Raw genomic sequence first — 72,089 nt, forward strand, 5'->3', positions numbered from 1 at the left:
ATAAAGGCAAGGAAAATGCAGCTCACCTTTAGTGTCTTTTCATCTCTTTTAAGCAACTGCATTTTTGTGCAAATATGTGTTTTGGTCAACACTACCAAGTATTTGGTGGTTCCTGGATGAGCGTATTCTATTTTCAAACAGTAACTTGCCCCTCAGGAATATTTTATTTAGCAAGACAGGACTTAAAGTGAAAGGGTAACCATTTCTGATCGTAACCTTGGCTTTGTGCTTCTAGTAATTATCCTTTAATTGCATTACTCTATTTGAAATAGCGTTGTAATTGGAAAAAAAAAACAATTTGACATTCCCTGATGCTTACTCTGACATGCACTATTTGCTTTTTATTCAAATGTAAATTTTCTCCATAATACTATCAAAGAAAGAAAAAAAAATTAAGCAAAATTGAAATGTCAGTAGCAATTTCTGACATGCAGGCCGTGCCATTCACTCGTGCTGTCTGGAAGGCAAGACTTGCAGTTTAGATGGGGGAAAAAATCAAACTGTGAAATTAGCATGCTCTGAGGAGAGGAAGAGATGGATGGCAGAATTACAGATCTATCCCTTTGGGATATGTGTCCACTTCGCACAATGGCTTCAAAATATCAAACAAGCTGCCAGCTATAATTTTTGAATGAATAATCCCTCCCGCTTACAATAAAAAATGTTTTTCTTTTTAAAACTGAAGGGTAAGAAGCTTAACTCTAAACTTATTTCACCTTAGGCGTCTTGAATGTGTAATTTTCATTTGGGGCATGTGATAGACAGCCTCTAAAATGGCTCCAATGATTTCAGTCTCCTGATTATCACATGTAATCCCTTCCCTCTGAGTGTGGCCTGGACCTAGCGAGTTGTTTCTAAGGAATAGAACATGGCAAAAGTAAGGGGATGTCAACTCCAAGATTAGGTTACACAAAATACTATGCTTCTGTCTTGGGCTTCCCTGTCTTGTTCTCTCATGTGCTCACTTTGAGGGAAGCCACAGCCATGTTGTGAGCTTCCCTGTGGAGAGAATGTGTGGAAACTGAGGGAGGTCTCTGGCCTACAGCTAACAAGGAACTAAGGCATTCTGCCCAACAGCCCATGAGGAACTGAATCCTGCCAACAATCATATGAGTGAGCTTGGAAGCAGATTGTCCCTCAGCTGAACCTTCGGATGAGACCACAGCCCCAGCTGGCACCTTGACTGCAACCTCATAAGAGACCTTAAGTTATAGTGGCACCTGGCTAAGTGGCACCAGATTCCTGATCCAAAGAAGCTACAAGGTAATAAATGTTTGTTCTAAATTGCTAAATTTTGGGATAATTTGTTATGAGGCAATAGATAACTAATACAAGCTAGGAAAGGGTAGTTATTAAACAAATAGTAATAGTAGATATGCTTAGCTATCCTTAGATAAGTCATATAACCTTTCTGTGACTCAATTTTGTATATTTATTATAGGTTCCATGTACTCACAAAAGTTTCCTGAATTGTAAATGAAATAGTGGATTCAAAAGCCCTTAGAAAAGTACAAAGTACTGTACATATATGAGACGATTAGTATTAAAAATTTCTCATGGGTTAGACAACAACTCTCTCGGCCCCATGCCCAATGTAGGACTCAACGGTGCAGTGAAATGCACATTGGTCCACATATCCATAGACCTGGAATCTAATCCAGGCGTTTTCACTAACTAGCTGTATGACCTTGAGAAAGCCACTCAAGCTCTACCAGTTTCAATTTCATGATCTGATAAACCTTTGGGATGCTGAAAGGAAGGGAAACAAGACAAGTAATTTTTGATTGATGAGAGCAGCCTAGGAGCATAAAATATATAAAAGTAATTGGGACCCTTTGGTCAAAAGTGACAGAAATCCAGCTTGAAATAGATTATCTCCAAGCTCTACTCTAGATTTAAAAACAAACATTGATTTTAAGTATTTGTTTACCTTCTATTAAGTTTCCAGCAGAATGTGACTGTAATTTTCCTTCACCGAAGAGCCTACTTTTAAAGACTTTTGCATGTCAGGTTGAGCAAGAAAATATGTTCCTTGAGAGCATGGTTAGTCAAGTGAATTAGTTATGCACGCAGGCACTGAGCACAGGTGCTAGGGGAATGACGTCTAGAAGCTAGACGTGATAGAGTCGACCACCAGGGCCTATTTCTGGTCGCCTGATTCCTCTATGCACCTCTCAACACTTACTTAGCCTAGAAGAGACACCTTTATTTCAGAAGGAATCTCACATACTACTGGTGTCTGAATTTTGTAGCAATGACCTTGATGTTATAGGGGCAGTGCAGGCACTTACATGACCCTGAGAGTAAATGCCCCCCTTAATTTGTTTTTTGTTTTGTTGCCATTTTAACCATTTTTAAGTGCATAATTCAATGGCATTAATTACATGCACAATGTGGAATCATGACCACTATCAATTTCCTAGAAAAACTCTGTATCCATTAAGCAGTAACTCCCCATTCCACCTTCCCAAATCCCTGGTAACCTCTACTGTACTTTCTGTCTCTATGAATTTGCCTGTTCTAAGATGCTTCAATAAAGTGGCATCATATATTTGTCCTTTTGTGTCTGGCTTATTTCACTTAATGTAATGTTTCCAAGGTTCATCCATGTTGTAGAATGTATCAGAACTCCATTCCTTTTTATGGCTGAATAATGTTTCATTGGATGGATATGCCACATTTTGCTTATCTCTTCACCTGTTGATGGAAACTTGGGTTGTTTCCACCTTTTGGCTATTGTGAATAATGTTGCTATGAACATTCCCATACCATATTTGTTTGAGCCTCTGTTTGCAGTTTTTCACTATAGGCAGCTCACTTGCTTTACCCTCTCCTGGCCCTGTGTTGTTTCCCCTGGCCCCAACAAACATAAACAATAGGACTATCCCCTTCCTCGTAGGCAGAGTAAACAGCTGCCTATGCAGAGACTTCTGAGGACTCTACGAAGATTCCCTTGACTGAAACTATCTTCCTTATTGGTCTTCATTAATATCTAAAAGTCTAAGCATTAAGTTACTTCTTAAGGCAAGAAGGTGTTGGGAAAAGTACTTCAGATTTGGAATCAAAAGATATAGGTTAAATTCAAGCTCTGACAGGAAATAACTGCAGGAACCTGGATAAGTCAATTAATTTACCTGGGACTAACTTTTCTATCCCTGGGTGGTGCCAAAGGTTAACCAATTTGGCTGCTAACCAAATGGTTGGAGATTTGAGTCCACTCAGGGGCACCTTGGAAGAAAGGCCTGGCAATCTACTTCCAAAAAATTAGCACAGTTCTACTTGGACACATGTGGGGTTACCCTGTGTTGGAATCAACTTGAGGGCAACTGGTAACTGGTACCTTTTCTATTCTGTAAAATGAAGAAGATAATATCTGCTTGGTCTTTTTGTGTTTTTATGTGAATCAACTGGAATATTGATTGGAAAATTTTGAAATTTGAAAAGCAGTATGTAAATGCTTGCTGTGTTTCTTAAGGTTAAAGCATTGTTCTTTTGGAAGGGTATAAACTATATATTAGTAGTGATGAGGTTATCTGATCAACTCCTAGGACACTGAAAGGAAAGAAACAGGCTGATAAGTTTTGATTGATGAGCACAGGCTGTGAACATAGGTGTATTAATCAGGACTCTGAAATTCCAACTTGAAATAGTTTAAGGGAAAGAAGAGGGAGTTGCTAAAAAGGCATCACCCTTAACCTAGAGAACAACAAGGGTTGAGCTGGTCCTTAGGGAAAATTGGAAAAGCCTTTCAAACTCTACCAGGACTTCTATTTCTCTTGTGGGTCAGCTTCCTTTTCTCTGATGCAGACTGTCTGCTTTTACGTGCTGTTGGAGCTCCCAGTCTTCAAATCCTGTTGCGTCTATCACCCAAGGGAGGCAGGTTCTCTCCCGAGTTTCAGTTTTAAACATTCCAGGGAAGGATGCTGACTGGCTTGGCTGGGGTCAAATGCCCACTTATGGACCAAATGAGACCAGGGAGGCAGGATCCCCTCAACAGAGGCCTTTCTGGAGAACTGGAAATGTCTGGGAGAAGCCCCCTAAATGTTATATTCTGCAATAGTCTATAGCCAGGTGGCTGGGCCTCCAAATACAATTGTTTAGGTTGTACGGTGTGCTGTACACAGCAGCCCCACTAGGCTGGGGAGGAACAAAAAAAGCCACAGAGGCTGCATGAAAGCACTTCATTCCTCAAGAGGACATATACCACAAAAGGTAACAGCAAAAGAAGCTTTGCAAAATGTTAGTCCTAAAGAGAGAGGTTGGAAAAAGGGTTCACTGGGGGAAAGAATATGCCTATGCCAGAGTACCCCGTCTCAACCCTTTGGCTTACAGCCAATGAATGTAAGGCACTGGACTGGTGTGGCTGATAATTCCATTTGTTCACAGGCATAAACCTCTCTACCTTTTGCATTGGTGGAATGGAATGGAAAACTCAATTCCACCACAAATAGGAATGGAAAAAATGAGAAAAATACAAACTGACAGTTCTCTTTGGACTTCAAATAAATGATTGTTCTTCCCAATGTTTTTGGTGGCATATGTGAAATTGTCTGGGTCATTAATGTAGAAGGGACTCTAGTCATCTGCACTACTCCTTCCAGGATAATTAGATGGCACTAACCCCCTCCAACCTCCCCTCCAACCTTCTTGCTTAATGCTGCTGGGTTAGTCATCCTTAAGCCCATACGTTTTAATTTTGACTCTGCCCTGTTCAAAAGCCATCCATGCCCTCTCCCTACTGCTTATAAATCAGAGCTTTGAACTAGTTCTTCTCGGTTCAGTCATGGCCAAGGAGGCAACACTGGAAGAGACCTAAATTTAAAAAATTTGGGTGACCCAGAACCATAACCAGAACGGGAAAAATTATGGGTTGAAGCCTTGCTAGAAATTTAACCTCCCTCTTAGAAAACAAGGGCAGCATACACGTTGCATAGCAACCAAATCTCTTGCCTGGAAGATTTTACCTGGAGTCAGAAATAGCAGCAGCTGGCTCAAAGATGGTGGCCCACCACTCCGCTTTGAATGTGTTGCTCTACTTAGTCCTGGAGATAATCCATTCTCGAGCATCAGTCTCCTGAAAGGGCTTACTATGTCTCTTCTGAGTCTCTCATTCTAGGGCTTCGACCCATGATTTTTCCCATTCCAGTTTTGGTCCTGTGTTATCCAAATTTTAAAAGTCTGGGTTTCTTCGGTTTTGTTTTGTCAGCCATGCCTGAAACAATTCAGACCGGAAGCCCTATTACAGACTCTTCTTCTGAGCACCCAAGTCCCCTAACACTATGGCCTTAATCTGTCTTTCCAGATTCATCTCCCACTCCCTCTGTTGGCCCCAAATATGCTCAGCTGAGTCTCATTGCCAAGGACTGTTTCCTCTTCCTGGGATGCTCTGCCTTTTCAAAACTTCCTTGTTCTTCTTTTATGAAACCTTTCTTGATTCCCCCAAGTAGATATGATTTCTCTTTCCTATCCCCAGACTCATTGTTTGAACTCTCTTACAGCACTCACCATATTCTGTCTTAAATAATATTTGCACTTGTTATAGCCCCTTCTTCCAGGTGTAAAGATCCTTGAAAGGAGGTAAAAAGATGGTACTGGTAAACATACATTTCTTAACTATATGCTTGTACTATTTGATATTTTAAGTCACTTAATCTTCATGCGAACATTTTTTATAGAGGAAAAAGCAAGACACAGTGAGGTTTAGTAACTTGCCCAAAGGTCACATGGCTAAGCGAGATTCAAACCCAGGCAACTGCTTCCCCTGAGTCCATGATCCTGAACACAATATTACTCCACTTCTCATGGATGCGAGACACATTTATTATGAAGCCAACAAAGTCCCTTTCAAGGCAATAGATTCAATTTCGTATTTATAATTTTAAGTTCTTTTCCTTAAAGAGGTCCTCAAAATTGTATTCATTTCAGGCCCTATAATACTGGGATGGAAATAGAATGTCTTGCTTATATTTGAATCCTCTTAAACCTTCTTTAATAATGATCAATATAATGATGATAGTCTTTCCAACGTTTGTACACAGCATTTGCAAGGCACTCTCTGATATCTCAGATGCATATCCTTACAACAACCTGGAAGTTAGGCCTGGTTGTTGCCACTTTGACAAATGATGAAACTGACCTCAAAAAGACCAAGTGATTTTGCCTAAGGTCACCCAGCTAGTAAGCGATGGAGTGGAGTTAAAACTCAAAGCTTCTGTTCCCATATGTCATGCTTCCTCACTCGGATATTTGCTGCCTGTGTGTTCTAAGAGCCTTTGCAGAGCTTAGAAGATGGTGCTCCTCCCCGCTCCCACCCCATACAGACCCATTTGAAGAGCACTCCATCACATCCAACAATTATCTAAATTGAAGTTGCCCATCCTGCCTTTTAAGTTCTTCTCCAGCTAATGAGCCTTTTCAACCAACACAGCGTGCTTGATGTTAATCATACAGAGAAATGCAAGCTAAATCTGTTCACCTTTGAAAAGATAGAGCCTAAAATGCATAGAGGAGGAGCCCTGATGGTGCAGTGGTTAAAGCCCTTGGCTGCTAACTGAAGGGTCAGCACTTTGAATTCACAGCCACTCCAAGGGAAAAAGATATGGCAGTCTGCTTCTGTAAAAATTTACAACCTTAGAAACCCTACGGGGCAGTTCTACTCTGTCCTACAGGGTCACTATGAGTTGAAATCAGCTCATGGCAGTGGGTGTGGTTTTTTGGCAAAAAGTATAGAAATTACATTTAACTTCTCAAGGCCTAATCTTGATAATTTTTTGGTGGAAACTTCCTCGACCACCTGTCTTCAAGAGACTTTCAAAGCTCTCAAGCAATTGTTAAGAGATACTAGAAATACATTTGCCTGTATCTTGAGATTTTTGGTAAGTAGCCTACAATTTATTATTCTACATTAAAGAAAGCCTGGAGAATTACGTTACAAAGAAGCATTCAGCTTTCACAGCTGATATGTAAACATAGTCCCAAACCAGAAAATCCCTGGATGATTAGACCCAAAAAACCAAACCCATTGCTGTTGAATCTATTCTGACTCTTAGTGACCCTACAGGACAGATTAGAACTGCCCCATAGGATTTCCAGTGCGGTAAGCTTTACGGGAGCACACTGCCACATCTTTTTCCTGCTGGATGGTTAGAGTGATGTCTAAACACTGACCTAGGGGAAATCACTCTATGTCCACAGTTATTTGCAAGGAAATATGCCATTTCCAACTGTCGTGCAGGAAAGTGCCTCCGCTAGGGGGGACTTGTCTCCCCTCCCAGATTTTAGTGTTCCTTAGTAAAGAGGCGATCTGAGGAAGCTGTTGAGACCTCAGGCTTTGGAGGTAGGCCTGCCTGGCTGGATGTGACCCACAATTCCTGCCCTTACCAGCTGTGTGGTTAATGCTTGCTACTTAACCTCGTTCATTGACTCAACACATATTTACTGAAACAAACAAACAAACCCACTGCCGTCAAGTTGATTCCAACTCATAGCAACCCTATAGGACAGATAAGAACTGCCCCGCAGGGTTTCCAAGGAGTGCCTGGTGGATTCGAACCACTGACCTTCTGGCTAGCAGCTGTAGCTCTTAACCACTATGCCACCAGGGTTTCCCATATTTACGGAGCACCTACTAAATGCCAGCCAGTTTTTAGGTACTGAGGATAAAATAGGGAACCAAAAAAAAAAAAAAACCTACTCCATGGAACTTCCATTGGTCTGCAAAATGGAAATAATCATAGTTCCTAATTCATAGGGTTGTTTAAGGATTAAAACGCTGCATGGTACCTGGCACATGTCCATTACTATAACAAATAGTTAAACAATTTTTACCTCAATTCTAGATTAAAAAAAAACAGAAACAAAAGCTCAGGTTTGTTCATTTGTTTATATTTTGTCTCCTCAAGTCCTGCTTCTCAGAAAATTCTAGAGGGGCTTCCTTTGATAACCAAAACACTAAACCATTTGCTGTTGAGTCGATATTCTCTGGATCTAAAATCAAACTCATCACTATCAAGTCAATTTCAACTCATAACAATCCTACAGGGCAGAGCAGAACTGACCCACAGGTTTTCCTAGTCTGTAAATCTTTACGGAAGCAGACTGCCACACCTTTCTTCCACATTCCCTTTATAGAGCCCAGGTAATCCAATAAATAATACCTGGTTCTTCAGGCATCGTGGATGGGAACCATGGCATTAGGCAAGGCAGCAGGAGGGACAAGTATATTCGGTAAACCTAGTCATGGTCCGAATTTGCTTGGCCTTCCTCAAGTACCCTTTAGCTACAAACTTTATAGCAGCAGAGATATTCGTGGAAGCCCTTTGTTTCTAGTTTTATTCTGAAGGGATTCTGCTATTACTTTACTGCTGGAGTGTCTGTCTGTCAAGAACACTATTAAGGAGTTTCAAATGAAGCATTTAACCTAAATTCCTGATGTATACAAATATGTCCCAAATGTTGCATAACACATACTTCTACTAAAAAATTATCTATCTGAAATTCAAATTTAACTGGTTGTCCTGTATTTTATCTGGCAGCTCCTTTTTCTATTGAATAAGTAATTGCCATTTAGTGGGTGCCTGTAATAAGTTCTTCACCTGGTGCATTTAATCCTCACAATATCATTGTTATCTGTGTTTTTATACACAAGGCAGTTGTGCCTGCAGAAACCAAGTAAATAACTTGTCTGAAGTCACAGAGCTGAGAAGTGATGGAGACAGGGTATAAACTCAGGTTTGTCTGACTTGAAAGACTATGTTTTTCCCTCTAATTAAAAATACTTATAATTGTAGTATGGACCGGATCTACAATAGTTCACTACAATCTATTCCGATAGAATAATTGATTTCCAGTTGAAAGAACAACATATATAAAAGTGAGGTGAGTGAGAAAGAGGACATGATGTTCTTCTCCACTGAATATTTAGAAGAAACTTTTTCCCCTTAAAGAATTTAAGCAAATAGCACTCTACCTTATGAAACTCATATGCTAAATCTACACCTTCCCCCAAACGGGTTGACCATTTCACTGGACGTTCGTAGTAAAATATCGCCCTCTTCTGGACAAATGAGCTTCGTACTATGGAAATGGAAACAAAGGACTTCTAAAGTTTGCACAAAAGTAAAATTTCAACTGTGTGTCCAATTAGACAATGAAAAACCATTGTTACTACTCATGAGGTGTACACATTATTATATATTACTCCTCAGAACGGAAGCAGAAAGAAGTTTTAGAGCTGACTGAGCAATAATTTTCCATCCATTTTTATGGAGGTGTCTGAGCGGTGGAAACTCTGGTGACGTAGTGGTTAAGTGCTACGGCTGCTAACCAAAGGGTCGTCAGTTCAAATCCGCCAGGGGCTCATTGGAAACTCAATGGGGCAGTTCTACTCTGTCCTAAGGGGTAGCTATGAGTTGGAATCGACTGGACGGCACTGGGTTTGGTTTTTGGTTTTGGCCTGAGTGGTAGGGATGGAAGCAGGTATAAAATTTAACTTTAGGGCACAGTTAAGTAATCGAACTGTAATAATACCCAAACCATCAGAATAAAAAATTTCCAACGAATCCTGAATAGGCAGGATTTCACATGTGTAAGACGAATGGAGAAAGAATAGAGTGTAATGGTCAGCATTTGTATTTGCTTCTCTCCGCATCGGTAAAAGGAGAATTATAAAAGTAGTAGCTTCATAGGACAGGTGGAGCAATAAATAATATCTACCAAACATAGTGTATTCCTAAGAGTTAGGATACATGTGTACTGGCATTTTTTTTTTAATAATTTTTATTGAGCTTTAAGTGAACGTTTACAAATCAAGTCAGTCTGTCACGTATAAGCTTATATACACCTTACTCCATACTCCCACTTACTCTCCCTCTAATGAGTCAGTCCTTCCAGTCTCTCCTTTCGTGACAATTTTGCCAGTTTCTAACCCTCTCTACTCTCCCATCTCCCCTCCAGACAGGAGATGCCAACACAGTCTCAAGTGTCCGTCTGATACAAGTAGCTCACTCTTCATCAGCATCTCTCTCCTACCCATTGTTGTACTGGCATTTTTGTTATTAGGCCTGTCAGAATTATTTATTAACTGTATAGAATCAATTATTTTAAGTCCTGGAGCACAAAAGTCAACAAGGAGGAAGTAAAAAAAAGTATAAAGCCAGTTTTTTTCTGAGGTGTCCCACTTTATTTTTACTGAAGTTTTTGCTAACAGCAAAGATTTCTCAAATCAAGTATTTCTCCAAAATTTGTCCAAACTTTAAAGAGTTGTATTTTTTAAAAGGAAACCAATGATATCCCCACAAGGAAGTTTTGGGACAGAAACCTCAGAAATATATGAACCTATGAAATTCACACCAAAGATAATCTGTACTTCGTTTTATCTAATTTCAAAACTTGAAAAAGTTTTAAAAACACATCAATATACTAGAATATCAAAAAATATTAAAGTATATCAGTGTCTATTATAAATGATTAACAATATCAAGCTTTCTAAAATATTATCAAATATCAAAAAATCATTATGCATTTGACTTTTGGGGCACATTACAACTGGAACTGATATTTAGGAAATGTCGATCTGTACAAGTTCCCTTTTCTCTGGTGAGAATTACTGCCTCATGTTCCCTCTCAAAGACACAGACTTGAGTGTCCTGTAAAGGCAGGAGGGGAGAATAGGAGCTGTTGATGCTTAAATCTACCTTTGCTAGCAATGGAGCCCTGGTGGTGCACGAGTTAAGAGCTCAGCTGCTAAATAAAAGGTCCTATAGGGTTTTTTTTTATAGGGTTGCTATGAGTTTGGTGTACTTTTTTTTTTTTTTCCCTAGCATTGTATTACAAATCACCAAATTTGAAGCAATGAAAAACCACTAAGTGCCTGACAAGTTAATTTATTCAGACTCAGGTATTAGAATTTTCTGATCATTTGACCTAGGACTGAGTTCTAGCTATGAAACATTGGGTTATAGAGAAAATGCTTCAATTTTTAAACATTAAATGATTTAAAAGCCAATGACACCAATCAAAATACCAAAACCCAACATCTTAATCACAAGTCTCTTATTTTTATCTTAGAATTTCAAATTCTCACAGCGACCTACTGCAGGCTATGCTACATTTGTCTTTTAAAGGAGATTGAGGTAAGGTCCATGAGGATTATGTAGTGAGAAGATTCTGCAAGGATTTGAAGGAAGAAGGAAGAGAAGACTGTGTAAGTCAGAGCTGCTTTCTCTCTTTTCTTAAAAATAGAAAATTTCCCAAGGCCATGAGTCTTAAATAGGCCACTGTACCCTTGTGCTCTGACAGTTTTTACCATCAGGTGAGTAGAGCTAACTATCCATCTGGTTGTTGTTGTGTACCATCGAGCCGATTCCAACTCAGAGCTACCCTATAGGATAAGGCAGAACTGCCACAAAGGGTTTCCTAGGCTGTAGTATTTATGGGAGTAGATTGCCAGGTCTGTACTACCTTGTATTCAAACATTTAAGGGCTAATCAAGCAGAAAAATGACTTGATTGGCTCACTTAACTGAAAAGTTCGTGGTTGATTTCAGACACAAATGGACCCAGGTACTTAAATCCTATCCTCAGTAATTTGGCTCTCTTGGTCTTTGGGTTCTGCTTTCATCTATGTTGTTTTCATTCTACAGCAACTCTCCTTAAGTGGTGATAAGATTAACCACCAGCAGGTTTAGTCTTAAATCTACAAAGCTTAGGGACCTCATTGAAAAAGAGCATCTCTGCTTTAGTCCCATCAAGGCTGATGCTCGTTGGCTTTGAATGGCCTGGCTAGTCATGTGTCTACCCTTAAACCATTCTCTGAGGCTAGGGGGACCCTGTGCTCTGAAAAGGTCAGGCTTCTGTGCTGCACTCACCCCTGGAGCCCAAAGTGAGATCAGCCTCAGCTGCATGGGTTGGGAGTGCAATTAGCAAATTGTGGTGCTAATACTGTGTTGTTGTTAGATGCCGATGAATCAGTTCCATCTTGGGTGACCCCATATGTTCATAGCAGAACTGCTCCAGGGGAGTTTCAAAGTTATGACTTCTCAGAAGCAGATTGCCTGTTCTGTCTTCTGAGGGACCTCTTGGTAGGCTCAAACCCCCAATCCTTTTGACTAGTAGTTGAGCACTTAACCTATTGCAGCAGCACCCAGGGACTCCAGGCCAATGCCAGAGGGGAAATGATACTAGGCATACAAAGCACAATTGAGCTTTAACTGGGGTAGTGGGGGGAGGGGAACCCCTGAAGAATTTTTCCAAGGAAGAATCAAATGGATTTGATAATATGAGCAAGAGAAAGGAGTAAAAAAGACTGAGTTCACTGGCTCACCTGAGGCCAAATACAGCCAAAAATCTAGCAAAGGGTTTATACTTTCTGGAATCCAATTAGGAATAAAGACTAATTACATTACCCTCTTGACTTGAACTCTGAGGGATCCCCATGCTGGGTCAGAATGGAGTTTGGCCTTCCAGGGCTCAGGCCAAACCCCAGACCAATTAAATCAAATATCTGGGAGTGAGGCCTAAAGAAAAGTACATAGATTTTGATGTTTCACAGGTGACTCCAGTGGACATCGGAGAGTGAAAACTACTGGTGGAGGGCAGGAGGCCTGGTGGTGCAGTGGTTAACAGCTTTGCTGCTAACCAAGAGGTTGGCAGTTTGAATCCACCAGCCACTCCTTGGAAACCCTATGGGGTAGTTCTGCTGTGTCCCGTACAGTCCCTATGAGTCAGAATCAATTTAACAGCAATGGGTTTGGTTTGGTTGGTGGAGAGCAGTAGTTGTCAAAGTGTGGTTTCCAGACCAGCAAATCCATCTCACCTGGCAACTTGTTTAGCAATACAAATTCTCCATTTGTATTAGAGTTTTAGAGTTATCCATTGTTTTAGAGTTATCCAAGGACACAGTACTAACAGATGAAGGAACATAACTTTATACCTTCAGTCTCTTTTAACTAGAAGAGCGGTTGTAAGGCTCTTTCGATGAAAGAACAAACTCCTTATTAGGGTTTCTTCAAGTAATGGGGTGTTTGTTGCAAGCATACCTGCAAAAATAAGGGGAGTATTGACTGTGTGGCTAGGCTTCGTTGAGACTGGATTACTTTCAAGATACTACAGATCTGACAGCAGCTCTGATGATGCAGTGACAACAGGCGCAGTTGTTGACTCTCAAGTGTTTAGGTATAGAACCTTAGTGTTCCATTATAGTGCCTTGGCTCTTCTGTTTTTCCATCTTTCCTTACACAAACTTGCTGAATTCCTTCTCCTTTATCTCATTTAAATTCCTGAGAGAATCTGATTGGCTCAGTACATCATCACTGTCATTGTTTGGGCAGTGCTTCCTTCACACTTAGCCAACCCATAAGCTTCTGGCCAAGATAAAGACTAGTTTTCCTTGGGACAGGTCTTCAGACAAGCCCAATCAGTTGGGACCAGGGGAAAACAAAATGCAGAACATAGCCATGCAGTTTAAGAGTCTCCTAGGGCCATGTCCCCCAAAAGGTTTGAGGAGCCTTCTAATACGGGGTGAGGGCATGTCAAATAGTGTGAGGCTTGGTCTGTCAGTGATGTTGTTTGATGATTTTTAAACCTATGTGCAGTTGTTTGACCCAACAGGGCATCAAGGAGAAAATAAGCATTTGCTTATCTACACCTTTTGAGGCGGAGTTAGAAACTTTCTAACAGAACACTGAAGAATGAAATTGTTTCCCTTTCAAACATTTTCTGTAGAAAAGTCTATGTTGATAGACCAATTTAGGAATGCCACGAGCCAAATTATTTTGGAAAAGAAAGATTAATCTTTTTATGTGTATGCACTAAATTCTAAGTTCTCTATTTTATGCAGAAATTCTCTTTGCATTGTCACATTCAGTAAGCCATAAACGGCCAGAAGCTTGTTGGCAATTTTTTAAACTTCACGTACTAAAAAACAAACATAACAAAAACCAAAATCCTCAAGTGATAGTTTTCTCCAGATCACTTCAAATTGGTACTCTAAACTCTCTTTTAATAAATGATTGCCCTCACTCGATTAAGATGAATTGAAAAATAGAAAAAGTCTAAGTCAAAAGACTCTGGGGAAGACATGAGATTATTATTTTAAAAACCTTAATGATGCCACAACTCACTGGAGATTCCTAGGTCATTTTACCTCTCCTAATGCTAAAAAAAAAAAAGGTATTTTACCCAGAACCTGTAGAGCCCACTTAAGTGGTACCACTATTGCCATTACTGCTTACTTTATCTTACAGCATCAAATAACTGACTTAATTTTTGAAATAACTGTAAGTAAATACTACCTTGAAGCCCAAGTAACAGTAAATTTGGGTTAACAGAAGATAATAAAAATCAAAATTTAATTTAGATTTATCATTTTGTTCAATATAGCTAATGCTATTGATAACAAAAGGGATACTTAGAACTAGTATTTGTATTTTGAATAGTTTCAGGCCTCCTTTGTAAGTTTGTACTTTTTTCCAATCTCGGTTTTAGATAAGGTCTCTCTTGCTAAGACAAAGATTCTGCAACCTTGAGTAAATATCTGATTTTTATTTTACTTTTTTATTCATCAAAGTAAAATATGCCCTCACCTCAAAATGTGTATCTGAAAAGATCTTAAAAAAAAAGCTATCATCCAGCAATCCAAGTATACAATGATCACATACTCACACTTCTTTTATCTTTCTCAGTTATTAGCTATTTAAGTTGTGAGGTTTGGAAAGCTTTGGTCATTTTAACAAATGTTTGCAGACATTTTAGTGTTAATAAATCCATTTATATAGAAACCATAATCTAGGGAGATTATGACAACAAAATGTATTTGCTTTCGTGCAGTAACATGAAATAAGAAAAATAAAGTTTGTAATAATTGTTTCACAAATTATCAGTTATGGTTTCAAGAAAAAAACTGGTCACAATACATTTTAGTTATGTCACTTCATAGGGATATAATTACCTTCAAACTGCATTTAAAGATATAGTATTACTAACCCAACTGAGCTAATAATTTGCTTTATCTGGTAAATTTCCTTTACTTTTTAGAAAAAGGTTAATTACCTTGATAAAACGAATCAACCCTCACAACTAGGCCATTACAAATAATTTAAAAGTTGGGGGCACATACTATAGTACAGAAATCTATTATACCTTTCAAACTAAGTGTTCAGTGAAGTGTTTGAAGATTCTTTTAAGAAAGACATAAAAGCATTACTTCCCCAAGTTCTTCCGTTCATAAAAATAAATGAAGAGAAATCCAGAAGTGCCCATGTACGTTTCTGTATCCACACCATATTCTTAAAAAAAAAAAAAAAAAAAACCTAACACAGTTGGCAGCTGCTGGGCAAGACCTAAGAATGCTAAAGGGAAAAGCCATTCTACTTGGAGGATTTTTAAAAATACCCCACCTCAGCAGGCTATTATGTAGACACTAGTGTGAATAGTTGGGAAGTGAAGAGATTTAATGGAAGCAGCAGCAGTGGAGAGTTTATTTTCATGAAAATACCAGTAGATGTCAGCAAAAACTAAGGCAGCGACGCGAATTTTGCACAAGGATGTTAAGCTATTTGTAGCAGGGTTACCATAATGTAAGTAATAATCTCTACTTACCAAAACTCAGCCTAGACAAGACATCTCAGTTTTATACATCACGACTCAACTTGTAATTACCTTTCTGGTGATGGGAGGGTTGGGAGAGGGCACAGTGGGATCTCATCTTTCAGGGTAGCAACAGCTCTTTCAAAGGACTAAACCATTCTGACAGTTGTGTTCACACAAGCTGTCTTGGTATAACAAACAAAACTAAATAAATTTTAGTCATCCATCTTCACGTTAAAAAAATCAAATGGTTTACAGAATACTTCATATTCCCCGGACACTCTAATGTTCTGGGGTTCTGAACGTGGAATGTTTGAGTACGTAAATACGTGTATTTTTCTGGGGAGACAGTTCATAGCTTTATTCAGCTTCTCACACGGGTGCCTGATCTCCTACAAGTTGAGAACCATGCTGTAACTTAGTAAAATTGTATTTATTAATAAGTAATTGTTTATATATATATATATATATATACACTTCAAAATTCATCTGTAAAAACTACTTGATTGAATCCATGCCAGGAAAGCAGTTTTAGAATAGACTGTTAGGTTGTGGAACAGCTTGTTATACAGAATGAGACATTAAGATATTTTAAAAATAGAAGAATCCTATGTACGATATTCCAAAGGTATTTTCTTACATTTGTAGAAAGCAAATAGGAAAATGATCATATGGAATGCCATTTTTAACCCAAATATAGACACACATTTCTAAAGTCAGTGTTTGTGGTTAAATGAAAAATTTCTTTTAGAAGGATCAGCACAAAGCTGGCTCCTATGAGGTGGAGGTTAAATATGTCCCAAATGTCCAACTTTTTCAAACTGCTGTACCACTCCATCATCTCTAATGTTAAATAGTTCTCTTCCCCTCACTACCCTCCCATCTTTGGGCTCAGTAATTTGCTGCAACGTCTCACAGAACTCACGAACTGTACTTACTGTTCAGTGTTTTATTTGGGAAGTAGCAGTGTACAACTCGTGATCGGGATCAACTTGGAAGTAACAGGAAAAACAACTCAGGACATAGTTCCTGGATCAGGACAGGTTCTTTTCACCCTCTGCTGCTAGGCCCTGCTGGGGACCTTTTTGGGCAAGTGTTAACCTCTTAGCTCCATGGGTCGGCAAGCCCCACAGCAGCCATCGCATGCCAGTCTCCTGATACCTACCGTCTACCACTACCATCTCTCGCTGTCTTCCACGTTACAGCTCCTCTGTCTCCCTTTAAGCCTAGTGAGATGGCAAAACTGACCAATCCCCTCGTTAAGAGTTCCATACACCTTATTTACATGCTATCTCCACAAGGGGGCCATGTACCTTATTTACATTATTAGCAAGCTATCCAATCCCCTTTGGTTGGCTACAAGCACCTCATTTGCACAGTCCCACCAGTCACTTGGTTGGAGTTACAAAACCATGGAGATCCATCACAATGCAGTGGTCTGATACTAACCTCACTCCAAAAACCAAAATCAAACCCGTTGCTGTCAAGTTGATTCTGACTCAGTGACCCCACAGAGCACAGTAGAACTGCCCCAAGGGTTTCCAAGGCTATAAATATTTACAGACTAAATCTTTAAAGATTGCCACATCTTTCTCCCACAGAATGGCTGGTGGGTTCAAATCGAAGACCTTTCAATTAGCAGCCGAGCGCTTTAACCACTGTGCCCCCAGGGCTCCTTTATCTTCTCCAGTAAGGCCTGCAATTTTAGATTAATAGCATTCTAAAATAATTTAGCTACCTTGCATCATATTCATGTAAAATAAAAAAGGTCTAGATTTCATTATATTCTATATGTCAATAATATTAAAAAATAGTAAGTGAACTTGTGATGTAATTTTCTCAAAGACGCTACATTTATTACAGCCATGCTTTAAAGGAGATATACCGTTCTCTGTAAGCACTGTGCATGCTCATTAAAAGTTTGATTTGTTGAATGGACATGATGAAGTCACTGACAAAATCATTCAAGAAATTTTACCGTGAGGATGTAATTATTACTCATTTTTGAAATACAGAAATGTCTATTTAGGAATCCTGAAATATAGTAGTTTGAATTCTGAAGCCATTTATTCCATCAAAAAGATATTTGCTTTAAATAAAAAATTAGTTTTAAATTTGTCCTCAAGAGCTGAAGCAGTGTACTAACTCGTACTTAAAAGCAACAAAAATGATGTTGCTCGTAATGCAATTAAGGTCTAATAACCCTAGAGAAGCCTTGGTGGCAGTGGTTAAGCAATCAGATGCTAACCAAAAGGTCAGTGGTTCAAACCCACCAGCCACTCTATAGGAGAAAGATGTAGCAGTCTGCTCCCGAAAGATCACAGCCTTGGAAACCCTACAGGGCAGTTCTGCTCTGTCCTATACAGTCACTATGAGTTGGAATTGATTCCATGGCAATGCGTATGAGTATGGGTAATGATCCTGGAGTCCTTGGGTGGTGCAGTTAAATGCTTAGCTACTAACCAAAAGGTGAGTGATTTGAATCCACTCAGAGGCACCTTGTAAGAAAGGCCTATCTACTTCAGAAAGATCACAGCCATAAGAAAACCCTACGGAGTGCATTTCTACTCTGAAACACATGAGGTTGCGATGAATCGGAACTGACTCCATGGCTACTGGTTTGGTTTTTTGGTGGGGAATGATTGTGGAAATTCAAATGAAATTGGACTCTGTTTGCATTTTCTAGAATAAAGTATTTAATTCAGAAAAAACAAAACAAGTAGTTAAGTAAATAAAATTATTCTTTTGCCAGTGCTTAGCTGAAATATATGGACTAAGGAATTGATAACCTAATTGTACTTCTGATAACCAGATCAGTGAACAATTACAGCTTAAAAACGACATTTAATTCCATGGTTTAAAATGGCATTTCATCAAAGTAAAACCAGTCATTTTAAAGAGACAGCATAAGTACAGGAATAAAAATAAATCTCTAACGGTCAATTCAACTGGCTGTTTAAGTTCAAATTGCTAAAAACTCATTTGGTTAAATTGAAATACTTTATTTAGGGAAAGAAAAACTAAACAAAAACCTAATTTAGGGGCAATGCCCAAGGTGACAGAAGTTTTTAGACAGAATGACAGGTAGCCATCTTAGCAAAAGGGCAGAGGGAAGATACCAGCTCCAACCCCATCCTTAAAACAACACACTCTGAAATAGCAATCCATTTCCAAAATATTTATTTATACCTTATGTCTTAAGCAGTGTTTCTCCACCTTTTTTTCATTATCACTTCCTTAAGGAGTGTTTTTAGGCCATTTTATCCTAATTGGCACCTCCTCCCATTAAATTCTAATACCACAGATATGTCTATCTGCTTATGTACTGTATATTTTCTGAGATTTAAACATTAAAAAAAAGATTTTTTTGTCCCCTCCAAGAACAAATTTCACCAAGAATACATGCTTAAACAATGAAAGGTTTATAATATTAACACATTTACTTGAAAAGCAGGGAGAATAAAAAGAAATTATATGTACTAACACTTAAATACGTAGACTATTTCCAAAATAGTTTAACACTCAACTACTCAATTGTATCAACATCACTTTTTCCTGAAGTCAGGCACTGTTGTCAGCTACAGTCAGTCCTAATTTTGCACAGTAGTGTGGAACCACAAAATGGCCATGTAAAGCTATCTCAATAATCAATATGGTAAATTATGATTGTTCCATGACCTTTATACATTTTTGTCAAAATATTAAAAATTCTTACTGTTGGTCATAAACATATAACAAAATGAGAAAAAAAAACCAGGAAAATAAATGCTTTTTCAGTACACTATAATTTCTAACGTTAGAAACACTGAGAATCAAGGTATATTTCACTGTAAAAAACTAATCAAGAGTACTATAAACATGCTTGTCTTCTTTTTGTCAAATAATTTATGATATTAAATGAGTATCTTTTGTACACTGTGGAAAATTTTTCATACTCCCTTTAACTTAGACCAACTGCGACATTTTATTCTTTGCGCTTTCAATGTGAAATATTTCCAACAGTTCCTTTAACGTGAAGTTTTCTGGCATCACTTCCTCTGGTGCAGAGTCATCCTTTTCATCGTAACTACTTCCCTAATTTATGTTGATAAATGTGTCTTCACTGAGTTCCTCTGGCTGCATATCTGGAGTCTGGCTCTGGATGTTCTAGAGTCTTTAGAATAGCAGCAGGGTCAACATTCCCAAGATCAGTTATTTCTTCTAGAGCTCTATTCATGTTTGATTCCTATTTCCCTTTCAGTGTTACCACTTTTCATTTCTTTGCTGCACCATATTTGTTGGCCAATTTTCTCTTCTGATGATCCATTTTTGTAAACTGTCACTCTCACAGAGTAACAGATGTGCAGTGACCAATCATCGATAGATTTTAGAAGTGATGTGGTCACTGCTCATGATCTGCATCTGTTATTTACACAATGAATTGAGGACTGAAGAGCAGGGAAGTTTGCACTTTATGCAAATTACTCACAGTTAATATATTGTGGTAACTGAAATTTCAACACTGTTGTCAGAGAGACTGGTATTATTTAACTAAAGTGTGATAACTGAAATTTGTGCATACTGGAACTGTGCAAATCGAGGACCACCTATACCCTACACTCTACTTGTTTACAGCGACCCAGACAGTTGAGCTTAAAGCTGACTGCCCATCTAAATTTAAGTCAAATAACGTACCTGAAAGTAACCCAAAAGCAACAATTGTGCACTCTGAGATGCTTTTCAAATCTGTTATTGGCAATCAAGTTTAAAATGTTAGTATAATTTCAGAATTACAGTTTTACAATAAATAAAGGACCTTCAAAGGACCTCATAGCTTGATACCACAAATTACCCTGCATGCTTATTATGAATTATTTCTCCTCCTTCTATTTCAATTTGCTCATATAGCCACTTGCGGTCACAGCGGCATTCAGCTCCACATTTGGTAGAACCACAGGCAGGACAAGCATAGAAACATCCTAAGCAATCTTCATCAAGGCAGTCGCAGAGGTCCATCCCACTGAAAATCAGGAGACCCTGGCTATCATAGACCTTACTTTTTGCCGGTATCACCTGCCTGTAAAATAAAACACAATGAATGACATTGCACATATATATACATGTATTTTAATATTTAACTGGAAATATGCTAATAAAAATTTTTAAGGAGATAAAATATTTCAAATTAGAGGTGAGGACCTGCAGGGGCGATCCATAACTGACCAAGCTCAAGGCTAAAAAAAACGACACAAAAATCAGTGTGTGAGAAGATGAGGCATAACTCTAAAAAGCATTAAGACAAATCCAAAAAGCTTTGAAGTCCATTTAAAAGTCACCTTATCAAAGGAATGGAAAAGAACTTTGTCCAAAACCAAGTATAGTTCATAGTAGTACATTTTATTGGCTACCAACCTCTTTAGTGCTTTGTGAACATAGTTTTGTTTGTATTACATTATGCTGCAGGGTTGGTTTTTATACTGCAATTAATGTTTTTTGTTCTTTAATGGACGCTACTAAATCTATATCTAAAAATATTTAAATGACTCAGTGGAAAACCTTAACAGATGGAATTAATGACGTATGTAGAGATGCTGATTGCATTTAAAAATAATTCTGAATGACTATATTAACATTTGTCAATCTATATTTTAGAAATGCTCGAGTCATGTATTATAAAATTTTAGTTCTCTCATTCATTCTATTGACTGTACCATAGTACATTTCTACTTCAGACATTAAAAAATAAAAAGGAACCTTTCATTCTCATAAAACTTACTTTGTAGCTATCACTCAGAGATATACTAATTATATAATACATCATAACACTTTTCCAAAAAGAAACTTATTTTAATTCTAAGAAGTATGTTTTAATTTTCATGCCAAAGGCATTATTTTGTTCACTTCATTCCTACCTTCTTAGAGCTGAAAAGGATGTCTTAATTTTAAATGAATAAAAATCAAGGCTCCCAGAGGTTCTTAGTAATATCACACCATCCAATTTAAAATATTTACCCCCAAAATTCAATACGTAAGAGAAAAAAGGGGGAACAATAAAGTTGTGAAGCAGCAAGCTAACATATATCTTAAGTAACGCATAGCCTACCTGTCTGAACCAGCGGGTGTATTTTTTGTAAACCTTCTTTTTTCTCTTTTACCGCTTTCTGGAGCAAATTCCGTTTGCTTTCCTGGGTTTGTAAATTGTAACGACCTCAAAGCTTTAGCAGTTTTTCCCTGAATAAAGGTAAAAAAATTAAAAACTCAAAACGTTGATTTAAAAAAAAAAAAAAAAACCCAAACCCACCGCCGTTGAGGTGATTCCGACTCGGTAGGCTATACATAGATTAATATTTCGCTCGTTATTCATCCAGATCAATTCTTAACCTGGAATCTTAACTTGAAAGAAGGACAAGAAGTTTTAGAACCCAAGTGCAACAAAATTGAAAAGGTCTGTGGACCGCATCCCCCCACCTGTCTATCAGTTTGTCCTACTGTATAGGCTGTTTTCAATCGGGCAATCATATAGTCTAATATGCTAGGAATAACAACTTGAAGAGGAATGGTGTTGCATTCATCGTCAAAAAGAACATTTCAAGATCTATCCTGCAGTACAACACTGTCAGTGATAGGATAATATCCATACGCCTACAAGGAGGACCCGTTAATATGACTACTATTCAAATTTATGCACCAACCACTAGGGCCAAAGATGAAGAAATAGAAGATTTTTTATCAGCTGCAGCAGTCTGAAATTGATTGAACAAGCAATCAAGATGCACTGGTAATTACGGGTGTTTGGAATGTGAACGTTGTAAGCAAAGGAGAATCAGTAGTTGGAAAATATGACCTTGGTGATAGGAACAACGCCGGAGATCGAATGATAGATTTCTGCAAGACCAATGACTTCTTCATTGCAAATACCTTCTTTCATCAACATAAATGGCAACTATACACATGGACCGCGCCAGATGGAACACACAGAAATCAAATTGACTACATCTGTGGAAAGAGACAATGGAAAAGCTCAATATCATCAAGTCAGAACATGGCCAGAGGCCAGCTGTGGAACAAACCATTAATTACTCATATGCAAGTTCAAGCTGAAACTGAAGAAAATCAGAGCAAGTCCATGAGAACCAAAATATGACCTTGAGTATATCCCACCTGAATTTAGAGACCTTCTGAAAAACAGATTTGATGCACTGACCACTAGTGACCAAAGACCAGACAAGTTGTGGAATGACATTAAGGACATCATCCATGAAGAAAGCAAGAGGTCACTGAAAAGAGAGGAAAGAAAGAAAAGACCAAGATGGATGTCAGAGGAGACTCTGAAACTTGGTCTTGAACATCGGGCAGCTAAAGCAAGAGGAAGAAATGATGAAGTAAAAGAATTGAACAGAAGATTTCAAAGGGTGGCTTGAGAAGACAAAGTATAGTATTATAATGACATGTGCAAAGAGCTGGAGATGGAAAACCAAAAAGGAAGAACATGCTCGGCATTTCTCAAGCTGAAAGAACTGAAGAAAAAATTCAAGCCTCAAGTTCCAACAGTGAAGGATTCCATGGGGAAAATACTAAATGATGCAGGAAACATCAAAAGAAGATGGAAAGAATACACAGAGTCATTGTACCAAAAAGAATTAGTTGATGTTCAACCATTTCAAGAGGTAGCGTATGATCAGGAACCGATGGTATTGAAAGTTGTCGTCCAAGTTGCTCTGAAGGCATTGGCAAAAAACAAGGCTCCAGGGATTGATGGAATATCGATTGAGATGTTTCAACAAACAGATGCAGCGCTGGAAGTGCTCAATCGTCTATGCCAAGAAATACGGAAGGCAGCTTCCTGGCCAACTGACTGCGAAGAGATCCATATTTATGCCTATTCCCAAGAAAGGCGATCCAACCAAATGTGGAAATTATAGAACAGTATCATTAATCGCACACGCAAGCAAAATTTTTGCTGAAGGTCATTCAAAAATGGCTGCAGCAGTATATCAATAGGGAACTGCCAGAAATTCAGGCTGGTTTCAGAAGAGGACGTGGAACCAGGAATATCATGGTTGATGTCAGATGGATCCTGGCTGAAAGCAGAGAACACCAGAAGGATGTTTACCTGTGTTTTATTGACTATGCAAATGCATTCCACTGTGTGGATCATAACAAATTATGGCTAACATTGTGAAGAATGGGAATTCCAGAACACTTAATTGTGCTCGTAAGGAACCTCTACATAGATCAAGAGGCAGTTGTTCGGACAGAACAAGGGAATACTGACTGGTTTAAAGTCAGGAAAGGTCTGCATCAGGGTTGTAATCTTTCAGCATACCTACTCAATCTGTATGCTGAGCAAATAATACGAAAAGCTGGACTGTATGAAGAACAGGGCATCAGGATTGGAGGAAGACTCATTAACAACCTGTGTTACGCAGATGACACAACCTTGCTTGCTGAAAGTGAAAAGGACTTGCAGCACTTACTAATGAAGATCAAAGACCACAGCCTTCAGTATGGATTGCACCTCAACAAAGAGAAAACAAAAATCCTCACAACTGGGCCAATGAACAACATCATGATAAACAGAGAAAAGATTTAAGTTGTCAAGGATTTCATTGTACTTGGATCCACAATCAACAGCCATGAAAGCAGCAGTCAAGAGATCAAAAGACGCATTGCACTGGGTAAATCTGCTGCAAAGGACCTCTTTAAAGTGTTGAAGAGCAAAGCGTCACCTTGAAGACTAAGGTGCGCCTGACCCAAGCCATGGTATCTTCAATCCAGTCATAAGCATGTGAGAGCTGGACAATGAATAAGAAAGACTGAAGAACTACTGATGCCTTTGAATTGTGGTATTGGCGAAGAATATCAAATATACCATGGACTGCCAAAAGAACAAACAAATCTGTCTTAGAAGTACGACGAGAATGCTCCTTAGAACGAAGGATGGCGAGACTGTGCTTTGCACACTTTGGACATGTTGTCAGGAGGGATCAGTCCCCGGAGAAGGATGTTATGCTTGGCAAACTACAGGGTCAGCAGAAAAGAGGAAGACCCTCAATGAGGTGGATTGACACAGTGGCTGTAACAATGAGCTCAAGCATAACAGCGATCGTGGGAATGGCACAGGACTGGGCAGTGTTTCGTTCTGTTGTGCACAGGGTCGCTATGAGTCGGAACAGACCTGATGGCACCTAACAACAACAATGGACCGCATCAAAGTTTATGAGTTAATTTATGAATAACATTTTCATTTTCTGATTTTAGCCTTGGGCATATTAAAGCAGAGGACGGGCATGGTGACCACTGCAATGGCTGCTGCGAACATGGGAGCGAAGGCAGAAAACTGCTATATAACCCAATGGCACATGACTGAGGTTCCGAGTAATGATCCTGAGTCCTTAACATAAAGTTCTATTCCTATATATTTATGCATTTGCAAGAGCAGAGAAATAATTTGGTTTCTAGTTCTGAAGCAGAAATATAAACTTTTAAAAACGCTCTAGTAAAACAAAATTTTCATGCTTAAGGGGTTAAATTTGTTATTAGTGGGGAAAAAGGTTTATGTGATAGACATTCTACAAAAGCCATGGACAGGTAAGGTGCAGAAGGCATTTAAAGCGACAGTAACAGCAAGTACCCAGTGTAAATTGCACATAACATTGGATCCTAGAGATGTGCCTCTGAATGGATGAAAAAAAGTAAAATACTACATTTTATTTAAAAATTTAATTAGGTTTATATTTATTAATTAAAAAGAGAAAGTTAAAAATATTTCAAAGCAAGAATTATAAAATGATTATTTTTAAGTAGACATTTTTAGAAGTGCTCATTTGACATACTTGTCCTCATTGTATATACCAAAGATAGCTTTATGAAATCTTAAATTGTTTGATACTGTTAAATCTGCATTGTTGTTGTTGTTATGTTCCCTTGAGCCAATTCTAATTCATAGCAACCCCACAGGACAGAGTAGAACTGCCCTACTGGATTTCCTAGGCTGTAATCCGGGTCTGGGTAATCTTCATGGAAGCATATCACCAGGTCTTTTCTCCCTTGGAGTGGCTGGTGGGTTCGAACCATTGACCCTTCGGTTAGTAGTTGAGCACTTAACGACCACTGTGCACCAGGGCTCTTTGTAAGCAAGTAAATGATAAGCTTTTCGGTGGAAGATTAAACAATTTCCATGGAAGACAAAAAGAAAAAAAAACCTGTTGCTGTCAAGTCGATTCTGATTCGTAGTGACCCTATAGGACAGAGCAGAGCTGCCCCATGGGGTTTCCAAGGAGCGGCTGGTGGATTCAAACTGCTGACCTTGTGGTTAAGAGCCGAGTTCTTAACCACGGTACCACCAGGGCTCCTTCCATGGAAGACAGCTATAAAATATTTATATTTTACAATGTAAAAATGTACCATATTTTTGACCACACACACACACGAAAGGCCTAAAATTAGCCTTGACCATACCAAATACAAATTCATAAGTAGAAGTGAAGGATTTAAAAAGCATTTAAAAAACCCACTCAAGAATGGGACAGTATGAAAGGATAAAGAAAGGCTGAAACCAGAAACAATTATTGCAAATCATCTCTCCGATGCTCCTTTTTAAAGTAGTAATTTTCAAATCCTTCAAAAAAGGGGGAAACTCATCCTGCTATTATACAGACTCCCACTATATACAATGGCATGTCCCATTGAGTTACTTTGGTATCAGAAAAGAAACTAAGCTAGTTAAGTCCTGGCTTTGCCAGAATGTGCGGAGGTCCCTGGGTGGGGCAAATGGTTCGAGCCTGACTGCGAACCTGAAGGTCGGTGGTTTGAACCCATACAGCCATATCACGGAAGAAAAGCCCTGGCGATCTGCTTCCACTAAGATTACAGCCAAGAAGACCCCGGGGAGCAGTTCTAACCTACAACCCATGGAGCCGCCAGATGTGGGGATCAGTCCTGTGGCAACTAACAACAACCACAATGTTTGTGCACTAGGGGCTGCTTAGGAGTCTCTGGCACATTGTGTTATTCCTTTCCCAAGCCTTCTTTTTTTTAACCACCGAGTACTAACCTTGACTATATGGAAATATTTACAAACACCATTTAAATTACTTTCACCTCCCCAACATTATATTCACTGTATGCTAATAAATATAATAATGTAAATATAATTTCCTTATAGTCAAACAAAATTCTATGTTGCAGAAGCCATCTGGCAGGAAAAAAATGACACGCGTACATACATCTGAATCAGGTTTTCTTTTCTGGCGCTCTTCAGCATCCACATCCACACTTCCATTGATTATCTGCGTACATTTTGGACAAAGCTTCCAACCAGGTACAAGCTGTCTTCCAAATTTTGCACTCAGGAAGGTGGCATCATCTAAGTCAATCACATGCAAATTTTTTTTGGCTAGTTTTTTGTGTATGTTAAATGGGTCACAACAGGACTTCTGCAAATCCTCAAATCTGTCGATGTAAATTTTTGCATGATGGAAACAGATTGTATTGTTCCCAGACAGTGTCATTCCAGTTCTAAGTTGAAGTAAAAGCATATCATTTGATGACAACTCTTGCAAAGTCTTGAAGCCTGTATGACGAGTATAGTATGTTTTATGGCATTCATTTGTAGTACGAAGCTGGACTCCCACTGAACAGGGATCCATCATTCTTGAGTGTAGCAAATTTCCCCTGTTTTTATTTTGCCTTGGGAGTTCTCTCTAGTAGTTCACCCTGGAGAAAATATGAAAGAGAGTCAGATTTGTGCTGCAAAACTCTTACCTGGGAACTGAAAAAGCATTTGATAAAATTCAACACCTATTCAAAAGAGAGAAACTTCTTAGCAAGCAGGGAATAAAAAGGTATTAACCAAAAGCTGACAGTAACATTATATTTAATCATAAAACATTATAAGTATTTCCTGTAAAGTCAGCACTATATAAGAATACCTGCTATCACGGCTTCTATTTAACATTGTATTAGTAGGTATTTTTTTTTTTTTTTAGTAGGTATAGGAGTCCCCGGGTACTGCAAACAGGTAATGCACTTGCATATTAACCAAAACGTTAGAGGTTTGAGCCTGCCCAGAGGCACTTTAGACAAAAGGCCTGGAGATCTACTTCCAAAAAATCAGCCAGTGAAAATCCTATGGTGCACAGTTCTACTCTGATACACATAAGGTCACCATGAGTTGGAATTGACTTTGACGGTAACGGGTTTGTTTGTTTTTGGTTTATACACTGATTCATACTCAGTAGCACATCAGTACCCCTCACGTCAGTAAACTACCATGGTTAAACTATATTCACCTTGTTAAGCGCGTTTTATGCTCAGAGACGTCATACATAGGTTAGTGTCCTAATCTACCCTTAGGCAGTTTGCTTACGCTCTGCCAAAGAAAAGTCAGGCCAGCTCAAGGACAGCAGAATTTCAGGCAGTGGTCTAATTGGTCACTGTCTTCTTTACATTATACCCTCTGGTTGCTCCTCCTGTTATACTCCTCAAAGTCCTCATTTCTAGCTCCTTCTGTCCTCTTCCCCTTGCCTAATATTCTGCAGTAGAGCTCTTTAGATCTGTTTCATAGCAACTTTCTTTTGCTCTTTTTGGTCTGCGTTCTGCCAACGTAGCCAACACTTAATATTTATTTTCTTTTCTGTGACAGTCAAGCAGCTTCATGTTATTCCCTTCACCTGCAGTATGGTGCTATGCTCTTTCATTACCTACCTAGCTCTTTCCTTAATAACAGTCAGAAAAACATTCCTATTTACTGTCCAAGGACCAGCACTGGTATCAGCTGGGGACTTAATAAAAACGTAGAATCTCAAGGCTGGCCCCAGTCAGAATCTACATTTTAACAAGATCCCCAGGTTGACTCATAAGCACATTACAGTTTGAGATGCACTGCTTCAGTCAATTCAATTAAAAGGACATTGATCAAGCATTTACTGTATTCTATAAAGCATTTAAACAAATAAAAAAAAAGGCATAAGAAGCACACACACAGACATGTACCTGCTGTACATGAAATCTGACACTACTGAAGATGATAGGGGAAAAGGCGGTATAAGTCTGATAAAACTAGCATAGAGAAAAGTATCTGGTTCAATGGAAACTGCATTGCTGGGAGCACATCCTTTTGGGTTATCACATTCTGACTATCTGGGGGCTCTATGTCTATGCCTCGATATTCTTCCCCCTTAGCAAGATACACCAGGAGATCCCGGTCTTCAAGTACTTCCAAAACTATACCTGATGAGGTCCGGTCTACAAATAGTAACACTTATTTAATTCCTGGAAGGGTCTCCTAAGGTCTTCCAGTATGGATGCTTGGATGAATTTCACTTATATAGTTATTTTTAATTTCAAATACCAAATAGGCTTTTTAAAAAAAAAAAACAAAAAAACCTGCACTTCAGACTTTCTCCTCTCCTAATCTGAAATGCCAGTACTTTGGTTTCAGTGCCTAAATATAGCAAGCTTTGCGATTCTAAGATTAACATTTAGTATTTGTATATTTGTATCGTACCCAAGAAAGAATAAAATCATTGTCGAATGGATTTATTAGACCCCTTGTTCTGCTACCTTAGGTAGTAAAAACAAGTATCTGCTCCTCATGTAATGTGAACACTACCAGCTCAGAAAATTATTCAACTTCACATTTTTAGTTTCAGATGTGCTTTTAAGCATTACCTTTTGCTAGCCATTACCAACCTATAAGGTAGGTAGGCTACATGGATTGAGGAAGCTAAGAGAACACATACAAGGCAACAATGCTAGCAAATCCTCCTAATGAAATAAAAAAATTTCATCCACTCCTACCTATCACCCAAATTAGTAGCCTCGGTTATGCTATACAACACTCATGCCTTCTGCAATGTTAACTTTTTGTGTGCCTATCTTCAAATACAAACTACCCACACTAAATGTGAATGGCCACTACTGAAGGATTAAAGAGCCAAGGTAACACAGTCTCTATTCTCAAGAAGACCCAAACAAACAAAAAACCCCAAATCCATTGTGGTCAAGTCGATCCTGGCTCATAGCAACGCCACAGGGGAGACTAGAACTGTCCTATAGGGTTTCCAAGGAGTGGCTGGTGGATTCGAACTGCTAACCTTTTAGTTAGCCCCTGAGTTCTTAACCACTGCGCCACCAGGGCTCCCAAGAAGACCCAGGCAGTTAAAAAAGGTAAGGGAATTTAAAACAAAAATACAGTCCATAATTCCATTTACAAGAGTTGGTTAAAGTGCCAGATACAGTACTAAATACACACATCATCTCATAATCATTACAACAACCTTGAGGTAAGTACAATTATCTCCATTTATAGATGAAGAAACTGAAGCTCAGAGTTTCAGTTACTGGGCCTAGCACAATGACATAGAACAGACACTCAGGTATATGCTGAACTGAAAACCAAATCAAACCAAGAAAAAAAAAAACAACATCTAATTTTATTTTATATGCTCAGTCCCAAAATAAGCAAAAAGCACTACTTTCAGGTCATTTTGGGAAAAATGTAGCAAAGTGTCCGGTCTTCCAAACCCCATTTTCAATTTGTCCCTGTTTCTCTGCTCCTTAAAGACCAAATAGAGCAGAAGTGGGATTTCAACAACTCAGAGGTGGTTTTCAGACTAAGAGGAATTAGCATAGCTCCTCCTTCTACCTTACTCTGGATGTGGCCAAAACTGCAAACAATATTCTTAACATGGCTGATGTTTAATAAGTAATTGTTAAACGGAAGTGCAACCAATCTGTTGAAAAACTGTCACCTTTTCCTAGCATGGCATAACTTGTTCCAATCGTCACATACTCCTGGTCAAAGAGTACTAACAAAGTTCTTTTAGACTTTATGCCTTTATATTATCCGTTTGGAAACCCTGGTAACATAGTGGTTAAGTGCTATGGCTGCTAATCAAAGGGTCGGCAGTTCGAACCTGCCAGGCGCCCCTTGGAAACTCTATGGGGCAGTTCTACTCTCCTATAGGGTCGCTATGAGTGGGAATCGACTAGACGGCACTGGGTTTGGTTTGTTTTTTTTTATTATCTGCTTGGAATGTCTTTGTCCCTTTCTGTGACAGGCAATGTCAACTTATCCTTCAAGAATGAACACCAATGTCTTCACCTATCTGGTGAAGTTTTATCCAGATATTTTTGTTATACCTTCTTCTTCCTCTCTGCACGACACTTTCAGTGTTTTGAAACTTCTCTATTACTTCTAGCTGTTGGAAGGAAAGAGTTATACGGTATTATTTTCTGTATCACCCAATGCAAAAGAATATTTCCAGGGCCTTCCCTTTACAGCACCATGAAATTCCTTTTACATAGCACTCACCACATGCTTTTTTGTTATTAGCCTCCTCCAATGTATATTAAGCTCTGTGAGACAGGAATCACCTGTGTTCTGTTCCCAGCTGTAGCTCTCTAGGCAAATACCAGCACTTACTAGACACTTAACACACGTTTTCTGAATACATGTATGTTCAGAAACTGCCAGAATCTCACCCCAAGGAGGCCGAGTCTTCCAAAATCAATGGGACTAGGTCCCCTGGATCCTACATTACTGCCACTACAACCTTTCAGTGGTCGCATGCATAATGCCCCCAGTTCACAGTGTCAATCAAAATGATTCAAACCACCAAGTACGTCCAATGAACACCTACCGTGTTCATGGTACCGGGAAGGGAAAATAAACACTACTCGGCTAGGGCTGAGAGGGTTCTGACTAAAAAAAAAAAAAAAAAAACGAAAACAGGAGAGATACAAGATGCACACGGGGTTCAAGGCCATATTAGCTGTCACCAAGCTGTGCTGAGCTTTAAGGGCTCCGGGCCTCCAGAAGAGAGGGGACAACCCGCAGAGGATCCAGAGGCGGCAGGACCTTGACACGAGGCGCCTTCAACGCACTGTGAGGAGGCTGGGGGTGGGACGCAGCGTGGGGAGTTTACAGGGAGCCCCCGTGATCAGTTAAAACTCTTCCTCCCCCACCACTCCGGGCCTCCTCCCCCACCACTCCTCAGGGTCATCTGTGACACCGCACGGGTTCCCTCCCGACCCAGAGACCCGTCTCCACGCCCGCCCTCCTTCCCCCAACCGTCCCCAGGCCCCTTACACCTCAGCGTAAGCTCTCCGTCGGCCCGGCTCAGGCAGGACCTGCGACCTCATAAACCAGACTTCCGGGCCGGCTTCTCAGGAAATTCCCGCGCTACCACTGAGAGGACGGCGAGGCAAGGCTAGAGAGGCTCAGCACTACCATAAAGAGAGAAGCCGGAGCAGCCTAGAGCGGAACCGCGTCTGGCGGCTCCCAGGGGCGAAAAAGGCAGAGAGGCGTGACCCGGCAAATGATTCAAGGCTAGGCAATAGTTGCTTCAGACGTTGCAGTGTTTTTACTGTATCGTTTCAGAGTTTTGGGATTTTAGGAGGTCCCTAGGGGCCATCTCTTGCAAGATACAGGTCCGGCTAATTTGGATTGTATTTGCAAATCTCTACGGCATCTTCTGCACCCAAATACCCCTAACGCCTGAAGGAGAGTGAATACGTTGAAAATCGTACCTCAAGAAGGGACCCTATGTTCACGGTCTTACGTTGTATTTTATTTCTTTCAGCCAAGGGGGAATATATTCCAAAATGCATCTCTTTTAAACTACAAAGGTAGTTATGTTTATTGCTTCGAATAAAATGCAGGCTCCAGGAAGATGTTTGTACATTATCAGAGGGAAGAAACATTATCTTCTATTCTCCTATTGTCAGCCACAGTGTAAGCACGTATTAATTTTTAAAGTGGATTTTCTTCATTTAGATTCATTGACAGCTGTTGTCTTTGTTAGGTGCCGTGGAGTTGGTTCTGACTAATAGCAACTGTCTGTACAGATGAAAGAAACACTGCCCAGTCCCGCGCCATCCTCACAATCTTTGCTGTGTTTGAGTCCACTGTTGCAGCTACTGTGTCCATCCATCTCTGCAGGGTCGTGCTCTTTTTTGCTGACCTTCTAGTTTAGCAAGCATAATGGTCCCTCTCAATAACATGTCCAAAGTAACTGAGACAAAGTCTCAACATCCTCGCTTCTAAAGAGCGTTCTGGATGTACGTTTTCCAAGGCAAATGTGTTTGTTCTTCTGGCAATCCATGATATATTCAATATTCTTCGCCAACACTACAATTCAAGGACAACAACTCTTCTTTGGTCTTCTTTATTCATTGTCCAGCTTTTGCATGCATATGAGGCAATCGAAAATACAATGGCTTGGGTCAGGCACACCCTAGTCCTCAAGGTGACATCTTTGCTTTTGAATACTTTAAAGAGATTTTTTGCAGTAGAGTTGCCCAATGCAATATTTTGTTTGATTTCTTGACTGCTGCTTCCATGGGTATTGATTGTGAATCCAAGTAAAATGAAATCCTTGACAACTTCAATATTTTCTTCATTTATCATGCCGTTGCTTATTGGTGCAGTTGTGAGGATATTGTTTCGTTTATGTTGATGTGTAATCCATATTGAAGGCGGAATGTAGTCTTTGATCTTTATCAGTAAATGCTTCAAGTCCCCTTCACTTTCAGCAAGCAAGGTTGTGTCATCTGCATAACGCAGGTTGTTAATGAATCTTCCTCCAATCCTGATGCCCGTTCTTTTTCATATAGTCCAGCTTCTCAGATTATTTCCTCACTGTACAGATTGAATAAATATGGTGAAAGGATTCAACCCGGACACACACCTTTTCTGATTTTAAAACACATAGTATCCCCTTGTTCTGTTTGAACAACTGCCTCTTGGTCTATGTAAAACACATAGTATCCCCTCGTTCTGTTTGAACAACTGCCTCTTGGTACCAGCAGATGAAAAATGTGAGATAGGGAAATAAAACAACACCCAAGCTTTCTAGTTGTTACTAGTAGTATCCCTACAGTAAGGTGTTCTCTGGACTGAGCCTACTGTCTTCCATACCACCTCCATGCTACTTCCCAACCACATAGGGTTTTGCTGTTCACTGTGATACACCAGTCTTAGAACTGGGGAATGAGAGAAAGGCAAAAGCGTAATGGATACTCCCTGCAGCTGTGTCTTCAGGAGATTCCATTAAATAGTTCTTGCTTACTCATTTTCTATATTTAAAGCATCCTAGGAATTTTGCATTATCTTGCAGGCTACTAGCCTACTTACTATCTATGGTTAACATTTATGACTTTTGTCCATTCCTAAGGAAACTGCAAGTAATTCATTATGGCTGGAGAGGAGAAGCTGGAAAGGCAAATAAAGGCCAGATAATTCTCTTCTGATGATATATTAAGGGGTCCCTAGATAAAAAAAAAAAAAAAAAAATTATTTATTTATTTTTTTAGATGAGTCGGAGTGGACTTGAAGGCAATGGGGATTTTTTCTTTCTTTTTTTGGTAGGTGGTGCAAAGAAGCCCTAGTGGTGCAGTGGTTAAAACACTGGGCTGCTAATCAAAGGGTCATCAGTTCAAACCCACCAGCCACTCTATGGGAGAAAGATGTAGCAATCTGCTTTTGTAAAGATTTACAGTTTTGGAAACCCTATGGGGCTGTTCTACCTTGTGCTATAGGGTCTCTATGAGTTGGAATAGACTTGATGGCAGGGGGTTTGGATTTTGGGTTTAGGTGGTAAATAGTTAAGCATTCAACTACTAGCTGAAAGGTTTGGTGGTCCACGCCCACTCAGAAGTGCCTTGAAAGATAGGCCTGGTGATCTGCTTCCAAAAGGTCACAGCCTTGAAAACCCTATGGAGCAGTTCTACTTTTCATACACGGAGTCACCATGAGTCAAAATCTACTCAATGACAAGTAGCCATAACAATGCTGTATTAGAGTTATTGGATTTTGTCCTGAAGAAAACTGTAAGGACTGTGGAGAATGAGTGAAAGGTACAGGCCTTGGCAGAAGGGCCAGGTGAGATCTGTTGCCTTAATGTGGGTGTGTAATGAGAGGGTCTCAATCAAATAAGGCAATCAAATAATCCCCTCACCCCAAGCGGACAATGTCTGAAAATGTTTTTGTTTGTCATAACTAGGCACCTAGTGGGTAGAGGACAGGAAAACTACTAAACATCATATTATGAACAGGACAGCCCCCACAACAAACAATTATCTGGTTCAAAATTTCAATAGTGCTGAAATTGAAAAACCCTGAAGAAAATTAAGAAAGCATAGTAGGATAGAAATGAAGCAAATAGAATTAGTTGGATTTTGAAAAAGATTTGATGTAAATGTGAGAAAGAAGAAGAGAATGACTTCCAGGGTTCTGGCTTGGATAATTGGAAGAATAAAAGGAGGAATGTGCTAGGAAGAATAGAAACAAGGAATTAAATGTTAGACATGTGAAGTTTGAGACATTGAAGTGAAGACGCACAGTAGGCAGTTGGAAGGAAAGATCAGGAGGTGAGAAGAATCTAAGCTAGAAAAAAGAACTTTGGGAAATGCTAGTACGTGAGTGATAGTGCTATCCTTTGTGCGAAGATGAGTTACCCAGGGAACATATAGGGTAGAATGGGAGGAGGCCTGAGAATAAATCCAAATTTCTGGGCCCTCATTCCAACTTACTGAATCAGAATCGGTATCAATTAACCAGTTTACCAGACCAGAATCTCTTCATATAAGGTTCAAGAATCTGCATTTTTGGCAAACAACCCAGGTGATTTTGCGGCATACTATGAGAACAATTGATTTACATCTCAGATAGAAAAGAAGTCCTGTGGTTAGTGACTAGAGTATTGGACAGCATAGCTGTAGAAAATGAAGTAAGAAAAGAACTTTTGTTCATTACCCACTGCCATAGGTGGCGTGGCATGAGTGACATGGTGAGGGAAAAGGCAGAATGTACCCAATTAAAAAGTGAGAAGTCAGAGATGACAATAGCTACCATAGAAAAAATTTCTAAGAGGCTTTACCATGTTAAGTATGAAGGGCCTTTTTCGTAAACTGTTGAGCGTGAATTTTAAGATCAGACAACACAATTCAGTTTTTATTGGTTTTAACAATTACATTTGGACTTCAGCTTCTGCAGAATTGCCCTCCTGCTGGGAACAACTAGGAAATTAGGTATAATATATGAAGTTATGATTTTCAGGGATCATAGTCCTGTATTACCTGTTGTCCAATGTCTGAAAACAGTTATTTCATATATTAGACCTAATTTCCTAGTTGTTCCTAGCAGGAGGGCAATTCTACAGAAGCTGAAGTCCAAATGTAATTGTTAAAACCAATAAAAACTGAATTGTGTTGTCTGATCTTAAAATTCATGCCCCAGCTCCCTGCCTGAGCATGTAGCAGAGAAGGGGAACCCAAATAGAGATTTCAATAACTGGAGGACACAGAGATGAGAATTTAGAGGCTAATGGGCAGAATATCAGAGAAGGGAAAGTAGCAGAGGGAATCTTGGAGATCTGTAAAGTCCCTTCTTGTACCTTTGACTGAGTACTGATCTGTGCAGTGGAAGGGTGAAACTCCATGAGGTTGGGAAAAGAACCATCAAAAAGTAGTAGGCTAAACAGTTTCTGGTGCTTACATAAGGCTGGAATAGTTCATGCTCTCAAAGCCAGGGTAGAGAGGCTTTGTAATAAGCAATTATTAGTCTCTACCAATCAACATAAAAACAGCTGGGACATGGCCAGGCATCTCTCTCTTCTTGTTGTCTCAGGCCTTTCTATGTGATCTCTCTGCTTAGGTTAGATTGGTCCTCCTCACAACATGGCAGCCTCAGGGTGGTTGGATTTCTTTACATGATGGCTCAGGGGTCCCAGTGCTTGGGTTCCAGCAATCAAGGTGAAAGGTGCTTTACCTTTTACGACTTAACTGCTAAAGTCATTTAGTGTTACTTCTACTGCATTCTATTGGTTATGAGCAAGTCACTAAGATTGGCCCGGATTCAAGGGGAGAGATCCATTTTTGGACATGTTTAAAAATGCTACAATGCTTAACCACTATGCCACCAAGGCTTCTACATGAAGTTAGAGACTATGAATATGTAGAAACATCAATCTATGATATGTGAAAAATTAAAATTCTCTCCTAGTATTTGGCTGTCTTTGTGTGGAACCAGAGCTCTGGTGGCACAGTGGTTAAGAGCTTGACTGCTAACCAAAAGGTCGGCAGTTTGAATCCACCAGCTGGTACTTGGAAACTCTATGGGACAGTTCTTCTCTGTCCTGTAGGGTTGCTATGAGTTGGAATTGACTCAATGGCAATGGGCTTGGTTTTGGTTTTGTGGGAGGCCAGTGAAAGCAGAAAACTGGATTAATCCAAGGCAGAGGATTTGTTAGTCAGATGCATCAGAAGAACAAGAAAAAGGAGTTCAGATTTTGTCCAGGAGGTCACTGGATGATAAGAATCCCGAGAGGACACCATGTTGGCTTAATTTACTGCAGTATTTCCGGAGCCTAGGACTATTTGTTGAGTGAGTGGATGGTTGAAGTAATAAATTTATGAAAACAACAAACAAGTAAAACAGGAAAACCTGATCGCCAGTGAGAATGCGAGGAGAACTGAGGCTCTCAAAATCAAAAGGAGATGAAGGTAGTGATGGAGTTGGAAGAAAAAGCATTTGTGATCAGAGCATAGAACAGGAGTTTAAGGTAACAGCTGGTGGAGCATTTCACTGTGAAGACAAGGCCCAGCTTCTCATCAAAGACACTTCGTGGTGTGCAAAGGACAGAGAATTAGGAAGAACATGAAACATTAGCAGGCAACAGATCCCAAACTTGGGATGGGATGCATGGCACTCTGAAAGGGCATGTGGGGAAAGAAGGGGATGGATTCTTAGTAAGTTTTTTCTTTTTATAAAATTTCGTATTGAATACTATCATGTTACAGAGAAGTGTACAACTTCAAATTCTATAGCTTAATCAGTTTTTACATTTCTAATATTACGACCCAGATAAAGAAATTACCAAAATCCCGGAAACCTCCTTTATACTCCCTCCTAGTTGTTAGTACCTGTCACCAAGGGTAACTACCATTCTCTTTTCTCTTATTACAGATTAATTTTCCCTGTTTTTGACTTTGAACTTTGGAATTATGTAGTATATATTCTTTTGTGTCTAGCTTCTTGTGCTTAACATTATGTCTGTGAAATCCATCCACGTTGCATGTAGCCACGGTTTTTGTCACTGATGAATTGAATTTTTGTATATGAAGGCAACACGATTTTGTTTATCCACTCCCCTGTTGGTGGACATTGGGTTGATTCCATTGGGGTATTTACAAACAATGCTGCTATGAATATTCTGTCTTTTGGCATGCATACCTTCACACTTTTTTTGGGGGGGTATGTAGCAGCAGAGAGTGAAATTGTTGGATCATAGACTATATATATGTTCAGATTGAGTAGATACTGCCTGAGAGTTTTCCAAAATGGATGCATGAATTTGCACTTTTTGCAGCACCAATTTACGTTATTCAACATGCTCACTAACACTTTTGCTGATTTTCATTTTAGTCTTTCTGGGTGGCTAAATACTTGTTTTCTAAAGCTAAGTTGCTTCAGTGCAACTTGTGGTACAAAACAAAGCAAAACTCTAAGTGGGCTCTGGCATCAGACTGCCTAAGTTCAAATCTAGGCTCTGCCACTTGTTAATGGGATAACTTCTAAAGTCACTTAAATTCTCTAAGCTTCAAATCCTTGACTATAAAATATGGGTAATAGTATCTACCTTACAGGGTCATTGTGGGAAATAAATTTTATACAAACACACACATAGACACACACATAGTGCCTGACACATACAGTAAGCTTTCAATAACTGGTAGCTATGATTATTTTCGGTACTATTTATGAACCACCAATTATGTTTGGAGACATTGGAGTGCCCAACTTACATGTGTTCTCTTATTTACGGTATGCTGTATTTGAATCTTGAGCGATGAATATTAAACTGAGGAGTGTAGCTGATATTTGAACCTGAATCTCTTGCTTTCCCCCTAGCCACTTTATACCCTCCGTCTTCCTTGGAACAATATTTAAGAGTCAAGTCATTTAAAGACATGTGACATAGGGAATCTAACTCATGTCTGGGCAGTCAGACATACTGAAACTGCACTTTTAGTTTCTTCTGTGTTTTCTCATTTGAAGCAAAGATTTCAGATTGTTGTGGGGGTGGCGTGGGAAGGAGATACAGATCTGTCCACAGCTGCTACTCAAAATCCTAGCCATGTAACCAGGAGAGAATTTGGCTCAGTTTAAAATCCCAGGACTCATCATTGCCATCATAATCATTATTGTATCAATTAAGATTCATTTGGATGTCCACAGTGTCTTTGGCACGGCATCAAGGAAGGAAGCCGATGATTACAGGAACGGTTTCAACCATTTTGCTTATGTATGAGATTGACACAAATGGCGTAAAGAAAAAGAAATAAATCATTAAAATTTTGTAATTCAACAGCACTTAGCATTATAAAATATTAGAACTAGAAAAGGAGCCAACAACTCTGTTGCATAGCTTCTTCATTTAGAGCTTGATGAAACTCAGTTTCAGAAAGAGTGATGTTATAAAACCAATATGTGAGCGACAGTTGGTACAGGTTACACAACCAGTGGGTAATCAGGAAAGCCAAAATTCAGACGCAGATCTTCCACCCCAAAATGCAGTATGTCGTATAAATAAAAATCACATTTTAAGAAAATATAGTATTTTTCTTTTGAATGTGCTCTAGGAAAATTAGAAGTCAAGCCATTAGATAGTACTGGTTTTGCCTTTTTAGCCATTATTAGTGGTGGGAAGAAAAGGTGCAGACTGATTTGGTGGAGATGCTGTGGCTTTGGGGACTTATTTAGGTTCACACATCCAAATATTTTTGAGATTCCATGAAAGAAAGAACCCTTCTTTGGGCTTTTGGGCAGACCTTTGAAAAGTGATACTGCCTACAAACCAGCAGAGGGAGAACAGAAACCTGTTTTGCCAATTTCAACCAAGTTTCTTCTCACTCTGTTTTACTTTTAGCTTATCTTTTCCACATATTAGATACATTTCTTGACGGTGGTGGGAAAAATACAATCTTTCCCTGCGGTTTGGGGAGGGCAGAGGATGCTTCTATCACTGAACTGGAGTTTTATGTAATCTATTGGTGGTTTTTTTTTATTGGTCAATAGGCTATCAGATGAGGAGGGGTTGGAAAATTCTTAAGCTGTTTATATGGTGCTCACATGCTTTTCTCCATAATAAAAGGTCAATTGAATGATTTTAAATGTTATATACATCAAGATCAATTATATAGATACTTTTCTCACCTCTAATAATGATTTCTAAGAGAAAGTGGCAATTAATATGGCTCGGAATTATCCTGTTAGTCACCATGACTTTGCTATGTAATAGGATAAGTTTGCTACCTCTAAAGAAAGTTTGAAATAATGAACTTTTATGACTAGAGTTTTAGAAATAAAACTCAAATGTCAGTTAGTTGAAGTCATCACCTACTAATTTTTCCAAAATATCTTCAGTAAATTCACACATTCATTTATTGGTTTGTTTGTGTCTCCAGAGGTTCAGAATCCAAAATCAAATATGATGCACACTTGTCCTCAAAGACTTCACAAGAGACTGGTAGAAAACAGATCACTGAAATTTTAACGTCAACGTTAGACATATGCATGGGGGTGCATAGAAGACAGGCAACTCAAACAGACCAATAATTATGAAGATGGCATGGGACTTGGCAACATTTCCTTCTGTTATACATAAGGTTGCCATGAGTCATAGCCAACTCTACAGGAACTAACAACCATAAAGTGTGCTTCCTAGAGAAGGGTTACCCTGAGCTAAGTCATAAGGGATGTGTAGGAATATACTAGACATATTCCTTAATCTGACAAGTCCTTCTTACTCTGTTTTTCTTGGTGCTGCCCTGCCCCAACCAGAGTTTCATGGTGAGAGCTACCATTCAGTACACTAATACACTACGTCCTTGGGTCAAATGTTTGGTCCATGAGTGAACATCTGACACCTGTTGGCTAATCAGCATGGATTTCTCAACATGGAGCCCGGTGAAGCTTGACAACTGTCAACTGCTTTGTATTCTGCCATTTTGGGAAGGGAAAAAACCAACAACAACAATCTGTAGGAAGAGGGAAGAGTTAACATGAACAGAGCCAGGCAGAGACAAGCTGTGGAGAAAATGTGTCCTCACAGCATTAAGTCTCTGGCTCTATTGTTACCCACATGCAGCCACATCCTTGTTTTTCTGTGATGTTACATTTCAGTATCCTTAAAATAAATCTAACTTTTTTCTCAAGCTAGTTTGAGTTAGCATTCATTTCTTTGCAGCCCTAAGAGTCCCAGCTGGTGTATAGAGTAATCGAGGCAGAGAGAGAGAATGAAGAACATTTCAGCGGCTGCATGAACAAACTCCTAGAGACTTAAAACAGCATGGCATGTGTAGAGAAATATAAATGGTTCAGTTTTGCTGGAACACAACGTGAGAGAGAGAAAAATTCTAAGAGATGATGTAGGAGATATGTCATTTTAAGGAATTGGAACTTTACCCCAAAGTCAATAAGAAGCCTTAGAAAGGGATTACACAGGGAGTGACACAATCGCATGGATGGTTTAGATAAATTATTCTGGTGGAGGTTTCTCCAACAGCTTTCTTTTATCTCTGAGTTTATCAAGTGTTGTTTCCTCTCCCAGGATCTTTGGGATAGGGGGTAAGGCATGAAGAATGTATTCTCATTAACCAGAGCAAACACTAAGGCCATGACTTTGTACTACTTCCATTTTAATTGCTGTTTAACAGTCCATTTTCCCCTACATTCCATAAACACCACTACAGCAGAGGCTATGTCTACTTTGTTCAACACGAAATCCCAGGGCCTAGGGTCCCTATGGAGCCCTGGTGGTGCAGTGGTTAAGAGCTCAGCTGCTAACCAAAAGGTTGGCACTTCAAATCTACCAACTGCTCCTTGGAAACTATGATACAGTTCCACTGTGTCCTATAGGGTAGCTATGAGTCAGGATCAATTGGACGGCAATGGGTTTGGTTTAGTTTAGTTGTTCATGAGTGGGATCAACCTGAGGGCAACTGATTTACTTGTTACCTTAGTACCTGGAAAAAGTGCTTATTCAATTAAAATTTTCTAAGTGAAAGAATGAGTGAAGGGATAAATAGGGATAAGGTGGAGAAGATAAATTCAAGATATATTTTAGAAGTAAATTGTCAGGACTTGATGGATTTGATAAAACTAGCTACTTTACTGAGCATTTATTATGTGTCATTTGGGGGATTGAGTGCTTCGTATACATTATCTTTTTTGGTCTTCACAATAATACTCTATGTATACGTATCATACCTTTTCCCATTTCACAAACGAGGGGAAAAGAAGCTTAAAAGGATTAAGTATTAGGTCAAACCATACAAAATTTCCATTCTAACAACTTTCCCAATATAATGAGTTGAGAGCCGGGACCTGTTCAGTCCTAAACTCTGAATTCTCCTTAGTCACTGTGCTATACTACTGTACATAGGTGTGATGAGTTGGTAAGAAAGAGGACTCAGGGTAATTCCCAGGTTTCTTAGCTAGATGATGGTGTCTCCAACTGAAGTAGAAAATACAGAGTAGGGATAGTTCTAGCAATAAAGGTGATGAATTTGATTTGGGACATAAAGAGAGTAAGGCCTGTGGTATTACCACCAGATAATGTCTGGCAACTTTGCATGGATTTGAAGACAACTTTGCTGAAGATTTGTATATCATTAGTCTTTATGTTGTCAATTAAATAAAGACATTAACTGAGATCTTACAGGGAAAGTGTGTTGCATTAAAAGAACATTGCATTAAAAAGGGCTCAGAAAGGAGGAAAATACCACAGGAAACATCACATAGGAGACACGGAAGAGATAGATTGATACAAAGAGAACCCAGAGAGTACAGTGCCATGAGAGGAAAAAGGAAACTTCAGGAAGGAAGGAGTGATCTACTGTATCAAATGAAACAGAGAACTTCTGTAAAATATATACTGAAAACTGTCCATTGGATTTAACAATTAGGAGTTCATTGGTTTCCTAAGTAAGAACGATGTTAGTAAAGTGGTTGGGCAGAAGCCAGACTACAGGTGATTGAAAAGTGATTGGAAAGTACAGCCAAGAATAATAAATAATACTTTTAAGAAGTTTGAATGAGAAGGATAAGAAAGAGTTCAGGTATTAGGATTCAGGAAGAACAGAAATTAAAAAAAAAAATAGGAAGAGAAAGGCCCTTGAGTGTATTTACTATGTTTACGATTTACCTATGTAGAAACTAGTTGAGAAATTGAAAATACAGGAGTGGGGATCAGAAAAAAGGGCCCAGGAAGGAAGAAGGAAATAAAATTTAGTTCAGAGATGGAGAAGTACACCTTGACAGAAAATAGGGTGGAGTTCCTGAGCTTATGGGAAAGTAGGTGGGAATGTATGCCAACATAGGCAGGAAAGCAGCATTTTGGGGGGGTTATGCCTGATGGGCCTAATTCTCTTGATTTAATAGGAAGCCAGGTTATCTACTTTAAGTAAGACCTTTCTAAGGAAATATAGGATAGGCATTATGAGATATGGGAAAGCAAGCTGACCGAGGATGAGTAAGGAACTGAAATTCTGAAAGAGGGTCCAGCCAAGGTAGGAGATTATACGTGGTAAGGGCAACAATTAGTATGGTTATGAGATTTCCTTTCCAGTGCTTAGCTTTCTAGTTGACTGAGGAGTGACGTCAGATTGTCATATTGATCCAAAGTTTGGATTCTACTGTGTCAACTGCAGTCGAAAGACAGTTGTACAAGGGATGCTAGTGTAGGGTGCTAGTATAGTCCAAATCTCAGAAATATGTAAAGATACAGCTAATAGATACCAAAGTGAGAGTGATGTTGACCATATTCAGCTTCTCAAAATAACTAACCAAAAATTGGTACAATGACTCTTAAAAAAAAAAAAAAGAGAGAGAGAGAAAGCCTTCATTTACAAGGGAGATATTAAAAAAAAAATAAAAATAAGTGGAAATTGGTGAGGATTAGTAAAGATATTTTTTGGGAGAAAGCTACAGCTCTGCTGAAAATCTTTCCCTCTTCACAAGGTAGAAGGGTGGGTGGTACTTTGCTTGGCATCTCAAGTCTAGATGTGGGCTGCTTCCAAAGGAATATTTAGAAAGCTTAATAAAGGAAAGAGGTGATAGTGAACTCATGTTTGACTCTCACCTTGAAAATTTAGAAGGCATGATACAGCTTAGCAAACTACTTTGTTGGCATAGTACTTGCTTCTATTTATCACTGTACTGCAGTTCTAGGCAGTACAATAAAGCAATGGGGGAAAAAAGACATACGAATTGGGAAAGAAGAAATAAAAATGTCTTTATTCACAGTCAGCATCATCATGCATGTAGAAAATCTTAGAGAATCAACAAAATTGCTACTAGAAGTATTGAGTTTAGCTAAACTCAATATAAAAGATCAGTATAAAAAGTTAATTGCATTTCTATAGATTAGTACAGAATAACTGGAAACAGAAATTTTAAAGAACTATTACAATAGTATCAAAAATATGGCATGCTTAGAGACAAACTTAGCAAAACTTATGTATGTTCTCTATGTTGACAAATATAAAACATTGCTGAGATAAAGAAGACAAATAAACAGAGAGAGTTAAGACGTTCATGGATTAAATATCAATGTTAAGGTGTAGGTTCTGTCCAAATGATTGTATATATTTGTGAAACTCATCAAATGTCCATTTAAAAATTGGTGAATTTTACTGCAAGTTACACTTAACAAATAAACAAACTAAATAATATAAAACAAAACAAAACCCAGCAGCTAGCTTGAGGGAGAAAGAAAGAGGAGAGAAAGAGAGTAAAGCTGACTCATCCAACTTTGCAAGAGCAAATGACCTGTTACCATTCTGCAGGGAAAGGAGAGAGAGAACACACTGTACCTTTCAATACAAATTAAAGTGAAGGTTAATATCCTGGACTGTATAGTTTTACTTTCTGAATTGAGAATATGGTTTTAACTTGAAGTGACCATAAGATCATCTATTACCTAAACTGAGAAATAAAGTCATGAGATCTGTAAAGTTTTAGTGGCAGAGAAAGATCTTTCTCTTAATAATTTTAAAGGACCCTTGTTGTTAGGTGGTGTCCAGTTGGTTCCAACTCATAGCAACCCTACGTTCAACAGAATGAAACATTGCCCAGTCCTGTGCCACCCTCATAATCTTTGCTATGTTTGAGCCCATTGTTGCAGCCACTGTGTCAATCCATTTTGTTGAGGGTCTTCTTTTTTGCTGGCCCTCTCACCAAGCATGATGTCCTTCTTCAGGGACTGATCCCTTTTGATAGCAGGTCTGTAGTATGTGAGATGTAGTCTCACCTCCTTGCTTCTAGGGAGCATTCTGGCTGTACTTCTTCCAAGACAGATTTGTTTGTTCTTCTGGCAGTCCACAGTATATTCAAAATTCTTGGCCAAAGCCATAATTCAAAGGCATCAATTCTTCTTTGGTTTTCCTTATTCATTGTCCAGCTTTCACATGCATATGAGGTGATTGAAAATACCCTGGCTTGGGTCAGGCACACCTTAGTCCTTAAAGAAACATCTTTGCTTTTTAACACTTTAAAGAGCCTTTTGCAGCAGTTTGGCCTAATGCAATAAGTCCTTTGATTTCTTGACTGCTGCTTCCATGGATGTCAATTGTGGATCCAAGTAAAATGAAATCCTTGACAACTTCAATCTTTTCTCCATTTATCATGATGTTGCTCATTGGTCCAGTTGTGAGGATTTTTGTTTTCTTTATGTTGAGGTGTAATACCTACTGAACGCTGTAGTCTTTGATCTTCATCAGTAAGTGCTTTAAATCTTCTTTGCTTTCAGCAAGCAAGGTTGTGTCTTCTGCATAATGCAGGTTGTTAATGAGTCTTCCTTCAACCCTGATGGCATATTCTTCTTCATATATTCCAGTTTCTTGGATTATCTGCTCAGCATGCAGATTGAATAAGGATGATGAAATAATACAACCCTGAACACCTCTTTCCTGATTTTAAACCACACAGTATCCCTCCCCTTGTTCTGTTTGAATGCCTTTTGGTCTTTGTACAGGTCCCACATGAGCATGATTAAATGTTCTGGAATTCCCATTCTTTGCAATGTTATCCATAATTTGTTATAATCCAGACAGTCGAATGCCTTTGTGTAGTCAATAAAACACAGGTAAACATCTTTCTGGTTCTCTGCTTTCAGCCAAGATCCATCTGATACCAGCAATGATGTCCCTCATTCTATGCCATCTTCTGAATCTGGCTTGAATTTCTGGCAGTTCCCTGTCAGTGTACTACTGCAACTGTTTTTGAATTATCTTCAGTATAATTTTACTTGGATGTGACATTAATGACATTGTTCAATAATTTCCTCATTCTGTTCTGCCACCTTTCTTTGACAGGGGCATGAATATGGATCTTTTCTAATCATTCGGCCAGGTGGTTGTCTTCCAAATTTCTTGGCATAGAGGAGTGAGCACTTACAGTGTTGCATCTGTTTGTCGAAGCATCTCAATTCTGCTAATGGCTTCAGTGCAGCTTGGACTTCTTTCTTCAACACCATCGGTTCTTGATCATATGCTACCTCCTGAAATGATTGAATATCAACCAATTCTTTTCAGTACAGCGATTACTTCTTTTCAGTACAGTGCCTTCTGCTTCATTCATTTGATTTTTTGCTTCTAGAATCCTTTAACATTGCAACTCAAGGCTTGAATTTTTTCTTCAGTTCTTTCAGCTCGAGAAATGCCAAGCATGTTCTTTCCTTTTGGTTTTCTAACTCCAGGTCTTTGCACATTTCATCATACTACTTTACTAAACCCTCATGGCATAGTGGTTAAGAGCAAGGTTGCTAAGCAAAAGGTTGGCAGTTCAAAGCTACCAAGCGCTCCTTGGAAACTCTATGGGACAGGTCTACTGTCCTGTAGGGTCACTATGAGTTAGAATCGACTTGAGGGCAACAGGTTTGGTTTTTGGTTTGTCTTCTCGAGCCACCCTTTGAAATCTTCTATTCACATCATTTATTTCATTATCTGTTTGCTTTAGCTACTCTATGTTCAAGACCAAGTTTTAGAGTCTCTTCTGACATTTGTTTTCTCTCTCTTTCTTTTTTTTTTCTGCCTTTTTAATGACCTTTTGCTTTCTTCATGTATGATGTCCTTGATGTCATCTCACAACTTATCTGGTCTTAGGTCATTAATATTCAATGCATCAAATCTATTCTTGAGATGGTCTCTAAATTCAGGTGAGATGTGCTCAAGGTCATATTTCAGATTATTAATAGATGTTTGCAGCTGGTTCTCCTCATTATGAGTTGCGCTACATTGGCTAATGAAGGTCCTGAAAGCTTTAACTCCATCCGTGTCACTAAGGTTGACTCTATTTTGAGGAGGCAGGTCTTTCCCAGTCGTATTTTGAGTGCCTTCCAACCTGAGGGGTTCATCTTCTGGCACTGTATCAGGCAGTGTTCCACTGCTATCCATAAGGCTTTTATTGGCCGATTTTTTCAGAATTAGGTCCTTCTTCTCAGTCTGTATTAGTCTGTAGGCTCCACTGAAACCTCTCCACCATGGATGACTCTGCTGGTATTTGAAATAACAGCGGCATAGCTTCCAGCATCACAGCAACATGCAAGCCACTATAGTATGACAATCTAACAAACCAGTGGTGGAAAGGGCCTGTAGGAGGCAAAAATAAAGTTGTGTTTGATCTCATATCATGAATCATGCTTGTCCAATGTACTTATTATGTTGGCAAAAGAGACTTTCAGAAAAGTAGCTATGAGGTTTAGGGTGGGCAGACAAGAAAACAAAGCTAGGAGAGGAAAGAGTGACTGGGAAAAAGAGGAGGAAGCAAATGAATAGAGATCGTTATTTGGGGATGTATGAACAGGAGAAGTTGCCCACACAAGTGAGCTAAAATGATAGGAAGTTGTGCTTTGTTAGTTTTTATAGTTACTGGAATAAAAAATTTTGTACCATTTTCTTTTTAGGTTTTAACCTTTGCAACATAGTTCATTCATGTATTCATATAATCAGTCATTTATTGATTCAATAAATATTAAGTGCCAGCACATTGCTATGGATTGGAATACAGAAGCAGACAAAACACAGATGCTGTCCTCCCAAGATTTATAGTTTAGCATGGAAGGTAGGCAGATAGCTTTGTTTTTAATTATTTCCAGAAGCTAGCACATTGCTTATTAAGTGCATAATAAATTCTTGTTGAATTAATAAAAAACACATTTTATAATGTGTCTGTGTGAAAAAGAATATCAAAATCATCCTTTAAGTTCTCTGTTGTTTATGGGTAACTGCCATTTTCTCAATTAAGAAAAAAAAAACCTCCGGCAGTGTTTGCTTTTGCCTCTCTCCTAAATGCTCGACTGCTGACTGAAAGATAGGAGGTTCAAACCCACCAGTGGCTTCGTAGCAGAGAAGACCTGGCGCCTTGGAAACCCTATGGGGCAGTTCTACTCTGTCATACAGGCATGCTATGAGTTGGAATTAACTCAATGGCTTACAACAACAACACCAAAGATATACAGAAAACCTTATTCACCCAGAATTTCCATGGGCCTAGAAAATCCACTTTTGGGAGGTGAGGGCTGTTTTCAATTAGGAGAATCAGCCTTTCTTTGCATGGTAAGGAAGAAAACATGTAGGGAGCATAGGCTTTTAGAAAAGTCAGCATAAGGGGGTTAGCTGAGAGAAAGAAAAATGAAGGAGCCTGGCGAAAACACTATGTCAGATGGCAAAGTGCACTACAATGAGATTGTCTTACTTATGCGGCTCCACACATCTCTAGAAAATCTATAAAAATAAAGATGTGGCTACCGTGATTCGAAATTGTGTGTATTCTAAAAAGGCTTCTAGGCCTGTAGTGACACAGGAGCAAAAAAAAAAAAAAAAAAAAAACCTGAGCAAATTGAGGAGTGGAGGAAGAAGGAGGAGCAAGCATGGTGTAGAAATGGTGTGGTGGTTCCAGGAGCCTGTGGACTGAGTCAAAACAGAACTACTTGTCCTATCCATATAAATTATGAATTAAAAAAATAAACAAAAATTTATTTACTTTAAGAAAGGAGTGTCACAAGGTATAAGAAAAGGAAGTTAAAACCAGAGCAATGAAGTCACCAGCTGATGCTCCATGGTGGCCTGGGGAAGTCATATCATCTACTGTCCGGGGAATAGCCCCTGGGAACTAGGACAGAGACATAGCTTTGATTTGTACAAGGCAGAAAGTTGGAATTGAGATTATCTGCATAAATCCAGGGCCTTGGAAGTGCTGTCCCTCAGTGAAAGCAGAATTAGAAAAACTTGATTTAAAAATTTAAAAAATACCCTGAGAAATCAAAGCTTCAAGCTGGTCTCATATGCAGATGTGAAGTCTCGGTTGATATTCTTCCCTGGGAGCAGAATATTCAAACCAAATTTTCAGCATGAACACTAATCTTTCATACCAATGAAATCCTAGGGTCTTCAGTGGAAGCAAAATTCTTTGTATACACACTTCCAATAATCCAGAGCCTAAGGGACTCTCAGGAAGAGATTGCGATGAAAATTTATAAAGCATAGAAGAAAATAATTCACAAAGCTGTTGCTGTTAGGTGTTTCTAGGTTGATTTTCGACTCCCAGCAACCCCATGGGACAGAGTAGAACTGCCCCACAAGACTTTCTAGACTTTGCAACGTTATCCGTAATTTCTTATGATACACACAGTTGAATGCCTTTGCGTAGTCAATAAAACACAGGTAAACCTTATTCCGGTATTCTCTGCTTTCAGCCAGGACCCATCTGACATCAGTTATGAAATCTGTGGTTCCATATCCTCTTCTGAATCTGGCTTGAATTTCAGACAGTACCCTGTTGATATAATGCTACAGCCGCTTTTGAATGATCTTCGGTAAAATTTTACTTGCATGTGATATTAATGATATTGTTTGATAATTTCCACATTTGGTCCGATCACCTTTCTTGAGAATAGGCATAAATATGGATGTCTTCCAGTTGGTTGGCCAGGTAGCTGTCTTCCAAATTTCTTGGCATAAATGAGTGAGCACTTCCAGCACTTTATCTGTTTGTTGAAGCATCTTAGGAGGTATTCTGTCCATTCCTGGAGCTTTGTTTTTCGCCAATGCCTTCAGTCAGCTTGGACCTCTTCTTTCGGTACCATCAGTTTCTGATCATATGCTACCTCCTGAAATGACTGAATGTGGACCAATTCTTTTTGGTAAAGTGACCCTCTCTATTCCTTCCATCTTCTTTTGATTCTTACGGTGTCATTTAATATCTTCCCAGTAGAATCCTTCAATATCGCAACACTAGGCTTGAATTTTTTCTTAGTTCTTTCAGCTTGAGAAATGCCAAGCATGTTCTTACCTTTTGGTTTTCTATCTCCAGGTCTTTGCACATGTCATTATAATACTTTCTCGAGCTGCCCTTTGAAATCTTCTGTTCAGCTCTTTTACTTCATCATTTCTTCCTTTTTACAGCCCTCCAGGGATCTCAACTGAGAGCCTGTGGTCTTTATTACCTATTGCCATAGAGTCAATTCCAACTCATAGTGACCTTATAGGACAGAGTAAAACCCACTGCCGTCTAGCAACCATATAGAATAGAGTAGAACTGCCTCGTGTGGTTTCCAAGGAGCACCTGGTGGATCTGAGCTGCTGACCTTTTGGTTAGCAGCTGTAGCTCTTAACCACTATACCATAGGATGGAGTAAAACTGCCCAATGGGGTTTCCAAGGGTGTAAGTCTTTAAGGAAGCAGACTGCCACATCTTTCTCCCATGGAGCGGCTAGTGATTTCAAACCACTAACTTTTAGATTAGCAGCCGAGTGCTTAACCAGTGCGTCATCAGGGCTCCACTATTTTTGCTAGGTCACATTCTCTACCTTTTGTCTCATTGGCACTGTCAGACTATTGAAAACTCTACTCAATTTTTAAGTAGTATTCTACTTAGCATCTTAGCCTCTTGCTCGTGCATTTAAAACATTTGGTGATACGTGAAGCTTGCCTCTCTTGGCTGTCTTGGCAGAAGTGGTCTCCACATTTTGTTTTTTCTGTCCTGTGAGATTACCAGAAAATCTTTCAGCTACTGTGCATTTTCACAACTGTGCTCTTCCCAGGTTCTTAGCCTTTACATAGCACCAAGAACAGAAAATGCTTCAAGCGTATTTGGCTCACCTCTCTCTGCTTTGCCTCATTTTAGGATCTTGACCCTATAAGTCCTGACTGCTTCAGCAGGTCTCCATGCTTTCAAATATACCTTTAAAAAAAATCTTTTTCTTTCTTGTTTTTCTTGATTGGAGCAGTGGTCTGCTACAAGCTATGCTATTATAGCTGGAAATGGAAGGCCTCTCACTTCATTTTCAGTCATGATTAATTCTGATCCATGCTCTACCAACATTGACCGGAGAGTCACTTTATTATCACTATTATTTCTGTATTGTTATATCTGTTTCTACAATTATCAGTATGACTGCTAATGTTCTTAAATCTTTTAGTCCTTAATGAAATATTGGGGAAGCACTGAAAAAACTCAAATGATTTAATGAAAAAAGAAAAAAAACAAAACTTCTGAGAGCTATAAAAAATAAAAATAGGCACCATTTGTCAACTACCAAATGACAAGTGAATTATATGTACACACACATATATATGTACATATATATGTATATATCTATATGTTGCCTCTATTAACCATAATTTATAACATATATATTATTGTTCCAGCTTTACTGATAAGAAAGCCAGAGCTCAAATTGGTTAAATAACTTACCCTTTGAGAATTCAGATCTGACTGACTTTAAAGTTCTCAGAGTTATTTCCCACTTATCCTTGATACTCCACTAAAGCTTAGGAAGACTCTGTTCTTTCCTTTCCCTCACTCTGAGCTGCGGAGTCACTTACTATATCCAATCCAGCCTTTCTAGGTGATATCCTAAAGATACAAAAATAGAAATAGTGAAATTGGGCCATGCTTATTGTACCAAGAGGATCAAAATCATTTTAATGAGTGAAACCTACTAGTATTAATGCTAGTCTAGTGACTACCAGCATGTACTCTGCTTCAGGCAAAGTTTAGCTGGCTGGGGATAGGTGGAAAAATCATAGATGAGGACTCCTTTCATTTAAATAAGTTAGCAACGCCATGACATTCATTATCTATACCAAAAAACCAGACCCACTGCCGTCGAATTGATTCTCACTCATAGCAACACTATAGGACAGAGTAGAACTGCCCCATAGGGTTCCATGGGCGCAGACTATCACATCTCTCTCCAGTGGAGGGGCTGGTGGGTTCCAACTGCAGTTCTTTTGGCTAGCAGGTGAGTGCTTTAACCACTGTACTACCAGGGATCCTTCCTTATCTATAGTCCCAAAAACCCAGTGCTGTCGAGTCGATTCCAACTCATAGCGACCCTGTAGGACAGAGTAGAACTGCCCCATTATCTATAGTAGTTATTTTAATCAGAGAGTACTATGCGGAGCCAACTTGGAAAATGTTGAATAGACCAGGTGGAATTTTTTGTTTTACTTGCTAGCTTAGAAGAAAGTTTCATGACATCAACGCTGAGAAGTAGACAAGGCCTGAAAACTGGTCTTCCCGACCTCTTGTTTCAGTGCAGATTCTAAACCACCCATTGTTTGTGACTTCTTGCTCTCTAGCCTCCTTCTGCAGTGCCCTACATATTTATCCCAGGCCATGTGATATTTTATTCTATTCTAAATGGGAGAATAATGGGAACTCAAGTTATGATTATGAATACTCTACATTTTCCTAAGTCAGATGTGAGCAAAGTGATAGTTGATTATTCTAATTCATTGAGAAACTGAGGGTTTACTTTAGACTGTAACTCTAACAACATTTGGAAATAGTTCAGTACAGATATCACCTATTACAAGAGAAGAATTTCATCTTACTGATAGCTTTTTCAAATATATTCAAAGTTCAGAGGATGATGCAAAGCTTTTCTTTCCTATTGCCATTAGGTTATGTTTCAGTCCAAACAGAGTAACAATTGATGAACACTAACAAATGCCTTCTTTTTTGGTCTCTTGTCCTTTTATTGACTCTGTTCCCTTCCTCTGCCTACGGCCAGCTGGACTCGGGTCCATTTTTTTTGCCCCAAGAATTCCATTCTAGGTTCTATCCTTTAATGGCAAAGACTAACTCTTATTTTCTTAAAATGGAATACCAATAAGACAAATATTTCTTTTGAATCATAAATCAGTCTTAGAGCATTAACGTAGTTGTGTTTTGTTGGAAGAAGGTACTTTGTACATCAGAAATCATAGTGGAAAGTGGTGGATAAAGGAGTCCTTATACTCCAAGATGAGTAATAAAGACAGTAGGATGACATGACTAACGAAAGAGAAGATTTTAAGAAGTTTTTCTTTTTTATGTAACAAATTCAGATTTCTCTAGAACTGTAGAGATCAATTCATTCATTTAACAAATGTTTCTTAAGCATGTACTCTGATTCAGGAACTAGGTAGGGTACAAATAGGTATGTATTAGGTAAAGAACAAAGATATGGCTCTTGTCTTGGCTAATAAACTAGTTGGGAATACAGATAGCAGACATGTTAAAAACAAGCAAGTAGTGATAAATACAAAGAAGAAAAGGTAGATAATGCAGTTATAGGGAATATGGGCAATGCAAATGTGTGCATATGGTAATTAGATATAAAAATAGAAGTCATCAGTATATGTTGTTTTTGTTAGGTACCGTGGAGTCGATTCCGACTCATAGTGACCCTATGTACAACAGAACAAAACACTGCCTGGTCCTGTGCCATGCTCACAATAGTTGCAATGTTTGAGCCCATTGTTGTAGCCCATTTGTCAGCATACAGATGGCATTTAAAGCTATGAAATCAGGAGAACAAGGGTAGAAAGAGGAGAAAAGAGATTCCTGGTATAAGCCCTAGAGAATTCACTTTTTTTTTCTTTGTCTAAATGAAGTTAAATCTGGTTCCACCTGCTGATTGCTTGAAAATTTATTATCAGGCATTCTATTTCACAGCCTGCTTTCCCTTGCTTGGTTTTTTTTTTACAAGAACCCTGGGGACTTAAAATTTTCCTAAAGGCCAACAGAACAGTCTGTTCGAGGTTAATCTCTCCAGCGTGTGCTCCCTTTCTGCTCTACCGAGTTTAACCAGAAGAACTCTCACTTAGGCTTCCAGGAGTGTGACATTTCTTAGCTAATCATACCCTTCTGTAGGCCTTTCATTTCACAGGCAGTTTAAGCAGGATCAGTCCTCACACCCATGGCCAACCTGCAATTATAGAGAATCAACACCACTAACCTGCCGGATAACCAGCTGCTGTGGAGTCTATTCCAAATCATGGTGGCCCCATGTGTGTCCGGGTAGAACTGTGCTCCACGGGGTTTTCAATGGCTGATATTTCAGAAGCACATCACAAGGCCTTTCTTCTGAGCCAGATCTGGGGGCACTAGAATTTCTGACCTTTTGGTTAACAGCTGAGCACCTTAACTCTTTGCACAACCCGAGGTCTCCACCTACTAAATAACATTCTATAAAGCCTCCATTCTTTTCTCCCTTCCAAAACTTTTTTAATTGCCAAAATGGACCTAGACCTTTGAAGCACGAATACCTGTTTGGAGGCTGTCTTCAGCGTAGTGGATTCCTGCCTGATAACACCTCCTTCTGGCCCTGAGAAACAATATGGTTATTTTTCGCTGGTGGCACAGTGATTAAGCACTGGGATTCTAATTGTAAGTTTGGCAGTTTGAACCCACCAGCTGCTCTGCGGAGAAAGATGTGTCAGTCTGCTTTTGTAAAGGTTACAGCTTTTGAAGCCCTGTGGGGCAGTTTTACTCTATTCTATAGGGTCACTATGAGTTGGAATTGACTTCATGGCAATTTTTTTTAATTCTTCCTTAGATCTTATAAAGAGTCCTTAATCATAGATCTTATGAAGGCCTTAGAAATCAAATCCTGATAACTTTCCTGGGTGATGGGGATGATATCCTTCTTTCCTTCCTCATGGGTATAGAGAAACAAGGCAAAATTATTATTTCAATAGATTATTCTGCCACTCTAAATGGAGGTTGTTGTTAGGTGCTGTTGGGTTGGTTCTGACTCAGCAACCCTATGGACAATGGAACAAAACACTACCTGGTCCTGCACTTTCCTCACAATCCTTGCTGTATTTAAGCCCATTGTTGTAGCCACTGTATCAATCTATTTCTTTGAGGATCTTCCTCTTTTTCGCTGACACTCCACTTTACCAAGCGTGATGTCCTTCTCCAGGCCCTGGTGCCTCCTTGCCATCCTTGCTTTTAAGAAGCACTCTGGCTGTACTTCTTCCAAGACAGGCTTGTTCGTTCTTCTGACAGTCCATAGTATATTCAATATTCTTTTCCAGCACCATAATTCAAAGGCATAAATTCTTCAGTCTTCCTTATTAATTGTCCAGCTTTCTAATGCATACGAGGTGATTGAAAATACCATAGCTTGGGTCAGGCACACCTGAGTCCTCAAGGTGACATTTTTGCTTTTCAACACTTTAAAGAGGTCTTTTGCAGCAGGTTTGCCCAATGCAAGGTGTCTTTTGATTTCTTGACTGCTGCTTCAGTGGGCATTGATTATGGATCCAAGTAAAATGAAATCCTTGACAACTTCAATATTTTCTCCATTTACCATGATATGTTTATTGGTTCAGTTGTGAGGATTTTTGTTTTCTTTATCTTGAGGTGTAATCCACACTGAAGGCTGTGGGCTTTGATCTTCATCAGTAAGTGTTTCTAGTCTTCTTCACTTTCAGCAAGCAAGGTTTTGTCATCTGTGTATCACCGGTTGTTAATGAGTTTTCTTGCAAGCCTTATGCCCCTTTCTTCTTCATATAGTCCAGCTTCTCAGATTATTTGCTCAGCATATAGATTGAATAAGTGAGGTGAAAGGATACAACCCTAATGCACACCTTTCCTGATTTTTAACCACACAATATTCTCTTTTTCTCTTTGAACAACTGCCTCTTGGTCTATGTACAGGTTCCTCATGATCACAATTAAGTGTTCTGGAATTCCCATTCTTTGCAGTGTTATCCATAATTTGTTATGATCCACACAGTCAAATGCCTTTGCATAGTCAATAAAACACAGGTAAACATCTTTCTGGTATTCTCTGCTTTCAGCCAGGATCCATCTGACATTAGCAATGTTATCCTTCATTCTACATCCTCTTCTGAATCTGGCCTAAATTTCTGACAGGTCCCTGTGGATTTACTGTGGCAACTATTCTTGAACCACCACTTGTCTATCAGTATACGGTACAGTGTTGGCTTGCATGTTTTTGCGATGCTGGAAGCTATGTCAATGTTATTTCAAATACCAGCAGGGTCAATCATAGTGGACAGGTTTCGGGAGAGCTTCCAGACTAAGACGGGCTAAGAGGAAGGACCTAGCAATCTACTCAAAAAAATTGGCCAGTGAAAACTTTATGAATAGCAGCAGAACTTTGTCTAAATGTCAGAGCACAATTTAAATAAGTTTAAGTTTAAAATACATGAATACATTGCTGGTGCGAATGGAAACTGGTACAATATTTTTGGAAATTAAGCTGACAGTATAAGTATGACTGTACACTATGATCCAGCAATCCCATTTCTGGGCCTATATCTCAGAGGAGTTCTCCCACAAGTGCATCTTTAAGCATATTCATCACGGTTGCGATTTAGAGGTGACCTAAGTGGTCATCACTGAAAAATGGATAAAGTAAAATATTGTGTCTGCATACTATGGAAATTTATGCTGTAAAGAATAGGGCATTAGAAACAAACAACAACAAAAAAAATGCAGCAACATGAGTATTGTAAAATACTGTGATGAACAGAGAAATTTTGTAAATTAAACATTCAGACACATATAACAAAACCACATTTTACAAAATATGTAAACATAATTTGACATATATCAAAATATTAAAGCATCTAACTACTGGGGTCGGTAATGAAAAATGTCATCGTCAGTCTAGGATGAGGGCAGGAAGTAACAAAATAAGAGAGAAGACTTGCAACGGCTGAGGATGACAATCTACTATGAACTAAGGAGTGTGAATTATCCCCACTGTACCTGGGGTAAAAGCAAACCAACTTCAAACCTCAAAAATGATATCGTAAATTCTTAGTGGAAAGGGAATTACGTTTTCTAATCTTGATCCCCGAGGAAATTCTCTGCCCATTTTCCGTGGATAGGAGCTTTATTACATTTTTTGGTTTTAATCACATTTAAGTTTGTTGTGAAGCCTTGACTCCTGGGAAAGTAGTTTAGATGGTTTGTCTATAGGCTTCTTGTTGTTGTTAGGTGCCATCAGTTGCCTCTGACTGATGGCAACCCTAGGTACAATCTCTGCTACGCTTGAGCCTATCATTGCAGCCATTATGTCAGTCCATCTCACTGAGGGTCTTCCTCTTTTTTGCTGACCCTGTAGAGGCTTGTATTCAGGTATTTTTAAAAATGAATTTTACTGAGATATGATTTACATGCATTTGAATTCACCTGTTTTTAAGTGGAATGAATTTGAGCAAATGTATTTACCCTTATAGTAACCTTCCCAACCAGATATAGAACATCCCCATTATCCGAAGACAATTCCCAGACAATCTCCCACCCTGGCTTTCAGCCCCAGACAATCACTAGCCTGATCTTTATTATTATAAATTAGTTTTACCTGTCTTAGAATTTCATATCTATCTATATCTGTATATACACACACATATATGTATATATACATATATGTGTGTGTGTATATATATATATATACGAATTTGTCAAGTCTCTCCAATTAATCCTTAGATTCTACACAATCTCAAAGTTCCAACAGTTTTCTCTTAGAAAATGACAGGGTGATTGTAAAATTTATATGAAAATACAAAGAGTTACAATAGACAGAACAATTTTCAAAACAAAGAACAATTTTGGAGAACTTATGCTACCTAATTCCAAAGGTTACTCTAAAACTATGCTGATAAAAAATAAGGACAATGTATTTCATATAGATCATAAATATATATTTCAGATACATATGAAATCATGAAGTATGTGCTTTTTTGTGTCTGGCTTACTTTGCTTAATATAATGGTTTTTGAGATTTATCCATGTCGTTGTATCAGTTTATTTGTTTATATTGCTGACCAGTAGTCGCTTGTATGAAAATGCCACATTTTGTTAATCCGTTTACCTGTTGATTTACATTTAGGCTGTTGCCACCTTTTGGCTAATACAAATAAAACTGCCAAGAATAATTGAGTGCAAGTTTTTGTGCTGACATATATATTTTTTCACGTTTGGTGTTAGGTGGGAGAGGTTGTTTTTTTGTATATGGATTTTTAATTGCTCTAGCACCATTTGTTGAAAAGACTGTCCTTCATTGAATTACTCTGGTGTCTTTGTTTAAAACCAATTGACCACATAGGCATGGGCCTGTTATTTGGCTGTCCATTCTGCCTCTTTGATTTACATAGAATACGTTGTACTGTTAGTGTAGCTTTACAGAAAGCCTTGAAATTAGGTTGCATAAATTTTCCAAAATTATATTTTATCTTTAAAAATTGTTCTGTTTACTGTAGCTCCTTTGTATTTCCATAGAAATTCTACAACCACCTTGTCATTTTCTATGAGAAAATCTGTTGGAACTTTTATTGGGATTGTGTTGAATCTAAAGATTAATTTGGGGGACAATTGACAAATTAAAAACAAAACTTCTAATCCATGATAATGGAATATTTATTTCTTAAGTTTTCTTACATTGCTCTCAACATTTTTATGATGGGATATCTGCTTCAGCATTAGTCATTCTGTCAAGAAGAGAAGAGCAAGTTCACAGGCAAACATTCTTAAGGTCATATATTAAAAAGAGGATGTACCAAAGGGATATGAGGGAACCTTCTTGGATGAATTAAATGTTTTATATCTTGATGGTACTTCCAGGTACACAACTGTATACTTTCAAATTATAAACTTAAAATTATTGACTGTTACTATAGTTAAATTGTACCTCCATATAGACAATTTAAAAAACAAAACAATGATTATTGTCTGCCTTTATTGCAATTTATAGGAAAGCGTATTTTTTAAAAAGTGTAAATATCAACAGACAAAAGAACCTGAACCCCAGTCTTTCGGCCTCACAGAAAGCATTACACGAGGTTAATTGTCTTAGTCATCTAGTGCTGCTGTGACAGAAACACCACAAGCAGATTGCTTTCACAAACAGAAGTTTCTTTTCTCACAGTGTAGGAGGCTAGAAGTCTGAATTCAGGGTGCCAGCTCCAGAGGAAGGCTTTCTCTCTCTGTTGGCTCTGGGGGAATGTCCTTGTCATTAATCTTCCCCCGTAGAGGAGCTTCTCAGTGCTGTTCTCCTGGCTCATGTTTCTTTGTGGTATCAGGTGTCCATGTCTCTCTGCTCTCTTCTTTTTTTGTATCTCAAAAGAAATTGGCTTAAAACACAACCTAGTCTTGTAGACTCTGTTCTGCCTCATTAACATTATAGAGGTAGGAGTTACAACACATAGGGAAATCACATCAGATGACAAAATGGTGGACAATCACACAATATTGGGAATCATAGCTTAGTCAGGTTGACACATATTTTGGGGGGCACAATTTGATCCATGACAGTAACATTTTGACTACAGAATTACTAGCAGCCTAAAATAACTCTGAAGAGAGTAGCTTCCTAGGCCATAAACCTTGAGAACTTTTTCCGTGTGTTCTCTTATTTTTTTCCTTCTTAGAATCGTCTCTCAGATGGCCAAGATCTTTCTCTGTTACACTCCACTTGAAGAAAAGTGCTTTCCTCTCTCTTTAATAGAATAACCTCTTCTTCATTACAGAAGCCCATCATCCTTAGCCTCTCTTAATAGCCTGAAGACATAATCATCAAAAGGAAGTATCTTAGTCTACCTTCCTAGAGAAATATGTCTTTTTTTTGGTATCAGAGGTATTTTATTTAGGATCATTGGTAAAAGGAGCCCATTGTAACTTTGAAGTTAGTAGCAGACACTGATGGTAGTTTACAGACTACTCATTCCCCTTTCCTCACACCCAGTAGAAAACTGAATCTGTACAGGTATCCACCACACCATCATCAGCCCATGTGACTTAGAAAAGTTGGCTCCATCCTCAACTCCATGAATGGGCTCTGACTAGCCTGCATCAAAAATGGTAATTCTGTACCCATTCAAATCCCATAGCTTTCCTTAACTATTAACACACACACACACACACACACAAAACACTCAAATGAGTTGCCACTGAGTCAATTCCTACTCATGGCGATTCCATATATTGCAGAGCAGAACTGTGCTCCATAGGGTTTTCATGGCTGTGACCTTTCCAAAGCAGATTGAAAGGCCCTTCTTCTAGGTGAGTTTGAACTGCTAACCTTTCAGATAGCAGCCAGGAGCCTAACTGTTTGCACCAACCAGGGACTGCTTGCTCAATTATAAAAAAAAAAAAAAAAAAAAAAGCTACTGAGAATTACAGCTTTCCATTTGTCCACAAAGAGGGGAGGCCAGATACTGGTGAATATTATTTTTATGTCTGCCAAAGATTCCAAAATATGGAAACTAAAACTGAAATCTAAATAAGTACTTAATTAAAAGTTAACTTCATCAATTGTTAAATTTAGTATTTATAAATATTTTGTTGCATTTGAAAAGTTTGTTTCTTAATTTCAAAGTCTTCAGTATGAATAACTGCTATGAAATCATAACAATTCATGAATTATATGTGTTACTGGTAGCCAAATAATGTCAAACACAAAATTGTAAGACTACCTTCATAAGTTTGACTGGTACATTTAAAAATGTTTGATATGTGGTATGGTCTCAAAGTTAAAAAATCTCAAGAAAGTCTTTTAATGGCCCTTGTTAATAGACAGTAAATTCCATGAGGGCATGCTCATTTTATCCCCAGACTCAACATAATCCCTGACATAGTGGAGAAACTTGTAAATACTCAAACTACTGAATGAATAGATAAAATCATTTATTTAGTCTCTACTTTTGAGGAATGTATAATCCTAGTGAAGACCCTGGCAAGTAAAAAAATTTGAAACCTTTCTGTAAACGTTATCAATCAGGGTCCTATTAGGAAAGTGATGACACACAAAAATCGAATAATTTGAAGAGAGTTTAATGAAGATGTAGGCATGATCAACATTAAAGAGGAGGAAGACCACCTGGAGCATAGATGACTTTAGGTTGAGGGACTCAGCCAGCCTGTATGACCTTTCCTGAGTCAGGAAGGGAAAGTGAGGTGGAGAAGTCCATGTCAGGCAGAGGGAATAATATTTACCAAGGCAGGGAGGTGTGGAAAGGCCTGATGTGTTGAGGCAATGGTGAGAAGTGCAGTATGTCAGGAGGACTCAGTGCAGGAAGGGTCTGGAGTGGAGGTTGGTGAAGATAGCAGCTGTCCTCTGAAAGGTCTTATACATATATGCCAACCTACAGAATGGAATACTTCCCTGTAGGCATGACCCACTGCCTGATTAAGAGACTGGTCCTCCAAAATGTTCCTGGACATTGTACACTTCTCACTATTGAAAACAAAGAAATGTAACCACAGGGGCTGATACCAGAGAGATTTTTCAGGTTAGCTTCTGCTTTCGCCTTCAAAATATGGCTCAAAATTATGTTTGTTTGTTTTTTACAGTCTAGTTTCCAGCCTCTGCAGAGTGATCCAAGGCTGTATCAGAACTTAGCTCTTGGTATGTGATGGCAGGAGAATACCTGGGTTGAACATGGGCGATGGGGAATCTGGTTGGAGAAGAAAGTAGAGGAAGAAAAGAAAGGCGCCTGAGAGATAGGTCTTTGGTCCCAGGACCCAGGGATGAATTATCCAATACTCAAGGTATGCACAAGCTTACTTGTGCTTACTTATTAATATACAGTGTAGAATTTCCCCCATATGAAGGTATTCAATACGGATTATTAAGAAAACACAATTAAGCCTGTGCATACCTTGCTTACTGGTTAATCTGCCTCTGACAGGACCCTACATCCTGGAACTAGAGCTGCAATTTCTCATACGCTGCCATAAGTTGCCAGGGTAGCCTTGGCGTGGTTTCCCTGGCTTGGCTTAAGGCTTTGACTTAGCCACTATGCTTCATCAGGTTGGGCTTCTCAGGAATAGCTGCTGATTGGCTGACACCCACTCTAGCCAGGTGCAGACAATTATTGGTTCAGTCAGCAGGTGAGAGAATTTAAACGTTTCCTCCACAGGATCCATGCAAATGCTTGGATGCAGAACACAGATGTCCTAGAGGCAGGTGGGTGATGGGAAGTTTGTTGTTGTTGTTAGGTGCCATCAAGTTGATTCTGACTCATAGCGACTGTATATACAGCAGAAGGAAACTCTGCCTGGTCCTGCATCATCCTCAAAATTCCTGTTATGCTTGAGCCCATCGCAGCAGCCACTGTGTAAATTCTTCTCATTGAGGGTCTTCCTCTTACTCGCTGACCCTTCACTTTACCAGGCATGATGTCCTTCTCCAGGGATTGATTTCTCCTGATAACATGTCCAGGGTATGTGAGATGTAGTCTTGCCATCCTTGCTTCTAAGGAGCATTTTGGTTGTACTTCTTCCAAGAGAGATTCTTTTGTTCTTTTGGCAGTCCATGGTATATTCAATATTCTTTGCCAATACCACAATTCAAAGGCATCAGTTCTTCTTTGGTCTTCCTTATTCATTGTCCAGCTTTCCCATGTATATGGGGCAATTGAAAACACTGTGGCTTGAGTCAGGTTCACTTAGTCTTCAAGGTGACATCTTTGCTTCTTTTCAACACTTTAAAGAGGTCTTTTGCAGCAGATTTGTCCAATGCAATGTATCTTTTGATTTTTTGCCTGCTGCTTCCATGGGTGTTGATTATGGATCCAAGTATAAAGAAATCCTTGACAACTTCAACCTTTTCTCCATTTATCATGATGTTGTTTACTGGTTCAGTTGTGAGAATTTTTGTTTTCTTTATGTTGAGGTGTAATCCATACTGAAGGCTGTGGTTTTTGATCTTTATCAGTAAGTGCTTTCAGTCCTCTTCACTTTCAGCAAGCAAGCTTGTGTCATCTGCATAACATAGGTTGTTTAATGAGTCTTCCTCCAATCCTAACACCCAGTTCTTCTTCATATAATCCAGCTTCTTGGATTATTTGTTCAGCATGCAGATTAAATAAATACGGTGAAAGGATACAACCCTAAGGCACATCTCTCCTGACTTTAAACCATGCAGTATCCCCTTGTTCTGTTGGAAAGACTGCCTCTTGATATATGTACAGTCTCCTCATGAGCACAATTAAGTGTTCTGGAATTCCCATTCTTCACAATGTTATCCATAATTTGTTATGATCCACACAGTCAAATGCCTTTGCATAGTCAATAAAATACAGGTAAACATCTTTCTGGTATTCTCTGCTTTCAGCCAATATCCATTGGACATCAGCAATGATATCCTTTATTCCATGTCCTCTGCAGAATCTGGCTTGAATTTCTGGCAGTTTTCTGTCAATGTACTTCTGCAGCTGCTTTTGAATGATTTTCAGCAAAATTTGCTTGCAAGTGATATTAATGATATTGTTCAATAATTTTCATATTCAGTTGGATCACCTTTATTTGGAATAGGCATAAATTTTGATCTGTTCCAGTCTGTTGGCCAGGTAGCTGTCTTCCAAGTTTCTTGGCATAGACAAGTGAGCGCTTCCAGCACTGCATTCATTTGTTGAAATATCTCAATTGGTATTCCGTCAATTCCTGCATTAATTTGTTGAAATATCTCAATTGGTATTCCATCAATTTCTCCAATGTCTTCAGTCAGCTTGGACTTCTTCCTTCAGTACTATCAGTCCCTGATCATATGTTACCTCCTGAAATGGTTGAACGTGGACCGATTCCTTTTGATTCAATGACTCTGTGTATTCTTTCCATCTACTTTTGATTCTTCCTGCATTGTTTAATATTTTCCCCATAGACTGTATCAGTATTGCAACTTGAGGCTTGAATTTTTTCTTCAGTTCTTTCAGCTTGAGAAATGCCAAGTGTGTTCTCCCCTTTTGGTTTTCTATCTCCAGCTCTTTTCATATGTCATTATAATACTTTACTTTGTCTTTTCAAGCCGCCCTTTGAAATCTTCTGTTCAGCTCTTTTACCTCATCATTTCTTCCTTTTGCTTTAGCTACTCAACATTCATGAGCAAGTTTCAGAGTCTCTTCTGTTGCCCATTTTGGTCTTTTCTTTCTTTTCTGTCTTTGTAATGGTCTCTTACTTTCTTCATGTATGATATCACTGAAGTCATTCCAAAACTTGTGCAGTCTGCAGTCATTAGTGTTCGATGCATCAAATCTATTCTTGGGATATTCTCTAAATTCAGGTGCGATATACTCAGGTCATACTTCGGCTCTCATGGGTTTGTTCTAATTTTCTTCAGTTTCGATTTGAACTTGCATATGAGCAGTTAATGGTCTGTTCCACCATCAGACCCTGGCCTTGTTCTGACTGATGATATTGAGCTTTTCCATTGTCTCTTTCTACAGATGTAGTTGATTTGATTCCTGCGTATTCCATCTGGCGAGGCCCACTTGTACAGTTGAGGTTTATGTAGTGAAAAAAAGTATTTGCAGTGAAGAAGTCATTGGTCTTGCAAAATTGTATCAGGCAATCTTAGGCATCATTTCTATCACCAAGGTCATATTTTCCAATTACCAATCCTTCTTTGTTTCTAACTTTTGCATTCCAATCACCAGTAATTATTAATGCATCCTGATTGCATGTTCTATCAATTTTAGATTGCAGAAGCTGATCAAAATCTTCAATTTCTTCATCTCTGGCCTTAGTGGTTGGTGTGTAAGTTTGAATAGTCGTATTGACTGGTCTTCCTTGTAGGTTTATGGGTATTATTCTATCACTGACAGCATTGGACTTCAGGATAGATCTTGAAATGTTCTTTTTGACAATTCACGTTGTCGTTCCTGGCATAGTAGATTGTATGATTGTCCAATTCAAAACGACCAATACCAGTTCATTTCAGCTCACTAATGCCTAGGATAATTGATCTTTATGCATTCCATTTCATTTTTGACGACTTCCAGTTTTCCTACATTCATACTTGGTACATTCCACATTGATTATTAATGGAAGTTTGCAACTGTTGCTTCTCATTTTGAGTCATGCCACATCAGCAAATGAAGGTCCCAAAAGCGTGACTCCAACCACATCATTAAGATGGGAAGGTAGACAGATGTATAGTATAGATGAGCTCACCTGCAGTCGCTTCTTCTTGTGCCTGCAGATCACAGGTGTTGACCTCTGGTCTTGTGTTCCTGGGATGTCCACACACCCTGTCCTCTCAGAGCCTTTCTAGCTATCCCATACTCCTGTTGGTCTGCTTCATGGCTAATTTCTAGCTCATTTACTCTTCAGCTCCTAGCATGATTGCCACCTGGAAAGTCTTCTTATGTTCAACTTAGGACCAATCCCTGGAGAAGGACATCATGTTTGATAAAGTAGAGAACCAGTGAAAAAAGAGGAAAATCCTCAATGTGATGGATTTACACAGTGGCTGCAATGATGGGCTCACACAAGGCAGCGGTTGTGAGGATAGGCAGAACTGAGCCGTGTTTCATTCTATTGTATATGGGGTCACTGTGAGCCAGAGCTGAATTGATGGCACCTGACGACAACAACCAAAAACCAAAAAACAATAGGCCAGACTTGGCGTAAGCCATAGTGACCCGTGTACAGTCTAGAACTGCCCCATAGGGTTTTCAAGACTGTAATCTTTATGGGGAGAACTTGGGTGGTACAGTGGTTACGTGTTCAGCTGCTAACTGGAAGACTGGCAGTTCAAACCTGCCAGTCGCCCTGCTGGAGAAAGATGTGGCAGCCTACTTCTGTAAAGATTTAAGGCCTTGGAAACCCTACGGGGCAATTCGGCTCTGTCCTACAGGGTTGCTGTGAGTCAGAATCAATTTGGTGGCAATGGGTTTGGTTTTGGAATCTTTATGGGAGCAGGTCACCAGGCCTTTTCTACCACAGAGCCAATGGGTGAGTTCTAACCACCAACTTTTTGTTAGCTGCCTAATGCTTAACCATTGCGCCATCAGGGCCCCACTTAGAAGAATAGATAGAGGCCTGGAAAAATAGCATGCAGACAAGGCAGTCAACAATTCTCTTCAGTGGGAGAAGACCCCGAAGCAAGCCACATAGCCATCTAGAGGCAGTTTTCTTTGCCTCTTGCCCCCAAGTTTCAGCTTAAGTGGGAGGAGATGATACCTAATTAGGTACACACCTTATTAACCCTGGCTAGGTCCAAAAAGGATTTAGTATCTCATGTTAGTCTCATAGCTTCCAGGGTTCCTTCAAGGGACATGTGCAGTTGTAACATTATACTTTCAGGGAAGTCCAAAGCTGTGAATTCCAACGAAGTATTTATAGTTCGTACACATATGTACAAATCAGGGTTTTTTTTTACCATAAGCATTGTTGTTGGTAATAGAACTGCCCTTTCACCTTTATCAAGTTTCTGGGAAACGGTGCTAAAATGTTAACCCAAGGTCAACTTTGTCGGAAAAGAGAAAGGGTATTGTGATTATGTACAGGAGGTTTCATTGAGAAGATATCATTTGAGGAGAACTGAAGAAGGCAAGGATTTAGCCATGTGGCTATTTGGTGAAAAAGCTCTCCTGGTAGAGGAAACAATTGGTACAAATACCCAAGGTGCAGGTATGTTTGCCATGTGTGAGGAACACCAGGGATGTCAACACATGTGGAATAGTGTGAACGAGGAGAAGAGGAGTAGGAACTGATCAGAGGTAAGTGGTGGGAGAAGGCTTATGCAGTGCCTCTTAAGACTTTGTAAGGACACTGGATTTTTCTCTGAGTAAAAGAGGGAGCTACTGGAGGGTTTGAAAAAAAAAATGATGAAATCTAAGTTGTATTTAAGAAGGATTGTTCTGGCTATTGCCTTGGAAATAGACTGGAGGGAAGTGTGGAAGCATAGAGACTTGTTAGGAGGCTGTTGCAGAAATTCAATATGGATGGACGGTGGCTTGGACTAGTGTGGTAGCAGATAAAAGAGACGTGCTGGTCAGATTATTGATATATCATAGACAAAGCATGTAATTCCATGTTTAGTTTTACACTCTTTATAAATTATAACTTATTAAACTTACTAAAATAACTGTATACATACATATGCTTCATAAGGAGCTACAGCAGGGTATCCTATGAAATTTGAAATATGACCAGTAAATGTTCAGATTTTGGGAGTGAAGTGAGTAAAAAAAAAAAAAAAAACCCATATTACCAAACTGAAATATGAAAACTCTAAAGGTTATATTATAGTATGAGAGAGCAACACTGGTTGATTTTCTTCCAAGTGTGGGGAAAATTTATTGTTTCTGTGATGAAAATTATGCAAAAAAACAGGCATTTACTTTCCTTCGTGTCTCTTAACTATTTTGAGTCTTTGCTCAAATGCAATATGATTCGCCAGCCCCTTCCTGGCTATCACCTTTAAAACTGCAACCTGCCTTCCCCTATTCCCAGTATAGTATTGTGGTTTTATTTTTCTCTAAAGCTCTGATCACTATCTGATATACTATGTATATTGTCTGTTCTGTATGTATACTTTTTATTGTCTGTTTCTCTATTAGGATGTAAGTTCCTTGATAGCAAGTAATTTTGTCTGTTTAGTTCATTCTTATAGCTCTAGTACTTGACTAATTGTAGGAATACACATACGTTTTTTAATGAAGAAGTGGTATATTTCATAGAAACAGTGTTTAACTAACCAATTTCAACAAGAGCAACAAAAAAACCCTATATTTTTCAAACTGGCTGTATAGCTGTTTTTGTTATTTTCTTTTGGTGCAAACCTGCTTTTTTTTTCTTTTAACACATCTCCTCAATTATGGAAAATTTCAGATGTATAAGAGTATAGAAAATAGTATGATGAAGCCCCATGTATCTGTCACCCATCTTTAATAAGTATCAACTCATGGCAGATCTTGTCTTGCCTATTTCCCTGTCTTTATTACCTCTTTTTCTGCCACAAATTATTTTGAAGCAAATCTGAGATATTATTTCTTTTGTAAATTTTTCAGAATGTACAAAGACAAGGACTATTTTTTTAAACTGTGGCCATATATATATAAACCAAACCAAAACCGCTGCCATCGAGTCAATTCCGACTCGTAGCGACCCTATAGGACATAGTAGAACTGCCCCATAGGGTTTGCAAGGAGCGGCTGATAGATTCCAACTGCTGACGTTTTGATTAGCAGCCAAACTCTTAACCACTGCGCCACCAGGGCTCTCTCTCTCTCTCTCTATGTATATATATATGTACGTATGTAAAACATTTGCCAATTCAACAGGTTTCGCATGTACAATTCAGTGACATGTACATCCATCACCAGTGTCCATTGCTAAATTTTCTATCACCATTAACAGATACTCAGTGCTTCAGAAACGATGACTGCCCCATTCCTCCTCTCTCCTACCCCTAGTAACCACTTATAAACTTTCGTCTTTATGCATCTGCCTATTTCAGATTATTTCATATAAGAGGGATCATATAATATTTGTCCTTTTGTGACTAACTTACTTAGCTGAGCATAGTGTTTTCAAGGTTTACCCATGTTGTAGCATGCATCAAGGCTTGATTGTGAAAACTATTATCTTATTTTTTGCATTTCTTTAATTATAAATTATGAATCTTTTTTCAAACCTACTGATCATTTGTTTTTATTTTATTTTTCATACCCTTTGCTTATTTTATTAGTGTTTGTCTTTTTCTTAAGTTTTACAACTTTTCTGTGTGTTAAATTATCCCTTCCTCATATGTATTACAAATATTTTCCTCAATGTTAACTACAATTTTTTTATGATTTTTTTTTTAAGTAGTCATTTGGCTTATGAATTGTGTCTTGTTTAGAAAGGCCTTTCCCATTTCTAAGATTTCGAATGCGTTTACCAATTATTTAAGTGTTTAAATCTTAGATATTTCAGGAAGTTATTTGGTTGATACAAATCAGATAGGGATCTCGTTTTATTTTCTACCTAAATGGTTATCCATTTACCTTAACATCATTTATTGAATAATCTCTTCTTTTGATCACTGATTTGAAATACTAATTTTTTTTATATAATTTTAATTGTGCTTTAAGTGAAAGTTTACAAATCAAGTCAGTCTCTCACACAAAAACCCATATACGCCTTGCTACATGCTCCCAATTACTCTCCCCTAATGAGAGAGTCCACTCTCTCCCTCCACTCTCTCTTTTCGTGTCAATTTAGCCAGCTTCTAACCCCCTCCATCCTCTCATCTCCCCTCCAGGCAGGAGATGCCAACATAGTCTCAAGTGTCCACCTGATCCAAGAAGCTCACTCCTCACCAGCGTCCTTCTCCAACCCATTGTCCAGTCCAATCCGTGTCTGAAGAGTTGGCTTCGGGAAGGTTCCTCTCCTGGGCCAACAGAAGGTCTGGGGGCCATGACCACCAGGGTCCCTCTAGTCTCAGTCAGACCATTAAGCCTGGTCTTATGAGAATTTGGGGTCTGCATCCCACTGCTCTCCTGCTCCCTCAGGGGCTCTCTGTTGTGTCCCTGTCAGGGCAGTCATCGGTTATAGCCAGGCACCATCTAGTTCTTCTGGTCTCAGGATGATGTAGTCTCTGGTTCATGTGGCCCTTTCTGTCTCTTGGGCTCGTAATTCTCGTTCTTCATTCTCGTTTGATCCAGGTGGGTTGAGACCAATTGATGCATCTTAGATGGCTGCTTGCTAGCGTTTAAGACCCCAGGTGCTACTCTTCAAAGTGGAATGCAAAATGTTTTCTTAATAGATGTCCCCTGAAACCATGGTCCCCAGACCCCTGCCCCTGCTACGCTAGCCTTTGAAGCATTCAGTTAATTCAGGAAACTTCTTTGCTTTTGGTTTAGAGCAATTGCGCTGACCTCCTCTGTATTGTGTGCTGTCTTTCCCTTCACCTAAAGTAGTTCTTATCTACTATCGACTTAGTGAATCCCCCTCTCCCACCCTCCCTCCCTCCCCACTCTTGTAACCACAAAAGAATGTTTTCTTCTAGTTTAAACAATTTCTCAAGCTCTTATAATAGTGGTCTTATACAATATTTGTCCTTTTGCAACAGACTAATTTCACTCAGCATAATGCCTTCCAGGTTCCTCCATGTTATGAAATGTTTCACAGATTCCTCACTGTTCTTTATCAATGCGTAGTATTCCATTGTGTGAATATACCATAATTTATCCATTCCTCCGTTGATGGGCACCTCAGCTGCTTCCATCTTTTTGCTATTGTAAACAGTGCCGCAATAAACATGGGTGTGCATATATCTGTTTGTGTAAAGGCTCTTGTTTATCTAGGATATATTCCAAGGAGTGGGATCGCTGGATTGTACGGTAGTTCCAAGGAAGTGCCAAATCGATTTCCAAAGTGGTTGTACCATTTGACATTCCCACCAGCAGTGTAGAAGTGTTCCAATCTCTCCACAGCCTCTCCAGCATTTATTATTTTGTGTTTTTTGGATTAATGCCAGCCCTGTTGGAGTGAGATGAAATCTCATTGTAGTTTTGATCTCCATTTCTCTAATGGCTAATGATTGTGAACATTTCCTCAAATATCTGTTAGCTACCTGAATGTCTTCTTTAGTAAAATGTCTATTCATATCTTTTGCCCATTTTTCAATTGGGTTATTTGTCTTTTTGCAATTGAGTTTTTGCAGTATCATGTAGACTTTAGAGATCAGGCGCTGACCAGAAATGTCATAGGTACAAACTTTTTCCCAGTCTGTAGGTAGTCTTTTTACTCTTTTGATGAAGTCTTCGGATGAGCATAGGTGTTTGATTTTTAGGAGCTCCCAGTCATCTAGTTTTTCTTCTACATTCTTTCTAATGTTTTGTATACTGTTTATGCCATGTATTAGGGCTCCTAACGTTGTCCCTATTTTTTCTTCCATGATCCTTATCTTTTTAGATTTTATATTTAGGTCTTTGATCCATTTTGAGTTAGTTTTTGTGCATGGAGTGAGGTATGGGTCTTGTTTCTTTTTTTTGCAGATGAATATCCAGTTATGCCAGTACCATTTGTTAAAAAGACTGTCTTTTCCCCATTTAACTGTTTTGTGGCCTTTGTCAAATATCGACTGTTCATATGTGGATGGATTTATGTCTGGATTCTCAATTCTGTTCCATTGGTCCATGTATCTGTTGTTGTACCAGTACCAGGCTGTTTTGACTACCGTGGTGGTACGATAGGTTCTAAAATCAGGTAGAGTAAGGCCTCCCACTTTTGTTCTTCTTTTTCAGTAATGCCTTATTTATCTGGGGCTCTTTCCCTTCCATATGAAGTTGGTAATTTGTTTCTCCAACTCATCAAAGAAAGTTGTTGGGATTTGGATGGGAATTGCATTAAATGTATAGGTCATTTTTGGTAGAATAGATATTTTTATAATGTTAAGTCTTCCTGTCCACAACCAAGGTATGTTCTTCCACTTATGTAAATCTCCTTTGGTTTCTTGCAGAAGTGTACTGTAGTTTTCTTTGTATAAGTCTTTTACATCTCTGGTAAGATTTATTTCTAAGTATTTTATCTTCTTGGGTGCTACTGTAAATGGCATTGATTTGTTGATTTCCTCTTTGATGTTCTTTTTGTTGGTGTAGAGGAATCCAACTGTATGTTTGTATGTTTATCTTGTATCCTGATACTCTGCTATTAGTTTCAGTAGTTTTCTGGAGGATTCCTTAGGGTTTTCTGTGTATAAGATCATGTCATCTGCAAATAGAGATACTTTAACTTCTTCCTTGCCAATCTGGATGCTCTTTATTTCTTTATCTTGCCTAATTGCTCTGGCTAGGACTTCCAGCACAATGTTGAATAAGAGTGGTGATAAAGGGCATCCTTGTCTGGTTCCTGATCTCAGTGGGAATGTTTTCAGGCTCTCTCCATTTAGGGTGATGTTGGCTGTTAGCTTTGTATAAATGCCCTTTATTATGCTGAGGAATTTTCCTTCTATTCCTATTTTGCTGGGAGTATTTATCATGGATGAGTGTTGAGCTTTGTCAAATGCCTTTTCTGTACCAATCGATAAAATCATATGATTCTTGTCTTTTGTTTTATTTATGTGGTGGATTACATTAATTATTTTTCAAAAGTTGAACCAGCCCTGCATATCTGGTATGAATCCCACTTGGTCATGGTGAATTATTTTTTTGATACATTGTTAAATTCTATTGGCTAGAATTTTGTTGAGGATTTTTGCATCTACATTCATGAGGGATATAGGCCTATAATTTTCTTTCCTTGTGGTGTCTTTACCCGGTTTTGGTATCAGGGATATGGTGACTTCGTAGAATGAGTTTGGTAGTATTCCGTCCTTTTCTATGCTCTGGTGTAGTAGTAGTAGTGTTAATTTTAGTTTAGTGGTGTTAACTCTTCTCTAATTTGGCAGAACTCTGCAGTGAAGCTTTCCGGACCAGGGCTTTTTTTTTGTTGGGAGT

General features: G+C 38.9%; 1 protein-coding gene across 5 annotated transcripts; it reads right to left on the reverse strand.

Moving 5' to 3' along the window:
- Positions 1–15,421: 15,421 nt before the first annotated feature.
- Positions 15,422–31,763, reverse strand: ARL14EP (ADP ribosylation factor like GTPase 14 effector protein). Of its 5 annotated transcripts, none has more exons than XM_064288339.1 (5): positions 31,662–31,733; positions 30,711–30,769; positions 26,792–27,281; positions 21,667–21,794; positions 15,422–20,640 (listed from the first exon to the last, which is right to left on the reverse strand). In XM_064288339.1, the coding sequence occupies exons 3-5, from the start codon at positions 27,215–27,217 to the stop codon at positions 20,412–20,414; spliced, it is 783 nt and encodes a 260-aa protein (XP_064144409.1). In that variant the 5' UTR covers positions 27,218–27,281; positions 30,711–30,769; positions 31,662–31,733; the 3' UTR covers positions 15,422–20,411. The 5 variants fall into 5 exon arrangements, with proteins under 5 accessions (XP_064144409.1, XP_064144408.1, XP_023406533.1 ...); XM_064288338.1 differs by having other exon boundaries at positions 30,711–31,464; positions 31,660–31,678; XM_023550765.2 differs by lacking the exon at positions 31,662–31,733 and adding an exon at positions 30,883–31,570.
- Between the last annotated feature and the right edge of the window lie 40,326 nt (positions 31,764–72,089).

Source organism: Loxodonta africana, chromosome 7 (assembly GCF_030014295.1).
Source record: "Loxodonta africana isolate mLoxAfr1 chromosome 7, mLoxAfr1.hap2, whole genome shotgun sequence".
Classification (NCBI taxonomy): Eukaryota; Metazoa; Chordata; class Mammalia; order Proboscidea; family Elephantidae; genus Loxodonta; species Loxodonta africana.

Bases quoted from the DNA above. Each gene is read 5' to 3' on its own strand.
- ARL14EP (XM_003412305.4), bottom strand. From the start codon at position 27,217: ATGATGGATCCCTGTTCAGTGGGAGTCCAGCTTCGTACTACAAATGAA. The intron at 21,795-26,791 runs GTATGTACGCGT...ACCTTTATTCAG, and splicing joins AAAGAAAACCTGATTCAGAT to GGAAAAACTGCTAAAGCTTT. The intron at 20,641-21,666 runs GTAGGCTATGCG...TTTATTTTACAG, and splicing joins ACACCCGCTGGTTCAGACAG to GCAGGTGATACCGGCAAAAA.